At 37.2% G+C, this 72,089-nt stretch overlaps 5 protein-coding genes across 5 annotated transcripts; 2 read left to right on the top strand and 3 right to left on the bottom strand.

Moving 5' to 3' along the window:
• Positions 1-3,490: 3,490 nt before the first annotated feature.
• On the bottom strand, positions 3,491-9,446 carry LOC145158454 (uncharacterized). Its single transcript, XM_079077349.1, has 4 exons — positions 8,626-9,446; positions 4,171-4,638; positions 3,939-4,100; positions 3,491-3,874 (listed from the first exon to the last, which is right to left on the bottom strand). Exons 1-4 carry the CDS (start codon positions 9,364-9,366, stop codon positions 3,491-3,493), a joined length of 1,755 nt encoding a protein of 584 aa, XP_078933475.1. The 5' UTR covers positions 9,367-9,446.
• Positions 9,447-22,344: 12,898 nt separating this feature from the next.
• LOC145160940 (photosystem I reaction center subunit N) lies at positions 22,345-23,058 on the top strand. The gene is made up of 3 exons (XM_079080324.1): positions 22,345-22,608; positions 22,684-22,730; positions 22,818-23,058. The coding sequence occupies exons 1-3, from the start codon at positions 22,413-22,415 to the stop codon at positions 22,944-22,946; spliced, it is 372 nt and encodes a 123-aa protein (XP_078936450.1). The 5' UTR covers positions 22,345-22,412; the 3' UTR covers positions 22,947-23,058.
• On the bottom strand, positions 22,979-24,574 carry LOC145160939 (UDP-Glycosyltransferase superfamily protein). Its single transcript, XM_079080323.1, has one exon. The coding sequence runs from the start codon at positions 24,443-24,445 to the stop codon at positions 22,979-22,981; it is 1,467 nt and encodes a 488-aa protein (XP_078936449.1). The 5' UTR covers positions 24,446-24,574.
• Positions 24,575-25,279: 705 nt separating this feature from the next.
• LOC145160941 (uricase / urate oxidase / nodulin 35) lies at positions 25,280-27,910 on the bottom strand. The gene is made up of 7 exons (XM_079080325.1): positions 27,605-27,910; positions 26,835-26,927; positions 26,295-26,480; positions 26,122-26,213; positions 25,820-25,993; positions 25,606-25,699; positions 25,280-25,493 (listed from the first exon to the last, which is right to left on the bottom strand). The coding sequence occupies exons 1-7, from the start codon at positions 27,815-27,817 to the stop codon at positions 25,410-25,412; spliced, it is 936 nt and encodes a 311-aa protein (XP_078936451.1). The 5' UTR covers positions 27,818-27,910; the 3' UTR covers positions 25,280-25,409.
• A 23,357-nt stretch (positions 27,911-51,267) lies between these two features.
• Positions 51,268-52,542, top strand: LOC145158456 (uncharacterized). The gene is made up of 2 exons (XM_079077350.1): positions 51,268-51,409; positions 51,638-52,542. The coding sequence occupies exons 1-2, from the start codon at positions 51,268-51,270 to the stop codon at positions 52,540-52,542; spliced, it is 1,047 nt and encodes a 348-aa protein (XP_078933476.1).
• Positions 52,543-72,089: the final 19,547 nt, after the last annotated feature.

Genomic DNA, 72,089 nt, shown 5'->3' on the forward strand with positions numbered 1-72,089 from the left:
CAAGGACGAACATTTGCACGCGATTTGTTTCGAGCGATAAATTGAGGATTGTTTGGATTCATTTTTGGGGAACAAATGTGTGAGAGGTTTTGTAGTTGAATGATGTAGTAAGGTAAATATAATTGAATGTGTTGTAATATATATATATATATATATATATATATATATATATATATATATATATATATATATATATATATAGTGTTAATTTTGAAAAAAAAATCATAATATAACCGTTTTAACGGCCAAAAATCTCAATGGTTAAATAATGGCGAGACAAAGGTTCTTGGCGCTTACCGCACTACCAACTCACGGTCGATGTCGTGTTCACATCACCACCACAGCATGTGATATAAGGGTGCACCTACCGGTCTTAATGCATCATATCCCTCCTATCAAAATTTTCACCTTACAACTTTTGAAGCACACTTTTTACTAACTAACCATCAAGAAAGTTTTACTAATATTCTATCTTTAAGTCATTTTTTCAAAATGTTTAAGCACTTTGACTTTTAATCAAACTGTTTTTCATAAAATCCAGTTAGAAGGATTCATAAGCTAACTTAAGTGTATACTAGAGAAATTAATTTACAATATTGTAAATTATAAGTGGTTGATGCGTAAGCTTAACAAAGTACTAATAACTATCCTATATCTATTTACTTTTATTCTGAGTGTTATTGTTCAGGAAAAAATGTATGTTATGTCATTCCAGAATTCTGAGTAAGGGACAGAATATGGAAGCTCCATGGATACCTCCAAAGGTGGTGGGTATCGTTGAAAAGATGAAGAATGTCATTATTCCATGCTTAATACATTTTCTAATCTCGGTAGAGACATTCAGACTTTTATTATGTGGGACCATATCCTCTTAAGATGTCCGATTATACTTTTGAAGCTATGCAAAACCATGAAGAATCCAGAAGAGCAATGTTGGGAAACTGTACATCCACACCTTGTGGTGGTTTTTTTTGGAACCGGCCAAGGGTAAATAGCATAAAAAACACTCCGTTTACACCAAATATCTAATTTGACACCGTGTTTTTTTTTGTCTCAAATTTGACACTCTGTTTTCCAATTTGTTACAATTCTGACCATTTGACCGGTTAACCAGGTTACATGCTGACGTGGCATGATGACCTGTCAGTTTTGATGATGTGGCATGCTGACATGATATGCTAACGTGTCAAAATTGAATTTTTTTTCCACAAAAAACAGTAAATTTTCACTTTTTTTCGATTTTGACACTAAGTTTAATTTTTTCTTTCAATTTTGACACTACGTTTATTTTTTCCAATTTTGTTCAATTTTGACCATTTTCCATTTCAATTAAAAACCATAGTTTTGTATAAATACAAGTTTTTTTTTTTTTTTTACATTCAAACCATAATTTTATGTATAAATATGTATTAGTTATATAAAAACCGTATTTTATTATTAAATACGCAACTTTAAAATGAGTTTGTAGGTTTGGAGGCGTGTAGTCGATTAAAACCCGGATGTCAAGTTTGCAATCCCTGAAATTTTCACATCTTATTAGAAGTTTATGGTTAGTTTGATTCTCATGATATAACTAATGCATATTTCTACATTATACTTTGAATGTAAAAAAAAAAAAAAACACCTTGTATTTAAATAAAAATGTGGTTTTTAAACAAAAAAAAATATATTTATACGGTTTAAAATGTAATAAAAAAGTATATTTATACGGTTTCAAATGGAAAATGGTCAAAATTGAACAAAATTGAAAAAAATGATGTTCGATTTGGAACAAAAAAACATAGTGTCAAATTTGAAAGAAAAAATTAAACTTAGTGTCAAAATCGAAAAAAAAAAGTGAAAACTTAGTGTTTTTTGTGGAAAAAAATTCAATTTTGACACGTCAGAATGCTACATCATCAAAACTGACACGTCATCATGCCACGTCAGCATGTAACCTGGTTAACCGGTCAAGTGGTCAGAATTGTAACAAATTGAAAAACACAGTGTCAAATTTGAGACAAAAAAAAATACGGTGTCAAATTAGAATTTTGGTGTAAACGGAGTGTTTTTTATTCTATTTACCCAACCGACCAATAAGATATGTATTAATAACCACAAGAAAAATAACCAGCCACAATTAGTGGCTTACAAAAGTCCAGCATAAAAAAAGAAAATACAAGGAAGCTAAACGAAATTGACATAGTCAGTAAGACAATGGGCATTGAGACAGTGGTGAGGCTACGTGTAAGGAAGGTGGGTCCTAGTATCCATCTAATTTTTTTAATTTATCTAAAATTTCTATAGAAAATTTTCAGCGACCTACCTTAAAAAATATTTAGGACCTACCTTACTAATAAAAATCTTTGAATTTACATAGAAAAATATATATAGAAAAATTAGTGAACCATGTGGTTTTCTATTCTAGACTCGCAACTGCATTGAGACCATGTTGCCCAGTCCAGCAGATTAATTTTTCCTCTGTTTTTCACCCACAGATATGTCGTTGATTTAATAATACCAATGCCCTTGTCCGGTGGTAGATATCTAAAATAGAAGAAGAAATGATTATTGATTTTAATAAAGAAATAAAACTTGTGGAAAATGGATATCTAATGCCAATATTAAAACTTTTGGACTTCTCCGAAAGTTCCAACATATTGAAAAAAAATAAACAATGATTTATTAATGGCGAAAAAGCATTATATTTGTTACGGTTTTCGCAGTTATAGAAATAAAGTTAATTACTATATGGTTAATTAATGTAACATGTACGTATTATAAATTTAATTGAATTTTAATTTTCTTTATTAAATTAAGATGCAAATGTCTATTACATCGTCACTAGTCACGACGTGCCCAGATAATCCGTGCCATACGCCTACGATATTCCATACATTCGGCCGCTACATCATCTGTTTTTATGTTCAACTCTTTACCACTACTTAGAGCCTCTAACCACATGCAAACAAAAACCCCGCAATCACTTCCATTTACTTGCTGGGGTACACCTTTGGCAAATTGAATATTCAAATTCATGTGGGTGGACTCTCGTCCAGTATTTGTCCAATAATCTATTAACTTTAAGAAGTCATTGAAATTCTCTTTGAAAGCTAGTAGGTTTTCCAATATTATCTCATTAGATACTTCTGAAATTGAACTATCATAAAGTGTTAAAGTCCATGTCCTCAGGTCCATACCTCCCGTCAACCAATGACAATTGTTAATATTGATAGGAAACAACACCTGTGCAATGATGTGGAAATTAAATCTTAGAAATCTACATTAATATAACAAACTTTATGAATAAGAAAATATACTTACCAAATCAACATTAGCCCAATCTACATACGGAGGCTTAGACCCATTTGCAAAAGGGATCAATGACTTCTTGTCAAAAAAGGCCATAAAATGGATGGGCATAATCGTCCATCTTTCCTCGGGGAGCTTTGTATCTAATAGTAAAAGACTCCACATATCGATATGCTATTTAAAGAGGGAAAAAGTTTAATCAGTCATGGATCCATTTTATTATATTTTTCAATTTAAAGCATGTAAGATTATTTACCGAAGTTTCTAGCCAACCACGTTCTTCAATTGGATCATTATGGCAGAAAATATGCTTCCAGAAATCAATGCCCCAAGGATACCCCACATATTCGCCTCTATATGTAAAAGAAAGTGCTTCTTCATCCCTTTTATCATATAAAGCAAATATTTCTTCAGACTGTAATGCATCTATTTTGAAATGTGGAGGACGGAGTGGTTCTCGTGAAGTCGAAGGGATACTCATATATGAAGATTTGAAATAGGCTCTTGGGCGTTTTTTATGCTTATTGTGATCCATATTTTTTGGTATCTTATACATTGGCCCCTTATCGACAATAGATCTATCCTAAATGACAAAACATAATATTATTGATTGCTCAGACAACGGAAAAAAATAGTAAACAAAATACCTTCTTTTTTTCTACATCCTCAAATATGTCAACTTTGTCATCCTTATTGTTCCCACATTCATCATTTGACCCATCATGTATGCCAACAACCTTTTTATCTACACCCTTAAACATGGCGACCTTTATATATGCCTCCTTCTCATCTTCCTTATTCTGCACGACCTGCATGCCAACATATTAGCATTATAAAAAAACTTATTCGCATATAATGAAGAGTTATCACTACACATACTGTATGAGTAGACTTTGCTTCCTCATCTGCATGCTTCTTCTCATCCCCCTCCATCTTATCAATAAATTCATCACCATCAACAAACTTATCCATCACACATGGCACAATAGCTCTCATAAGAGTAAGTTGTTGTCTAATTTGTGTGAAACCGTTGGACATTTCTTTCTTAATCTGCACCATATCGTTCGCAATCATGTTCTGACAAGTCTGTAGTCCTTGGATTGTAGCCTCGATCTTTGTTAACCTCTCCTCATATGTACCCATAATGGTGGCGGCAAACGGTATTGGTCTAATCTGCTTGTGCATTGATGAGGATGAGGGGACACCAATACGAGCCATCTTCTTTGGTGTCCTTTTGGCCTGTTTATCTTGAACACCATTAGAAAAAGGGGAGCTTTCTATCCACCATATAGTAGAGTGCTCGACATTGTTTGGTGTAAGTCGGGGCCGTAAATGTTTATAAACTTCCTAAAAATTAAGATAACAATTGTTTAGAAGAATAATAATTATGACATTTGGTTAATTAAATATATCGAAAATACCTCATATCCATGTATAAATGACATACAAGACTCCCAACTGATGTCTATCACCCTTTTCCACTGTAGGATCCTTGGGATGACCTTCTTATTTAATTTGGTGAACTCAAGAGCTATTTTGTGAAACATCTCCCATATCCATATCTATCAAGTTATATAATAACAAAGAAAATTTGAAGTTAGTTTATCCGGAAAACAAACAACATTCCATAGGAAATTAGGAACTATACATGAATGTATCCTTTTCTTTCTTACAAATGGATTTTAATAGGGGTGTATGCATGTATGTATGCTTGTATGCTTTATTGTTCTCTTGAAGTCGTTAAAATTGTGTTTTAAGATTTCAAAATATTCGAATAAATAAACATATGCATATATAAATATAAATTGTATTAATAATTTTGTTTTGTATTCTTAGTAGGAATTTTGTTTTAGAGTTTATGATATGTATGAGGAATAGTTGTTGGCATGGAGCTAAGGTGCTAAAGTTAACAAACAGTGTTGGGCATGGAGCGAAGGTACTTAAGGTAACAAACAGTGTTATGTATAGGGCTCATGCATATGCATACTATGAGTATATTAATCATTGGTGTAGGTGATGCCGTCGGGCCTCTAATCATAAATCGTAGGGCCTCCAATCATAAAGGGCCTTAGTTTGGATATTTGATTACTAAAATTTAGAAGAAATAAATATTAATTAAAGAATAGTTGCATGTTAATCTAATTCATGTTTTATTTACAATAAATATTAGGTTCTATAAATATTTAATATCAATTAAAATTTAGAAATCAACATAAAGACATTACACGTCCACTACACTAAAGGTCCAAAGATAACTCAAATTTTAAAATTGAATTTGGGCTTTAGGATCAAATTAAGTATACAACAAGGAAAAAGAATATTAGCATTACATATTTTCGTTTCAGTGCATCACGTTCATGATTTCAATTTTGCGGCAGCGACAAGAGTCAAGACATAATCGTACAGAATATCACTACAACATTTCATGTTCAACTGTTCAAAATTAAATGTCAACTGACAATTGCAATTAAAGTAATTCTAACAATAAACCAATTCAAAATAGCCCAATTGGTAGAGGCTTTGCCTCTTAGTATAGGGGATCATTGGTGCTAACAAGAATTGGAATATTAACACTAACACCTAACCAGTCAAGTTGTCGTTCAAAAAAAACATATATAACTAAACAAATAATACAAGCAAATAAATGTAATATTTAAATTTGATATATATATATATATATATATATATATATATATATATATGTGTGTGTGTGTGTGTGTGTTTGCGCGCGCGCTTTTTTATATTCTAGTTAACAGAAACATCTATCCAAATTCCCTAATTACGTTAAATTTATTACTAATATATGTCATTATTAACACTGATTTTTTTATTAAAAAGAAGATGTATCTACCTAGAAATTTTGAATTGTGTTGTTCTAAACGTAAGGGAAAACAAAAAGAAGAATAATTTATGCATAGTTAAAAATGAGATATCAATTGATTTATTGTGAAACAAGTTCTAGAATGTTATCGTAATGAAGAATCGGTTCAAGTGGAACAAAATGCATTCAAAGATAATACTATAAATTTTGATAATTTTCAATCTAAGGAGAAGAAACATAGCGAAGAAGGAACACTGAATGTGGATGAAGTTAATGAAGTCGTGGAAGATATTCCTAGAAAAAGAGAAGTTGAATTGTGAATGTCGAGACTATGTCTTGTATAGAATATAGATGAAAACATAGTCAACTTAAATGATATCGATTGTCACTAGGATATAGTGAGCCTCTACAATTCTAGATATCCAGACACCCTTATACTAAATAGTTTACTAAATGGTCCTATAAAATATAATAAGCAAGATCGGACAAAGCATGGGCAACTTGGGCTGCGTCGTCAGCCGTCATCAAATATATAGGGCCATAAAATTAAGTTCGTACTTTTTTAATTATTATATATGTGCATCGGTGTTTTCTAATAAACAAAGCGACGTTGCATAACGAAAGGCAGAAACATGATAGCAGCGAGAAACTCAAGCGAGAAAACTGGAAAACAAAGCATATAGATGTTGTGCTACCTTGCTATAAGTCCCATTTACATATTTTAAAGCTCTTTATAAACTTATGGCGAGGCTTTTTAACCATTCTATCTCCATTTCTACTTGCTAATTATCTTTATGCCTAAATGAAAGGTGAAATCACTTGTTTAACTCTTTCCTTTTTAAAGGTTATTCAAGGAGGTAAAATCACTTGTTTAATTCTTTCCTTTTTCAAGGTAAAGAAGATAAAATTATGCTAAAAAGATCAAATTTTTATGCATGTTGAAAGTAGACGAATGTGCCACATCATTCGAAAATGGGATCAAGATGAGTTATCAACAATAATACAGTTGTCATAAATGTTTTTTATTTTCCTTATCTAAATTTGGTTTTTAAGTTGGCCATATGAAAGCTATAGTGGCGGAATATGCTCGATCATGGATAAGATTAGCTCAAGAAGCTGCTGAAGGAGGTTAACTCATCTTGAGAAAATTATTATGAATAGCAACTACTTTGCTCTTGCTACCAATATGGGCAACATATATACTTTGTTTTTTTATCTATTATAGCAATGCACTTACAAAGATAGCATTTTAGGTGATTTAATTTCAGTATTTTTTTTTTTTAGGTTTTTGTTTCTACTAAAATGGAGTTTGTTTAAATATAAACTTTATTGCACTTTTATTTATGATTTCTTTTTACATATATGTTTGGCCTATGGTGCCTTACTAACATAGGGCATCATTTTAGTATCTCGCCCTAGGCTTGGAAAACTAATTGACGAGGATTAATAAGATATGTCATCATGTAAGGAATTTACGAGATGTTTGTTATTAACTTTGTGTTTTGAATTTAATGGTAGATAATTTACTTAATAACATTCTACTAGAAACTTTTTTATAGGGTCTCAAGTTGGTTTTCACATAAGACCTCTGAAAGATATAGAGCCTGTTTGATATTGATAAAAGCCAAACCAAGATTTTTTTTTATAAGGTCTTATATAATTTGATTTTTGCATAACCATAAGTTCTCTCATTACCGAATGTCTACTCAAACAAGGTTAGGTGTCAAGTTTGATCAAATGAATTTATATTGTCAAATAGAAATCATGTGTTCATATAATTAAACTTAGTATGTCAAAAGAATTGGCGATAATATTAGCAACAATTTAACCAACCTAAGATAACATATCATTCCGTTCATGTAAAGTTAATTATCAAAGGTATGTGTCTCCTTTTATAGTATGAATCTAGGTAGACTCACTAGAAGCAACCTTATCAAAAGTGGAATCCAGAATGTATCGATGTTTTGTCCCTTTTGTAATGAGCATGAAGAAACTGAATTTCACTTTCTTTTCAGCTTGCAAAATTGCTCTGGAGGTGCGTGCGGAGTTGCACAAGTGTTGTAATGCCTTTCCCACATTAAGTCCCAATCTGGACAGCTTGTTCAAAGGGCAGAATAAAGCAATCTGCTAAACAACATGCATCATATTCTTTGACATGGTCGTGAGGTATTTTACCTAGGTTTTGGGGAATTGTAGGAACCGGCTTATTATCTTTAAAAACGGTGATTATAAACCACAATGTATTTATTATTAATGATGTTCAACATTTTGCTTTTGAGTGGATTAGATATATAAGGTAAAAAGGTCAATTGGAACCTATACCTTGGCGTGGTACCACTTACCCTGGATAGGTTTTTTAGTTAATATAGCTTCCCATTCCAAAGAAAACATTAATTAACTAAAAAAATTATAAAACCGAAGACATGCATGGCAATTTAGGTGTAGTAAATGTGTCATTACTTGGTATATAATATTGAAGAAGTAAATAAAAGTTATAAGACTTATTTAGTTACCATTTTTCCTTGCTCGATGATCTTCTCTCTACCAACTTGATATAAGGGAGATGAGATGGGAGAAGAAAAAGTGGAAGCGGCTGAATTGAAAGAAGCTATAGAATGATCGGAGCAGGAATCATCACCACCAGAAATCCCAGCAAGCAAATCAACAAAAGCTCCAACAATGAACTCATGATTGTTCTTCCCATTCATTCTCAAATACCACCCCATCAACTCCTCCAAACAATCCCAATCTTTCAAATCAAGGCTCTCCATCATCTCCTCCATCGACTTCTTAAAATCCCCATACGGATCCTCCGATTCCATCACCATTGCCACACTCTCTTTATACGGAAAAACACCACCATCAATATCTACAAGCGTACGTTGCCTACCACTTCCTTGAGTTTCAAGTATCGCACTTGTTGTATCAGGTTTAAAAAACAACCTTTCAGACTTGACCCCACGTACGATTATCTCCACGGAGGAGGACTCGTTGTTGTCAAAGTATGTTTCGGATTCAGTCGACATGCTGGCAGTGGCGGATTCTGATGAGTTACTGAAGTAGTAACCAGGCATTGTCAGCTCGACTTCTGCCTCAGGCAACAACTCCTTAGGATCTATAAACACCAAATCATGATCATCTGTGGTGGTGGCTCGGAAAGAGAGTGTTTTTGGGTGCTTGCAGGAAGGCCATAGCCGTATTTCTTTATGCTTGTTGAGTAATGGAGAAGGCGTGAGATTCATGTTCTTCCTCATTTAATCAAGTGGAGTGTTTGAGATACTTATGTGGATACTCCTTAGACATATGCATCTCCCTCCATAGTTCGGTTTGGTATTTATAGGGATCACACATGCAGGGGGAGAGAGGTGAAATGGAAAGGGGATGAGAGGGATTCTCTTATATATATGTAACTAGATGAATGTCATGTCATCGGGTTGTGCACGTAATCAAAAGACTGATAAATATTTGTCGTTAAAAATGTTTATTTCATTGTTATTATTTAACGAAATAATTTTTATACTGATTGTAATTTTTTGAATTATAAGATAAATAAATATATATTAGAACCACGTTATTCCAATGGTCGACTAAAGTTAAATATAAATGAAAAAATTGCAAAAATAGTCCCTGTGGTATGCATTTTTTTTGGGTTTTAGTCCAAACCCCGACTTTTTTGGTTTCGTGGTCCTTTTGGACTGGTTTGTTTGTGAAAATAGTCCCTGTAGTTAACTCCCGTTAAAAACAATCCGTTAACCCCCTCATGTGCCTTCCACGTGAGGGTATTTCCGTATTTTTACATATAGGGACCATTTTTGCATAAGAAAGTCAACGCTTTATCCCTCATTTACATTCCCAAACACTCGTCAACTCCCCACCTCCCTCTTCTTCCTTCTGCCCCATTAAACCTGCAAAAAAAAAACCTCATTCCTAATTCAAAAACCTAATCGAAGCAACAGAGACAAGGATATACGTTAAAGTCGAAATTCATAGTTGTTTTTGAAATCGCTAAGCCATGGGTCCGATAAATGAATGTTCCCCTGTGATGAATAAAATTAACATCACAAATGTTGAAACAAAGCAGACCGTCACTATTACTCCTCCCTAATCTGCAAATCACTATCTGCTTAGCTTTCTACGATGTTTCTTTAGCCAACCATTTACGAATGCTTTTTACCTATGTACCCAATCACCCAGATGCGCGTTCCACCCATCTCCCTTTTCTTTGTATCTTCTCTTCAAAACTGATTTTGCAGGTCATGAGATGATGGTGACAATGGCGATGGGCTGTGATGACGAAGATGTGTGGGTGGTGAGATCTGAGAAGATGATAACATAAACAAACGAGAATAGGGGAAGAAGATTGTGACATGTTGAATATCCCATTTGAGTAACATGTTGAATTCGGTGATGGGGGAGGTTGTGTACAGAAGTACTCCTGATCGGTGTAAATGCAAAGGAAAAACCTCATTAATCGGCATAAGGTACAATAAGCTTTTCTCGATTTTCCTAATACAAATCTTTCAAATTACTTGTTGTTATTGGAACTGATCTTAAGAACCCCAAATAAAGATATATTTAGATGTTCGATTTCAAATTTTGTGGTCTAAATTTCAAATCTTGAATCAGGGATAGGAGACATTGGATCGAGAAAACACCTGATTATTCATGTTCTTCGATGAACTGAATGCATTATTCACAGAAAGATTAAATAAAAGACCACAAAAGCCTTTCGATCAGCAAGGATTCTTTGATTTTTTCCTGAATATGTATTGCATTCTCACTGTAATATGTATTACAGAAGAAGATTTGGAGATTGAATTGAAACACAAAATAGCTTTTCAAGCTTATATTTGATGTGATGATGAAGACCCGCAGTGCCTACAAATTTTCAAGTTTCTAAATTCCCACCAAGTGTTCGATGAAATGAATGAGGATAAATTGGGTTCTTGGTATGGAATTGGCCTAAGTTAACAATGAATTCACATATGGGTGTGAATTCAATATACTATAAATAAGGATTATCAATGGAGCAACTAACGCAATTGCGATCATGGATACCTGGTAGTGGGAGTGTAAGAGGTGGAAATGGATTTGAATAATGAAGCAAAGCATTGCCTTCTAAAGCCACGAAATGAACGATTAAACACATAAGTCTTTAGTTGCATCAAATTAGACAACAATGATAATTTTGCATCATTTACGAAAAGCATAACAAAGAAATTACAAACCGATGATATTTAGGAACTACAGGTGGAATCAGTAATGTGATAACAGTGATCTATACCCAATCTCCTCCATTATCGAATTCAGCATGTTAGGTATACATTTTTGTTTTCTTTGCAAAAATGGTCCCCAAATGCGAAAAGACGGATTTGCCCTCACGTGGGGGGCACATGAGGGGGTTAACAGAAGCAATCTAACGGATGTTAAGTCAGGGGACCTTTTCCACATACAAACATGCTCAAAAAGACCACGAAACCAAAAAAAATCGGGGTTTGGACTAAACCCAGAAAAAATGCATACCACAGGGACCATTTTTGCAGTTTTGTCAATATAAATTTTGAATTATTATTAATGATTAATTAATTTTAAATGACTTATTTGGTCATTTATTAACTTTGACCACGATGATTATTTTAAATATCAATAAATATTTTTAAGGTAACGTAATGTAAATTATAATTTTATGTTATTTTTAACCGTTATGGTTTTTAATAAACTTATAACCTAATTCTTTGGAAATTTTCATAATATTATTATAAAATTATATATTTGGATATCTATTTCGATTTAGATCTTACATTTAACATCATATTTGAATTCTTTAGATATATTTTGTAGCATTATAATGTTTATATTATATAACATATTTGAACTATGTATATTAGGTTAAAAGTTGAATAACAAGCATTAAATATAATTAATAAAGAAATTAACCAGTCTTATCAATGAAATTAACATCATATTCATATTAACTAATTAAATACTATCAATTAATAAACATGTTGAGATGTGGTATGTAAACTTATTATTAAAACAATAGACACAAATAAGAATACCAATAATCAAACTACTTTCGGACCCACTTTGTCTTGAAAAACCATTCCTGCTATTTTGTCCTAATAAACAAACGAAACAAATTTGTTTTAATAAAATTGTGTTAAACACATACCTTAGTTTCATTTCTTTCTTTGTTTTTGCTTATCCATTATATGTTTGTACAATCTTAAAACAAAAGTTTTTAATGGAAACGAACCTAGAAAGCATGGAGGCGTTGAGGGAGGGCACAGGGCCCAATTTTTTTTATTATATATTTTTATTTAAAACTAACAACATATAATAATATTTAATTCCTCAGAAAACTGCCCCTCCTAGAAAGAATCTGTCCCGTTTACAAATTTCTGCTTTATAAATTCTGTTTCTGAAGGGTGTACAAATTCCAGTGGTTTAAAGGAACGGCAATTTCTTTTTTATTATTCTTTCTGTCGAGATCTAAAAGAAAAAAGACACCGGATATTTATTTTTTTCTTTCCCCTGTTTCTGTAATAAAGTGTAGAACAGAATGGCAGTTTTTAAATTATTCTGCTGCTGTTTCTGACCATGGTCCACCTGTGTGCGGCTTTATAAATATTCATCTTTTTCTGTTTTTGAAGGAAACGCTTCTATTACTCCTATGTTTCTGTTTTTTCACGAAAAACATGTTTTTTGAGAAGGAAAACAAGAAAATAACTTAAAAGAAGAAAACCTGCAAAAGGAAAAAATAATAATAAAAGGCTTTCTCACATGTGTTTCTAAGCAAAAAAGGAAAAAGGAAGTAAAAAAAAAAAAAAAAAACAAAACAAAACAAAACTTTCAAATTTCTTTATGTTCAATATTAACACTTTGACCTTGAAATATCAAAAACCACTACATAAAAGCGGTTGACTAAACAAACCGAGAAGAATACCTGTTAATTTGTATTAAATTTAAGTAGCGTATATGAACCATATTTGATATTTGAACATATAACGAGATATTCACTCATCTGTTTCGTTATTTCATAGTAATTTATTCAATATATTCAATACTTTCATAATTAAACAAAAAAATTATGTATCAGGTCAACTTTCTTCAACTTTTGTTTTCCCATCACTTTAATTGGTAATACATTTACAACAGTTGAGAATTCAATGTAAACACTATTAATGTCAGCATTGACTTCTAGCATAGCTTCTTTTGAACAAATATGAAAATGAAATGAAAATATTTCAATATTATGTTAATGAAAATATTATAATAAATATTATAATTTAATTTTGCACTTTACAATAACCTAACACTGTTCCAACACCAAAGTAAAATTTGGATGGTGATCAACGAGCTTTTCATTTTCTCTGTAATTCATAACAATAACAATAGACCAAAGTGTCAATACAGTTTTGCAGCAACAATACACATTTTTGGGATCAAACTCTACGTTTCTTGTATAACACTAACACTAAAGTTGTGTTTGGCATGCCACAGCTAACCGATGAGTTAGCTTATTTTTCAAGATTTTTTAAATTGTCATGTTTGGCAAACCAAAAAGTAGCTGATAAACTAGCTTTTTTTAGGAGCTTTTTAAAAAAATTCCGAATATATCCTTAATTAATTAATTATAAAAAACATATTTTTCTAAATGTCATTTATGTCATTTTATATCTTCCAACTAGCTTATCAGTTAGTTTTTACAAAACGTTATTTTTTGTGAGGTAGCTTATAAGCTAATAGCTAGCTTTTCAGCTAACAGTTCAACTATTAGCTAGCTTTTCAGCTAACAGCTAGCTATTCAGCTTATCTGTCAAACATAGCCTAACAGGCTAACACTAACCAAATCCCATAGAAATGAGCTAATAGGGAGATGAGAAGTAGGCAACTCCTGCCAAAGCTACCGAAGGTAAGGAGACAGCTTCCAACGATTACCTCCAACATAAAGAAATACGATAAAAAATAAATAAATAATGTCATGTTCAACCGTCTACACCTTAGAATATCTTTAAAATCATCTAAAATTTGAAGACGTTAGCCCAAGATAGAGAATAAATAGTAGTATGAGGCTAGAGGGAAAAAGAAAGGTGCAATAAAGCTTTACAAACAGAGAGATAGTATATTAGGCAAAATCACTCAACAAAAACTAGCAAGCTAACAGTATCAATGATAAGTAAAACAGTGCAACAGAGTGATACATGCACAAAAAATTAGGCTATGTCTACACTTGCTCCTATTTGAGGTCATGTCCTCGGTATCGGCTAACACCTTCAAGTCTAACTTCACGATATCTTTTCATTTCCTTCTTGGTCGTTCTCTCATCCTCATGCCATCAACATTGATAGACTCTAACATTCTAACTGGGGTTATTGGTAATCTTCTACATTCATGTCCAAACCACCGCAATCTTTGATCTCACAGTTTCTCTATGGACTATGATCAACATCACTCCCAACAACTTCCTAGTTGTCGTGTTCGATGTCCTATCCAACAGTGTAATACCATGTATCCATCGCAACATCCTCATTTCCACGACCTCTGTCTTCCTCTAGTGTTCCTTCTTAATCGGCCAACACTCGGATCCATAGAATAAAGCAAGCCTTACATCCACCCTATAGAATTTACCCTTTATCTTTAGTGGGACTTTCTTATCACACAAAACTCTTGTGGATCCCTTCATTTTTACCAACCCACATTTATGTGGTGGGTAATATCATCGTCGATACCCCTTTCATTATGAATCATAGATTATAAGTACTTGAAACTCTCCCTAGATGTAATACATGTTCACCTATGTTCAGTGGTGAATCTAGAACAAAAAACTACATGGTTCCTAATGTAAATGAAATTGAAAAATATGAAAGAGTAAAAAGTTATGGTGGAGGTGGTGGTGGTGGTGTCGGGTCGGGTCGGGTTGTATGCCTTTAAATATTTAAACATCGCTTCAATAATTCTAATAAATTTCGTACAAGTGAACCATATGAGGTCTTATATCTTGAAACATATTCATATTTTGTCGTTATTGGTATTTTTTAAAACATTTTTTTCAATATACGACACTAAACTATCAATCAAAAATTGATCACTCATTTTTTTACGTATACAAGAAATCTAAGATTTTAAACCTGTGGATTGATTATGGTCGATGGAGGGGATGAACGACAATAAAGGACGACTGTGCAATGACCAGACGGTGATTGGCGAATGGAAGTTGGCAGGCGCAAAAGTTTAAGGCTTGAGGCCGCAGGGAATGGGAGTCATTGAATCGTTGAATGTCGTTTACAATTCTTTTTTTCTTTTTTTAATTTTAGATGGATTGAGCTATATTTACACATTGGGCTTGTTCTAAATGGTTATTAGGTATAAAAAAAAATATAGGTTCATTGATATTCCTTTCTTAAAAAAATTATTAGGTAGTTCATTTAAAAATATTAAGGTACTTCCTATATATATATATATATATATATATATATATATATATATATATATATATATATATATATATATATAGGGTTAGGTTATTTTGTTTTTACTAACTATTGTGTGCCAGAATGCACAGATCTGGACCAACGGATGAAATAATCAATGGACATGATTTAAGAGTGTATGATATTACAATGGGATAGCATGTACCATATAATCACCAAAATTTTAGCAAAAGGGTATTTTGGACAATTAACTACAATTATATAAGGAAATTTTCGGATTTTTAGGGATAATTAATTCTCATAATTTTAAAATTTTGAATTTTTTTAATTAATTTAATTTTAATTCTAACGTAATTTGTAAACATAACCGATTTTATTCTGTCAGAATATTTTTTTTGTTAGAATGATGCTCTTTCAGAATTTTATTCTATTAGAATATTATTGAAAAATAACAAAATTCTTAAATCCGAGGTTGAAAAATAACAACATTCTAATATATTCTTATACATCCGAACTTAAATAAAAATTCATACATATTCTTACAGACTAAAAGTCTTATACATTTTAATATAATTATACATATTCTAAAAGAATATCAACACAAAAGAATAAAATTCTTAAAAAATAACAACATTATTAAAATTAGAGTATGATCAAACTTTATTCATTATTTAACATTATTAAAATAACAACATTATTAGGTCTTCAACTCATGCTTCCAGCCATTCCTATCACAAATACAACAAAAACTAATAATGGTTAAAAACATGTTACAAATACAACTATCACTTTATATATTTTGGTAGAATACATAGAATGTGAGAGAATACATAGAATATATTCTGACAGATCTAAGTTGTGAGAAGAATGAAATTTGAAACCCTAGATTTACCTGCACTCGTTGGCCAAAATCTCAGCATTCTATTGTATATTATTCTACCAGAATAATACATTCTTTGTTGAATATTCTAACAGAATAATTCTTTGTTGAAGCTGTAATCAAGATACTGAAAAAAAAACAATTATGTGTCATATCATAGAGTTTAATCCTTAATAAAAAAATTCACAAATAACACTGAAAACCATGCAAAATAAAATATTCTTAAAGAATCATTAAACTAAAAGCACAATTACAATGCAAAATTCTAACAGAATGTGTATATGATATAGAATGTATATATATTCTTGAAACCAACAAACACCTTCTGGCTCCTAAATTGTACGAACAAACACTTTCAGTTGTATGTTATAGAATATTAAGATTATTGAATACTAGAGTGCAATAATATACATATACAATGAAAACAACCAAATCTAAAGAAAATAGATGTAGAGCGATTGTTTTTGTTACCTTTGACTATGGAGACACTTCACTCCTGTTACATTTACACAATATATAAAGTATTCAAGTTTTAAAAATCCAAGAAATGAGCTAAAAGCCAAATTTCATATAAATTACCATACTAGTATGCCATGAAGATTGCCCTCTGTTCCACAATTTGTAATGTAACCCCAATATTCGTTCTTTTCCAACTCCCATAAACGAGCAAACCAGTCTAATACACCAACTCAAACTGCCTGGAATGGACACCATAATTGTTCATACGAATAAATTATGTTTGATGATTGTTACCTTTAGAAAAGAAGTCATCAATCGGAGATGATCCTTTGAGATAAGGCGTACACGTGAATTCCGAGGGCTTGAATCGTCGTAATTAGGGCATTTGGAGATGAATCTGGTCGTTGCAAGAAGAGCATTGAGTTGGAACCGTGAAATCCGAGGAGAGCCGGAGAGGAACGACTCCGGTGCAGGGCATCGTTTGCAAATCCATGTAATTTTGGTAGAATATTGATTAGGATTATGTGAGATCAAGTATCGATCGTCAGGAGGGAAGAAAAGGGGTGTGTGCGTTTCTCTTCTCCATCTCGTGTGTGCGCATCAAAAAAAAAAGCGATCGACTCCTTCTATCTGTGGTGTGCGTCGACTGGAAGAAGAAAGAAGAAATTGAGGTCTTGATCGGTTGTGTTGTGGGGTGTCGGTCATTCATCTTGGTAATTCCTTGAATATAAGACATGATGCAAGAGAGAGACTAGGTCAAAAATATTGATTTTATTTCCTTAATTGCAGGATTTCAATTAAATGATTCCTTAATTAAAAAGTACAAAATGTCCAGAATACCCTTAAATGATTTATTTAATTGTTTATTATTTCTTGAATTCTCATTGGTGCATTTAGGCACACAATACTTGCTAAAAACATTTGAACCTAGCTCTCTCTCTCTCTCTCTTATATATATATATATATATATATATATATATATATATATATATATATATATATATATATATACACCTCTATTATAATTTTTTTTTAAAAGGTAGGTCCTAGGACCTACCTTCCCTTAACCTAGATACGCCCCTGCCTATGTTCACTTCTATTCCTTCATTATTTCTTTCACCTTATGCCTTTTTTCTTCCAACAACGTCTTCCGCGAAGTTAGCCTAGCATTCAACTCAAAACAAGACTCTGCCACCAAAACAATATCATTGAAAAAAAAAGATACACCATGGTACCCACCCAGAATCACACGAGAAATGTCATCCATAATCGAAGTGAATACGTAAGGGCTAAGGATGATCCCTGATAGAGCCCAATTTCCACTGGAAAGCCTCTGTGTCACCAACTATAGTCCGCACAAACAGGTCGTAGAGCAGCAATACATGTTGTGGATATCCCTAACATATCTCTCAAGGATTCTTCGAGCTTCCATGGCCCTCCAGATTGACTCTCCTGGTATACTATAATATGCATTTTCAAGGTCAACAAACATCATGTGAAGATCCTTATTTCTTTCACTGAATTTCTCCATAAGACGTCTTAAGAGGTGGATAGCCTCAGTTGTGGACCTCCCGGGTATAAAGCCAAATTAGTTTTGTGATATTGTTGTTACCCCTCTCAGCCTAGCCTCTAGGACTATTTCTCATAGTTTCATGGTATGAGTCAGTAGATTAATACCTCTATAGTTACCGCAACTTTGGGTATCTACTTTGTTCTTGTAAATTGGGATGATAATATTAGATCTTAACTCTTCGGGCATTTCATCCGACTCTGAGATAATGTTGAAGAGGTTCGCCAGCCACTGCACTTTTTTTCTAATATTATCGTAAGTAGAAAATGTTTGACTGGATTGTATGCATGTTAGAGGTGTTCCCTTTAATCTAAACTTTTGCCTTCTAGAAATATTTTTGTCTTTTAGATTGTGAGGATGTTGGTTGTTTCAGAAATAGATCATTGTATATTTACATATGCATATATACAACATATTCAATATATATATATATATATATATATATATATATATATATATATATATATATATATATATATATAGGGTGAGGTTCAATAGAGAACCATAATTAACCAATGAACCAATCTTTTTTTCAACTTTTAGAACTTATTTTTTATCAAAAAAAAAACTAAAAATACAGAAATTCATAACTTTTTATCCTTTTTCCAATGATATCAAATTTGATAAAAAAAATTATTTTTTTTCGTCAAATTCACAATGTGAATTTTTGAAGATTCACAATGTGAATCTAAATTCACACGGTGAATCCGAAAAATATATTTAACAATCACAATGTTAAGTTATGAATTTAGATATTTTTAGTTTTTTTTTTTCGATAAAGAATAAGCTCTAGAACTTAAAAAAAAAATTGGTTCCTTGGAGAACCAATAATTGTGGTTCTCTATTGAACTTTTATATATATATATATATATATATATATATATATATATATATATATATATATATATATATATATATATAAACCATATAGATATACACACATGCATATGCATATATATGTACATATGCAATTGCATCTACATATAATTAATGGAAATTTTAACTATTATTACTTTTGACATGACAAATGCAAATGTTGATAATATATATATATATATATATATATATATATATATATATATATATATATATATATATATATATGCAAATATGCATGTATATATGTGTATACATATATGTATTTGTGCATATGTAATTGTATGTACAAAAATACAAATATATGGATATTTATGTGTCATGTGAATGCCTATTCATATGTCATCTATGCATATATTTATATTTATCTATATAATACGTGCATATAAGCATACACAAATGCATGCATATGGAAATATATACTTTTTATGTACTTGGAAAATATAAACAAATTTCCATTATATATAAAATATATTTAAAAGATCCATATTTGCAAAAAATAATCGATATGCATAAATATTTGAATATTCATATGTATGATACTATGTGCATAATAGAATTAATACGCATATGCATAAATCATTGTTTTGTGTTGTTTCAGTTATCATAAAATCTGTAAATTATAAATCTAACATAATTATTTTAAATTAAAGCATTAATTAACATTAATAATTAACAATAACCAATATAAGAACTATGTCACATGTTAAGAGAGGAAAACCCATTTATTTATTGGGTCAAAATAAAAATAAAAATCATAAATGACAATAAAGCCCACTCGGTGGCCCAATTCTTTTTAATATGGGAACTTCATGTATCTTCGCATTAGCTCTATTGTATGTTCAAAAGTTAAAAAAAATATCACTAAAGCTGAACAAAAGCCCGTCAATATGACTTCGAATATAGGTAATAACATTATTAAATCTTTACTTGCCAATTAATAGCTCTAAAATTATGTGTTTTTTTTTTTTTTTTTGTTTCAGGAAAGGGCAAAAGTGATCGAATTGTGAAGGTTAAAATAAGAAGAGAATAACAAACATTCCACAAGAAGTTAATATCAAATGACAGCCCTAAAGGTTAATTCTATATATATTTTATCTTCATTATAATTTCATAAACTAATATATTATTACTTCAATTGTATAATGTTGGTGATTTTATATCACTAATATTATTTAAGTGTAATAAGGTTAATTTGTTGATCAATGTCACTTTGACAATTATTGAACAAATTAGTATGGTACGGAGTGCACATTTGTTTAGTTTTGTCATTGTTTAAAGTATACTGCTATTTATGGGCAAAACCCCTGAACGAACAGGGATCCAGGGGCAGCGCCCCTGGGAGCGGGGTCCAAGGGGCAGAGTGGCTGGGAAATTTTTTATATATGTTATGTTATTATATTAAAAATGCATTAGAAATCCGGATTTTCGATAATTGCACCCGATTCTGTGATCCATATTTTAGACCCGGATTTAAGTTGGTTTATGACCGTTTTTTGGACAGGCACTTTTAGGACATAAAACTGTCATTTGGCAGTTTTAAGACAGAAAGTTTTTCTTGTTATATGATCATTTCGAAATCAGTTTTGGTACTTTTCTTCTTCATAACATCTTGAACATTCTCTCTTCTGTTTTCTCTCATTTTCTGAGTCTTATCCGATTAAAAATTTGAAGTACCACCCAAATATTTTAATTTGAAAGTGTGTTATACACGATTCTCAGAATTTCCAAGTGTTTTTACCCCTATTTTCTAACATGTAATTTAGTATATTGTATAACGAATGGATATGAACATATGAGCTCTTGACATCAAATGTGGAATAAATCTTATTTACTAGAACTATCCCTTCGAAATAGTTATCAATTCTTGATTAGGTTACGTGTGATGTGGATGATGGGTTTGGATGAAACAAGTAACGATTCAAGTAAGAAAGGGTCGAAAGTAACATCATGAAGTTTTTTCAATTTGATTAAAAATCTTAATATGAAAAAAAACTCATTTAAAAATCTACAGTTGGTTGAAACCCGATGGGCCCACCAAATCAGAGAAAAAACTAATACCAAGACTTTGTTAATCAACAAAGGACGTGTTCGGCACGGAGCTTTTAGAAGCGTTTGGGAGCTTCTAGCTTTTAGCTTTTGACAAAACGCTCTAGTTTAAACAAAAAGCTTCGTTTGGCAGTACGAGCGTTTAACTTTTAGTTTAAACAAAACGCTTCAAATCTAAAAGCTACTTCATGTAGTGTTTAACAAAATGCTACTGAGCTTTTGAAATCAATTTCCATAATTACCCTTAAAAATATATGTATATATTTATTTATTTTTAAGCAATTGTCTTTTTATGTAATTTTATATATTTCAAAAGCTACCAGCTAACCGCTTTCAGCTAACAGCTACTTTTGCCAAACACGCCCAAACTCTATGAAAAAAGATAACGTCGGAAAAGTTCCTCCATTTGCTTCCTTTTTCAATTTTCACGATTTTTGTTTTTGCTTAAAAAACTTTCAAAAAGTTTCTGTTGTGATGCTCTTAAATGACCAAAAGTCTTCCTAAGGACTGGAATAACAGCATTAAAAAGTGAGCTAAAATTATTGGTGACCCAAATTGGTATATTGTAATTTCATAGATACATAGATGAAGGTTTAAGTAAAACAAGAAATACATTATATTAATTTTTTTCAAAAGAAAAATGATATTATGGTTGCCTTAAGAACTTATCCAATAAATTTTATTAAATTTTGATAACCCTGAATTAATGGTTTTACCTGCTTGGGATTAGCATCAAAGATTCACGATAGTATAGTGAACTTGGAGGTTAGTCTTAAAACTCATGTTAAATTTGTGTACATAAATATCAAAGTAGTAATTGGGACCTCTCACAAAAAATTTCAGATATTCAAGATTAGAATTCATGAAGTCACAAGTTCACAAGCAGCCAAATTTCCTAGTCACCATCATCATATCCATAATAAATATAACTAGTGGCCAAGAAAAGAGAGAGAGAAGCTACTGATTATAATATATTCACAGAGTGAGGAACTTTTGAAATGAGAGGAGGATAAGGTAAAGAAATAACTTGTAATGGCAATAAGAGCTTACATTACTACATTGGCTTCATCAATTCAAGCTGCTGAAAACAGTCGAGAAAAAGTCAAAGGTTCAAGATTCAGAAGGACAACAAGGGTTACAGACAGTAATGGACTAGGAGAAGGAAGAAGAGCAATCCTGCTTGCAACTTTAGCTGCTGTTAATGACTCAAAGACTGAACTTCTTCAAAGTATGTCTCCTTATAAAACACGTATGTTTAAATAAGTTACCAAAATTAACAATAATTATGATGCCTTTTACTCAGAGTACTTGAAGAAATCAGAGGAAAACAAAACCAAGAATGATAAGGAGGTAAAAAAAAATGATGTTGGTTTTTCGACTCGTTTAAGAAATCTCAGGTGGCTATTTGTGATGTTTTTTTTATTGTTTCTATTGCAGAGACTAGACAGCTATTACAAGCGCAATTACAAGGACTACTTTGCTTTTGAAGAAGGCACATTGAGACAGAAGAAAGAACTTACTGAAACAGAAAAGGGTATTCTTGATTGGCTTGATGCTAACAAATAAAATGTATCCTCTTCCAATTAATGTAAAAGATGTTAGGCTAGTTTTTCAAGAATTCCTTGTATTTGATCAAAAACTATATTTGCAACAATCTCAGGGGAGAATTTGTTGATCATATCTTGTCTGGCTTTCTCACCTTTACTCTTGGCTTCTTCTGGATTGCTCATTACATGCCTCATTAAAAACTGTAGGTTATCAACAGAAGGCTCTGCCCATAAATGGCCTTTAAATGGCCCATTAGTAACTTCACTCATTCTATCAATAGAGAGTGGGTAGCTGTTGACTTTGGTCAAATACTCTGTTGGTCCTGACCAGTTTGTGGCAATCACTGGTAGAGACATAGCCATGGCTTCAACAATTGGCCTTCCCCACCCTTCACCTCTAGATGCCAAGATAAAAGCATTGGCTGCTTTATAAAGTCTTGGAAACTCAACTTGGGCTATGTGAGAATCAATCACATAAACTGGAGCCCAACCGTTTATGGGTTTTTCCAACTTGGAATCGTGTATGAATTCTAGAATCTTGTTCCCGAAATTTTTATCAGAATGGTAAGGGTTTGTTAACAGGTATAAGTTAACCCCATCAGAAGAATCGAATTCTTTAAGGTAAGATTGTAGTAAAACATCCCAACCTTTTCTGTACTCCCATTTGAACACACTCAAGAACACAAATGGATTTCTAGAATTCAATCGTTCTGAACTTGAACCGAGTACCAAATTCCCTAAAGCTGAAAGATCCAATGGGGTGTATTTGATTGGATCAAAGAATTCCGTATCTATGGCCTGTACAATTTTCACGACTTTTGATGGATCAACGCCACTATTTACAAACGAAGACACGTGAAATTCAGTAGGAACCCACACCATATCCATGGAATTGCATCGCTTTACATGCTCGGGGTTCACCCTATCTGTTTCAAACATTGTTCGGCCAATAGTAAACCTGCTGTTTGGTGGTGGACAAGGTGTTGTTTGAAACAATGGCGGACTCCAAGCACCAGGCTCACTGTGACAAATTGCAATCGACTCCTCTGGTCTACATTGAGTTTGGTAGAGCTCAGAAGCTAACCTTTGCATCTCTACAGGCAAACCCTCCCAAAATTGAAAATTATCGCTATCCCCGTGTGGAGCGATACTCAATCTGAAGTTACTGGTTTTGCTATACTGATTGAGCGCTAATATATAAGACCAAGCTTCAGAACAATAGCCGCCACCAGAAAAGAATGGAGCCATCCATAGCAAACAGTGATTAGAAAGCAGATTAGGGCTTGTTGACGTAGATTTACTAGGGTTTAAAATTGTGCGATTGAACCCAAGAATTCTCAAAATATGCGAAAGAAGCGGCGAGACAGTTGGATTTAGGTATTGAGTTTTTACATAATTTGTTTCGGGGATGATGAATGAGACTGAAATTGCAATGACGATGACTAAAATTGAGAAGAAACAGGAGGATTTCATTATTGAAATCCGGGGATTGCAATTTTGTGAATTATTGGAATTCATGACTAGTGATGAAACTCAGATTCTGGACACAAATCAGACTGCATCTGCATATAAATGTTTGTATCCGTGTCTGTGCAGAAAGAGAGAGAGTGTCATTGTGTTGCAATTTGGAAGATGCAGTTGCGTGAATTCTCTTTTAGAACCTGTGTGTGAATGAAACGAACGACAGAGATATAAAACAGACTATTTGACTATAAAAAATATCTAAAAAGGTATATTTAATTTTCAAATCAATAATATCGCATTCCACTTCATTTTTCGTATCCAAAACTCAAAAGAATAACTCATTGGTAAAATTTGTTATAAATGGCGTTAACTTGAAGTTGTATGGCCTATGTCTCTAGAGTTGGATGACAAATTTGAAACTGTCAACTCATTTAATAAACAATTTGTACATTACCTAAAATATACACATACATACGCAGATATAGTTGATTTGTTTGTTATTTTTATAAGAATATGAAGATTATTAATCCTAATATCTTCACACATTGTGATATTCGGCTTATTTCTTTTGCAAACACCTTCATCTTTACTGACTTGTGTATCTTAACAAAAATTACAATCCAAATAATCCTACATGATACAATAAAAATTTTCCTAAAAACTTACTTAATGCTTGAATCACATCGCAATTTTGAAGATTTTTATTAAAATGTTAGAAACCTTCCAAAGAAACTGCCAAAGTCTATAATGCGTGTACTTTATGTCATGGTTACAATTAACAAAGCTTTTTTTTTAAAACTATACATATGAAAATATGGAAGTATCGCCCTTTATTCAAAGGACACACTAAAAAAGATTGACAGAAAAATGGTGACAGAATTGCATGCATTATTAGAAATTGATTATTATTAATAATAAGTACACATAATTTACACATCATACTTTTTTAACAGCATCCCATCTTTCAAGATAAGTTAATAGAAAAATGAAAAAGACCAAGTAAGTCACCATCAAACTTCTACATTTTAGACCGAATGCGGCTCAAGCTTGCTTCAATTGATCCATGTGGCTCATCTGTTGGTAGGTACACATCATCTTCAAACTGTCAAAACAAAAACACATCAACAAAAAATCATAATCATATACATAATACTTAATAACCATAAAACATTCAACTTCAACTAAAATCACCAACAAATGAACACCAAATATACCTTTACAATTACTGGATTGACTTTGCTTGATAAATTAACAGGCAGAAAATGGATGTTTGGCATTTTCAACTGAATCGATGATACATCTGGAAATCTGATATTTAAATAATAAACCTATCAGCATTCAGCCATGTAATTAATTATTAATATATATATATATATATATATATATATATATATATATATATATATATATATGTATTTAGAGAGAGACCTGGCAAGAACAGCTTTTGCCATGTCATAAAGAGTGGCTTGAACAGATGGGCTGTACACCCCCTCTTTTGGAGGACCAAAGAAAGTGTCCACCAAAACCTTCTTCACATCAAGGTATTTTTCAGTGAACCCAAGTGGGACTTTGCCAATACTTTGTAGAGATTCAAAATGGTATCTGGAATCAAAAAATAACAACACCCCTTGCTAAGAAAATGAAAATCTAACAAACTAGAAGAATGGAATGAACCATTCCTTCTCCGATTCCATCATGATCATACCAAACACTAGTGTCTAGTACATTACCTCCATGTTGCAGAGACTTCAGTAGCGAGCATCCTCTCTCGTGTTTCGGGCAGTATTGTGTTGTGGTCGCGTATGAACCCCTCAAAACCTGACTGTAATTTAGACATTAATTTTACATAAATTACCAGAAATAAGTCTGGATGATTTGAGGGAGGAAGTAGGAAGTAGGTTACTTTTGTTGTCTTCAGCAATGCCAACCCCTCAACACCAGAAGTCAACTGCAAAGTCCCATTTTTGGTGAGAATAACTTGGGTTGTATGTCTCTCGGATCCAAGTTTAAAACCATGGTCATGGGGTTGACCAGATATGCTGATACGCTCCCATGGCTTTTCCACTATCTGGATGATTGCAGTTGTAACCTACATACCAAAAATATGGATTTTCACATGAACCAAGAGTTATTATGGGTAGCTAATTAGAAACAAATGATAAGTAATGTAAAACAAGTTTTAATTAATAAACTATCAAATGACCATTCCCTTAGATATACATATCTACACAGCCCCAATTTCTAATAATGCTCTTGTCCAAAAGAAAGGCAAGTTCGACACGCAACACTATGATGAAAATGTTTTGACTATTAATCAAATCTAAATGGCCCTCAACAATGATAAAAATAAAGAAATTATGTGGACCAAAACCAAAACTATCAACATTTTTGTAATAATCACTAACAATTGAGTATGAGAGGCCTTACTACCATATAAATTTACCTGTGGATAAAATGATGTGAAGTGTTTGGCAAGTAGAATTGCAAATTCCTCCACGGAAACCTTTTCTGAACACTCCTTTGCCTTCACATATACCTGCAATTCCATCAGCCAATAGGAGCTTCAAATTACATGCAACGGTGTGAATGTAGAAAGCAGAGTAAGGATAGTGGGAAATAATATGATTTTGCAAGATAAACATTTAGAAAAGGAGATGCAAGAATATTAGGATCCATTTGTGTTCAGTTTGAGAGGTTTTGGGGATCAGAATGATAGTTACAATAATTTTGCCCATTCTTGCTCCACCCTACTATCAAAATTATACCCATAGTGATTCCAAGACAACAACCCAAATCACACCTTAATCTAATTCTGTTTATCAAGATCGCATATGGATCGGATGCTCCCCTGGCAAAATCCATGACCTCACAGATTGGGTATTGGAATCCATTTAGCCTTAATTTGAGAATTTTAACGCTGTTTTGACGTTTCTGGATGTTTTGGGCAGAGTGTAAGAGGTCAGGTCACTTGCAGCTAAAGAAGGTTTGGATGAACCCTGAAGTGGCCCAAGGTTTCTATGCCCTATACCAGCTTCATCTCTATAGAGTTCAATTGTCCTCGATCTTAAAAACCCAAAAAAAAAATCTTTACCGCTAAAAGCTAGATCGAGAGCTCGAATCATAGCTTAACAAGGGTAAATTAAATAGATCAAATCATCCATTAGTTACTACTATAACATCTAAAAGGAAACAGTAGGCAAGTAGACAACTTACAGTGTTTTTCATGGTATCAGTTGCGACGATATCGGAATTATCCGCGCGAACGTAGGCGGGAATACAATCAGAGAGGAGACCGATGCTGACGTTCCATTCGACGAAGAAGTGGCGGCCATCTTTTCCGGATCTCCAGACTCTACCAACTCTAACGCGCTCCTTTCCATGTCTCTGCTCGAACTTCATTCCATCAATTTCGTCTTTCGGAGCCATATCGGTTCCCGGGATCAGTCCCAAAGCAAGTTATCCAATTATTTCTCAATCAAAGAAACTCGTAGACGATTCTTCAACGCTTAAAATAGGAATACTATGTCAGTGGCCCGTGGTTTGTTTGTAGGCTAGCCCACAGAAAATAGCCACTTTCGTATTTTATTGAAATACATCCTCCTAAATATATCAAAATCGGCATAAAAGTGTAAAACACCTTTAAAGTTTATATTTTGTCAAGGGGCAGCTGATATTTCTACGGTTGTTTTTATGCATCCACGTATTTTTAAAGGTAATTGTCTATTATACCCTTCATTTAGTAGGGATTAGAAAATCAAATCTATGGAATAGTTGTATCCCTAAAATTACAGTAATATCTCTCTTTTTCTCACCATAAAACCAAAAACCCACATCAGCTCTCCGTCATACGTCACAAATCACCGGTTTCCCTCTCTTCTCCGATGGTTCTTCCCGACTCAAACCTGACCACCTTTTGTCTCTGTACGATATTGTCTCCCTAAACCTTCTCCTGATGCAGTCTGCAACGTGTTTTGAACAAGAAATCACGAGGGTTTGAATACCCTAGATCAAGAGCTCATAGTTCAGGCCCTTGATTGTACCGCTAAACCCTTCTTCACTAATCAACAACATGTTCTGATTAAACACGGTGTTGCTTCTTTGGCGGTGCAATCTTCAGCCAAGTAAAAGGTAAGTGATTCACTGTGTATGTTTCATTTGTCACCTGGGTTAGAGCCTAAACTCCCGTGTTATTAACAAAACCTGTGAAACCCACTTCAAGAAACACACGAACCTCACATTCCGGCGAGAAAGTCAAAGAAGCCAAAAAAAATCCAGAAAGAAAATCAGTTTGTGCTATGTAATGGTACATTTTTGCTTAATTTTGCCCACCTGCAACTGGTTTTGATATGTGCTCTGTAATGGTCTTTTTTGCATTTAGAAATTGCTTTGCAAGCCTTCTTCGGCGAACGTGGTTTTTCTCCGGCAAATATCTGGTTCGTGTTTAGAGTTTTTCCGGTTACTGTGTAGGATCCATTTTATTTTTATAAAGCAGGGGCATAATTGTCAATTTAAATAAAAAATATGTGGAAATATCAAAAAATGTTCGTGGATATATCAGCTCCCTTTTGTTAAACTCATAGGTGCGGGCAACGCCCATACTGGCGTTTTTAGAGAAAAAGAAGGAAACGGCATGAAATGAATGTTGTGGTGGTAACGGGAAGCAACGATTAGGTCTATAACGCGCAAAAACGGTGAAGGGGGCGGTGTTTGTGCCGTCATAACGCGCAAAAACGCCCCTGTGGGTGTTGCCCACGCCTAACAGCTGTATAGATTTTACACGAAAATGGACCTTGTATAGTATTTGATGACGTGCCCAAGCCAGCACGGAAGAGTCGCGCCCGGCCATGAAACCTGGCGCCCTGGCCGAGCCAAGAGAAGCGGACTCAGCATCCGCCAGCGCCCCTAAGAGCAGGGTGTCCCGACGAAAGGCTCGCGCCCTCCAGGGACGCTCCCAGCATCAAGACAAAGGATACGGTCAAGCGACAAGGCGAAGGATCAGAGCATTACCGCCGGAGCCAATGGCAGTACTGTGACAGAAAGAGGCGCACAACCCTCCAATCAGCGCCTCTGACCTTGTCCCCTAAAAGTGATCCTGTCTGGTACTATAAAAGGACGCGTTCAGGAGTGCTAAAGGTAAGCACTCTTCACCAAGCTATTTCCTATCAGAAATACCCTAAACCCTATCTAACTTGACCGTCGGAGCGTTCTTCCTGGAGCCTCCTCCTGGGAAGCGGCTGACGGCGATTTTCTCTTGTGACCTTGCAGATACCTTTTAGCGCCACACCAAAGCACCGGAGCAAGGTCGTATCATTTGGCGCCATCCGTTTTGTGTGACGAAGAACGAAACCAAAACCACCGTTCAATAGAATCCATGGCGTCTGACGGCGGCGATGGAGTCAAACAAGCTCAGAACAGCCCCATACGCTCCATGACACCGTTGGACGACATGCCACCGCCTATAACGACCACCAAAGAAGCCACCGGGGAGGGAAGCTCTGTGCTAACCACGGTGCCACCAACAAGCCGACAGTTAGCCCAACCGTTTCCCTCACTGTCGGAAGCGAACACTGAAACCACAGCTTAACCACCACCTCAACAACCGTGGCCGACCTTGGGGGCGATACCGCCGGTTACACCTCTTCCAATGTCGTTGACATTTCAGCCAACGGCGACACAATTCTCACTAAACCAAACGTCGCCATTCTTTACCCAGGTGGTACAAAACCAACTTCGCTTTTTTACAGCAGCGATGGCAATCAACCAAACACCGAACACCCAACTGACATTCCATGTGCTGCCACGAAGCCAGATACCAACAAGCGCACAGCCGACGCTCCCACCGCTCGCACAAGCCATGACAGCACCACCATCGGTTTCCTACTCTACGACAGGCACTTGGGGCGAACCTCTGGTAACCACCAACATGAGCCAGCAGCAAACCTATACCAACACAACTTCCAACCCAAACTCCGATCATGCATCCAGGATACTCGTTACAACTGCCGTTCCAGCAACAAGCCTTCTATGGTACCAACCCGGGGTATCAGTCATTCTACGGTCATCTGGGAGCGTTGTCGTACAACACGCCCCACCAGTACGATGTGCAAGGCCCGCTAGCCATACCTAATCAGGATTGTCTGTCGCGGAGTGTTACATCTCCGTTTGCCAAGGAGCTGCTAGATTACGAAATTCCAAATACAGCAAAACTCCCCAACTTGAAAACCTACAACGGTACAACCGACCCGGATAGCCATATTGATACGTATGAATGAACGATGACGTCGTTAAAGTTAGACGAGCGTTTCTGGTGCACATACTTCCCGACCACCCTAGATGGAAATGTGGGCACGTGGTTCAAAACATTGCGACCGGGTAGCATCTACAACTTCGGCCAACTCAAATATCTCTTCCTTACAAACTTCATGCAGTTGCGTAAGTACAAAGGTGTGACATCCCCATTTTCACGGTCAGAAAAGACCGATTTTGTTTATGCTTTATAAAAATCAGAGTACCTCTTTTAATAAAAATGTTGCGGAATTTGTTCCCAGAAAAACATGATAAATGTGTTATCAAAGCCTTTCCGAAGAAATGTATTTTATTCATTTAAAAATATTGGGATGTCATTGTCAATACAGAAACATAAGCATAAACAGAACTTACATTCATTATCACTAGTGATTTATATCTCCTTAACCTCTCAGTGTAATGTAACTTCATATCGACACCTGTGATACAAATAAACTGAGTGGGTCAGGTTGGGAAACCTGGTGAGTACATAGGGATTTCAATCCCACAATGTTATATCATATATATAATTTAGAACTCTCAAAATATACATTTTCACCACATATATATATATATATATATATATATATATATATATAAGCAACTCTTACCCTACCTTGTTAATCCTTTCAACAAGACTATCCATACTCTCGGACCTTAAATTTTTACCTCTTACTTAACCCTTAATCTCGGATCTAATTTATGCTCTCGGATCAATAATTGTGCCCGTTTCATACTCTCGGATTAGGGACAAGTGTCTATGTGTAAATCCATTCTCCCGGATTAACGACGAATAACTATGTCCTATCCATACTCCCGGACTGAGGACGACTGACTATGTCTTAATCCATACTCTCGGACTAATGACAGTTAGCTATGTCCAATCCATACTCTCGGACTAGGGACAATGACTATGTCTAATCCATGCTCCCGGATCAATGACATATACTAAAGTTCTATTCTCTGAGTATAACTCACTCGTACTCGTAAGAAAATACTACCCAATATTCCCCATAATTAATTTACGTTTACTCTTTATCCTAAATCATCATATATAATCAGGTATGTTTGATGAGTTGAAAAACTTTTAGATCGATTAGATCTTCAACAGGTTAAACAATAAAATATCAAACAAACACAGTAAACACAATATAGAATCAAATAATGCTTAATGATTCAAATGTAGTCACGCCTCAGCAGAGCTCGATGAAGAACTTCCACTGTAGAGGCGAGCTAGGGTTTGTAGTACAATACTTTGAATAATAATTAAAGCGCTAACAATAAAGGATGCATGCATACACCTTAAATACTAAACCCTAATAAACAAAACACGGCTGGACAAGCCCAAACCGGAAAACAAAACTGGGCTAAGGACCGAGCCCAAGACGCAACATAATTCAACCCAACAATCTCCCCCTTTGCGTCAAATGAGGCGAGAGACTATTTCGGTTGTGTAACCTTCACCTTCTTCACAACCTTGAACAGCCGAGGAATGATAGCAAGAAGTGTCTGCCGAAACTGAATGTACCAGCGTAGCATATCAGTAAACAACTTCTTGTTAGCTGCAGTATTTTGATTACACTTGTGAATGATCTCCAAAATATGCTCCAAGCAAGCGGTTGAGAACAGGTGCTTGTCAATAAGAGCGAACAGGCACTTTTGACCTTCGTTCCTAATGAACATCACATTATGAAATTTTGGATCAATTTTGCCCTTGACCATCGCGTTCACATTGTCAGTTCTTCCAATTGGTTTGATCGTGGGTCGCTTGTGAATGGCAGATACGATTTATTGATCCATCTTTGTTACTTCATGGATGTAGCAAACAAGCATTCGCTTGACGTGGTTAATGATCGGCTGATACTCCTGAGGATTGGACAGCAGAATATTGTTGAGGAGAATCCAGTCGTGTGGGTTCAGGTTCGGTAGATCAGCCAGGGAAAAATTATGGACCGAGCTATCTGAGCCTCGGGTCACTTTGAACTTGACATTAACAAATTTACCAGCTGAATAAGGCTTCGGTACCTTGACCGTCGTAATCTTCTGTGTGCTCCAGGTCAAGTACTGAGGCTGAGCGAACTCAAGATAAAATTCCAACAGATCCCGATCTACCTTCGGGTCCGGAGAGGGAATGACAGCAGTTGAGTTGAAGCAATGAAAGATAAATGCCTTTCAGGTGATTGGCATATCAAATTGAGCGTCCTTCGAGTTCTCAAGACCGAACGACATAACGGGTTCGAGCCAGTTAGTACTCGGTTCATCTATAACTTCCCTCTGGAGCGATTCAATGGTCCATTCCGGAAACATGGACTTCTTTCTCTCCAAGAGCTCTTTGTCTTTCATCTCCTTCTCGATATGTTCTTTTTCTTTGAGAAGTTTCTCCTCAAGCTCTTTATCAGTGGACTTAGTTTTCTGATAGGGTTTGGAAGGATTCCCACCCGTGAAGTCATCAAAATCATCATCATCAACTACATCATCTTCTCCAATCTTCTTCTTCTTCTTCTCCGTCTTACTGCCCGAAGCTACATTATCCTTCGGTTCAGCCGTTGATTTTGGATCTGGAAGGGGTTGGGAATGAGCTGCTTTACCTTGTGTGACCTTTTCTCGCCCTTGTTTCGGAAGGGCAGTAGTCTCCGGAACACCCTCAATCCTACTAAGGATATCCAAAGCAGGTCTGAGCTTTTCGGCTAAATGGCGTCGAATGGAGATTGTCAGGATGGAGTCGTGAGCGTCAAGAAGATGCAACAGAATGGAATGAACATCGCCCACGGAGCTTCGAATGACTTCCCTTTCAGACTTTAAATCATCAAGCTCTGTCGTGGCAGTACGGAGCTTTAAACGTTGAAGCTTGAGCTGGGAGGTTCGCTTGTCCAGCTCATCCATGATTCGATTTTCGACTGCAAGCTCTGCCTCCAACTGAGTTAAACGCTCATCAACTTTCGTATGAAGGTCTTCATTATCAGCTTCAATGGCTCTTCGGGCGACTTCGAGATTAGTCTTTTCAGCTTCTAGGGAACGCGTGAGATTGCCAACCGAAGCATTCACAGTCTGGGCGTTCTTCTGAGCAACAGCTTGCAAAGAATCCAAAAACAGTTGAGCCTCAGAAATTAGTTTTTCGACTTTTGCAGTCGCCTCCTTACAATCCTTTGTTGAAGCTTCAACAGCAAGCGAAGCCCTCTGACATTGAGAGGTAGAGGCATCAATAGCCTTTGCTGCGTCAGAGAGAGAGGAAGCATGTTCTTGTACCACCGAAGAGAACAAAGCTTTGAGAGCAGCTTCTGAGTAAGCACCAGTGGAGGAGGAAGATAGTAGCTGATCGATCTTATCAGTCACCTCTTTTAGATGGCGCTTTGTAATGGGAGCATCTTCATCATCGTCACTTTGGACACGATAAGGACTGAAGTAAGTGGAATCAAACTCCAAGTCCTCACCGCCAAGAATGGTATTGGTTTCTGTCGAGGGAGTAGGTAATGGAGGTTTAGTGGTAACAGGGGTTTCGGGTGCTGAAGAGCGAGCCCCCGTATCAGATACGTTGGTCCGAACTCCAGTAGTGGTGGTGGTAGTAGCTTCAGTAAAAATAGGTGTAGAAATGGGAATTGTAGAGAAAGGTTGAGATGAGATAATGGGAAAAGTGGGAGGTAAGGAGATAGGAATGGAAACAGGTGGAGGAGAAGGTGTTTTGGAGCGAACAATTACCTCTGCCGTAGGCAAACGAGGTGGTGTATCACCACGAACCGAACCTTCATCCTATGAGCTTTCGCTCTCAGATTCACTAGGAAGAGTTGATTGATGACCAGGAGGCACGTACTCTGAGTCAGAGTCACTCGATGATTGAAGAATTAGCCGGCGAGCAGGTTTCTTGGTTTTCTTTTGCTTGGGCTGGGATGCCGCCGCCTTCTCTGACTTTCGCTTCTTAGGAGTCTGAACCTTGGAGACTTGACCCCCTTTATCACCCTTTTTCGCTTCTGGCTTCTTGCCCCTTTTAGCAGGTTTGTCTGCTTCCTCAATAGATTTCACCATTTCTATAGTGAGTTCCCCTGGACCAGAAGGGGGAAGCTTTTTGTACTCCTGAATCAGCTTGCTTGAAGGAGGCACAGAAGCATACATCGTCTCAGGAACGGAGCCAACGAAAATAAACTTCGACGGATGAGTGACAATGATGTTGGTGGTGTGAAACGTAGCGATGGAAGAAAGCATTGAGTCCGCCATGATAGGAACATGGAAACGATCCATTACCCATTGAGTTATAATAGTCCAGAAGCAGGCACAGGAGATTTCTGTGTGGCGAGAAGAAGATGATAAACTCTAAACAAGCTGAAGCCACAAGACCAGTCCATAATCCAGATTACGACCATGGTATAACCCATAAAGCAGAGTCATAAAAGACTTGCTAGCACCGTCAGATCCAACACTACGTTCAGAGAGCCCTTTGAAGAGAAGAGTGAAGAGGCCATTCCATTGAGGAGGAAGGCAGGACTTTTTGAACTTAGTCACAGTGGTTAGGGTCTCAGTGTACCCCATGTTGTAGAACATTGAGAAAAGCTGACCTGTTACGATCGAATCAGGATTCACCATGGATTCTTCATAAGAAAGCCCTAGCAGAGAGCAAAAACGAGTCTTGGAGATTGAAGCTTTCTGGTTAAGGATGTCGAAGAAAATTTTGTCTGCCCCTTTGTCGTACGTTGCAGAGGAATAAATCTGAGAGAGACAGGACATCAGAACGACTTCGACTATTGTTAGGGCTTTGACCAGTGGGGAATATTTCAGGCATTCCACCACTTGATACATGTACGTATCGTAAAGAAACAGTGTGAGATCGATCAGCAAGTTCTAATTGGGCTTGATTGCAAGAAGAGTGGAACGTGCAGTAGTTTCTTGAACAGAGGAAGATTCTGCCATTGATGAAGCTTGTCGAGGAAGAAGATGAACAGTGAAAATTGAATCGCCTTCTTTTGCTTAAGATATTTGAAGAGTGGTAAAGAATAATCCCACAAAAAGCAAACCCTTATATACGATTTTGTACAGAGAGAAAAATCGCAAGCAATGATTCCTTAAATCTTGGAAACGATGCCTAAAAAGGCGTGATTTGACAACTTGCAACCCTGATAAAATAGTGATGACGTATGATGAGTAACACTTCAAATTCTGGCGCCTTTCAATCTTATCCACAATTCAAATTGTCAAGCGTTTAAACTTCCTGCTGAGTCACCGGTGAAACCGCCAATTTAATTTTTAATTTCAAAATAACCAAAGGCGTTTACTGTGACACATCTCATTGTTTTGAAAATAACTCGAATACATCGTGAAGAACCGAAGCTATATAGAGATAAATAGCATATGAATGACCAAACAAGAATTTTGAAAATACAAGATTTTCATGCAAGAGAGTGTGAAAGATAAAGAAATAAATCAAACTATTTGTGGGAATGAGTGATGTCATTTGCGACACAAAACAGTGGATCCCGGGCATGAATCTCTTCCTTCAAAGTCAAGAGAGACTTCAAAGTGCTTGTTTGGATTCTCGTTGAATTACGATCAAGTACTTGTTAAGAAGCATTGAAAGGCATCTTTTATATATAAGGCTATTAAGGGTGGCTTTCGCTTCAATTCTTGATTTCAATACTTGATATAAGACTGAAATAGAACGAAGTACTTGTGAGACCGATGTGGCCTGTAAAACAAGTAGGTTGGGAACATATTCAGTGACTTGGTGAAAAATATTAAGTAGAAATCTCAAAAAAAAATAAAATTTGGATCCTTTGGGAAGAAAAGTCTTGGTGAAAAACATTTTCATAAGGATCTCTCAAAAATAAAAGGAGATTTCTGTAAACATGCACAAAAAGTATTTTCGTTAATTCCAAGGGTGAAAACTAGAACATTTAATTGTTCACCGTCAATGCATTAAAGGTTTTGAATTTTGGGTTTCACTCGGCACGTAATGACACGAAACCAAGATCATCAACACAGAAGTTGTGTAACCGTAAACCTCAGTGGTAAAGCTGAGAGTCTCAAGGGTTACAGATATGAGATGAAGTGTGATGGAGAATATATAGGAGGAGGATAAAGAAGCGAATGTACCTCTGCTACAAAAGATGGACTAAGCAGAAAAACTCTTAACTCAATTTGAGTAGAGTAAGGTAGCTCATGATCAGAATGAATGTAACAGCCTGATTGGGAAGACAAGATTGGTATATATCAAGTCATTAAGGCTTCACTCAAAATCGTTTGAGGCTTGGGTCAACATGCAGCAGCATGCTTCTAGGGACATCCAGCTAGTACATAGAAAAAGAATTATACCTGCCCCAGTTCCATCATTGGGAATGATTTGTATACACAAAGTAAATAGAAAAGAAAAACAAAAATATTTTTGGATTTTATATGATTTTCTAAAAAAGAATTGAAACAGAAAAAGAAAAATATTTTTGAATTTTGTAAGTTTTTCTAAAAAAAAATAAAAACAGAAATAGAAAAATATAATTAAATTTTATGAAAACTAAAGAAAAACATAAAATAATTTGCGAGAAAAGAATATACGTACTATACAACCGAAATCACCAGTGAGAGATAGGAGGCGAACAGAGCCCGGTGAAACCGAACCAGAAATAGACCGAGCGTTCGGTGCATTTCGGTTCACAGTAGAACCGAACCCGAAATGGACCGAGCGTTCGCTCTATTTCGCTTCCAACGTTTATTGAGACAAAATAGATTTCGGTACAGATTCAGCTTCCATCGTTCCCAAGCCTTGAAGAATTTTATTAAAACTTGCTTCAGGCAAGGCTTTAGTGAAGATGTCAGCCAACTAATCAGTGGTCCTTACGAAATGAATTTCTACGTTACCATCTTCCACATGATCTTTGATGAAGTGATACCGCAGTGCTATATGTTTCGTCTTTGAGTGTTGCACTGGGTTATGACAAATCCTAATTGCACTCTCTGAGTCACAATATAGTGGGATTTTCTTCATGTTCAGGCCGTAGTCACGAAGTTGACTTTGTATCCAGATAACCTGAGATGTGAATGATGCTGCGGCTATATATTCTGCTTCGGCCGTGGAAATAGATACACAGGTTTGCTTCTTTGATTGCCAGCTAACAAGTTTTCCGTCTAGAAATTGGCATCCTCCAGTGGTACTCTTTCGGTCCAGTCCACATCCCCCAAGATCAGCATCGGAGAATGCTTGGACAAAGAATCCTGATTTGGATGGGTACCACAGACCGAGAGAAGTGGTTCACTTCAGGTATCGAAAGATGTTCTTCACAACAGTTAGGTGAGGTTCGCGTGGATTTGCTTGAAACCTGGCACAATAACACACAGAGAACATTATGTCTGGTCGACTCGTAGTTAGATACATAAGGGACCCTATCATCTGACGATAAAGAGTCATGTCAGCAGTCGGTTTGTCCAGAGAAGGAGTTAATTTTGTGCCAAACGTCATAGGAACCTTTACTTTCGAATCACCCATCATTCCAAACTTTGCGAGCAAGGTCTTCGTGTAAGCCTCTTGATTAATGAAAATGCCTTCGGGTCCCTGTCTTATATTCAAGCCAAGGAAAAAGTTAATAGGACCCATTGAACTCATTTCAAATTTAGTCTCCATCAACTTCCTAAATTCAGCTGTTAAGCTAGGATTTGTGGAACCGAAGATGGTATCATCAACATAAATCTGAACAATCATAAGGTGGTTACCCTCTTTCTTACGAAAGAAGGTTGGGTCAACCGAACCTTGCTTAAATTTAGACATTTTCAGGAATCTAGTCAGAGTTTCATACCATGCTCTCGGTGCTTGCTTGAGACCATAAACGGCTTTATCCAAAATGTAGCAGTGATTCGAATACTTTTCGTTCACGAAACCTGGTGGTTGCTCAACATATACTGTCCCTTCCAGTTCTCCGTTTAGGAAGGCACACTTTACGTCTATTTGGAATACTTCAAAGTTCTTGTGTGCAGCGTAGGCGAGAAAAATACGAACTGATTCCAGTCTTACTACTGAAGCGAATGTCTCTTCATAGTATATGCCTTCTTCTTGAAAATAACCTTTCACAACCAGTCTCGCCTTGTTGCGTATTACATTCCCTTCCTTATCCATCTTGTTTCGGAAAACCCACTTTAACCCAACCACAGAAGCATCCTTTGGAGTTGGAATCAATCTCCACACTTTATTTCTTTCAAACTCATTGAGTTCGTCCTGCATAGCCTGTACCCAATCGGAATGATCGAGTGCAGTCTTGACCGTCTTGGGTTCGACTTTGGAGACAAATGAATTAAACATGCAAAATTCAACTTTAGAGAAAAGTGCAGTTTGTTTCGCTTTCAGTTGTGATCGTGTAAGAATTTTTTCAGCCGAATCACCAATAATTTGTGCTTGTGGATGATCTTTGGTCCATTTGATGAGTGGAGGGTAATTAGGATCATATGTGGGGTCCAATTCAGCATTTACTTCTTCTTCAAGTTCATACTGAGTATCATCATCATTTAAGTTCGCATTCTCCCCCTCGAATGATGATACTTCTTCAGTTTCAGGTTCAGAATTCTCCCCCCTGGAATTGACTTTCGGTTGGAATGAATGATGAAGAGCTCTCCCCATGGAATTGTGAATCTTGATTCTGTTGAGAAGACGAACCCTCCTCCTGAGTATGAGAACAGTCTTTTGGAGGTTCTCTTGTTTTTGGTTGTTCGAGTGGTACTGGTTGTTCTTCTGCCATTTTCTGCGCCGCATCATCGATTATCTTCTTCAGGTCATCTACCTTATTGTCTGCAGCTCCAGATTCAGAATGAATTGCTTTTTTTGGTTCATCAAACAGCAGAAGGTACTGTTCAAACAGGTTTGATATAGGTACCGTCACTTTGCCAGAAATTGGAAAATTTTCCTCCACAGAACCTTCGGTTGGCTTCAGTTTCTTGACGTAGTTATCATCAAAGGTTACATAATAGGTCTCCTCTATTTTCTTTGAATGCTTGTTGAGGACCCTATATGCTTTGGAAGTTAAGGAATAACCCAGAAAGATTCCTTCGTCTGCTTTCATATCAAACTTGTTTCTGTGCTCCTTTGAATTGAAGATGAAGCATCTTGAACCGAACACGTGAAAGAACTTTACATTAGGCTTTCGGTTGTTCAAGATCTCGTAAGGAGTGATAGAGAAATGTTTGCTGAGATAGGATCTATTCTGTGTAAAACATGCAGCATCAATGGCATTAGCCCAGAAATACAGAGGTAGTGAAGCGAAGCTCAGCATGGTTCGGGCTGCTTCACACAAAGATGGGTTTCGCCGTTCGACAATACCATTCTGTTGTGGAGTGTACGGAGCCGAGAAATTGTGAGTTGTTCCTTTCTCTGCAAGAAATTCTTCAAAGACTTTGTTCTTGAACTCTAACCCGTTGTCACTTCTTATGTTACGAACTACCCTTCGCAGCTGAACTTCAACCTGTTTGATAAAGAGTTTAAGTTTAGGAGTGGCCTCTAATTTCTGCTTCAGAAAGAACACCCAAGTGAACCGAGAGAAGTCATCTACTATGACAAGTATATACTTGTTACCGCCAATACTTTCGATTGAAGAAGGACCACATAAATCAATGTGAAGTAATTCAAGTGGTTCAATAATTTTTGTGTTGACTCGAGAAGGATGACTCTGTCGACTTTGCTTTCCCATTTCGCATGCAGCACACAAGTGTTCTTTATCGAACTTCAGAACAGGAAGACCGTGAACATGATCCCCAAGTACCAGTTTGTTAATGTCTCTAAAATTCAGATGGGAGAGTCTTCGGTGCCAAAGCCAGCTTTCGTTTGATTGAGCCTTTGTTAGTAAGCAGATTGCTGGTTTCCCTCGTATAGGGTTGAGATTCAGAGGGTACATTTCTCCTTTTCGCTTCGATTTCAGCAGAATATTTTTCGACTTCTTTTCAATAATCTCTGAGCCCTCATCATCGAATGAAACTTTCACCCCGGTACCAACCACCAATTGAGAAACACTGATGAGATTGTGTTGCAAACCTTCAACATACGTCACTTTTCGTATCGAAAACTCGTCATTTGTAATCATTCCATAACCTTTGATCGTGCCAAAAGAGTTGTTACCGTACTTGATGCTTCCACTATTTGCAAGGGACCGAAACTCCCTCAGTTCTTCCCTTTGTCCCGTCATGTGACGCGAGCAGCCACTGTCTATGTACCATTCATCGTCAAACTGCTCGTCACGTATAACCTGCAAAAATTAAGCAGATTTAGGAACCCAAAGTTTCTTGGGTCCTCGTGAGCCTTTTACATAACATGGAATTGCAAGAGAAACATCAACTAAAAAGGTTCTTTTTGTTAAAGTTGTTTCATCTTTTCTTTTTAAGGTAAACACTCTGATTTTATCTGATTTAAGCACTTTGGGTGGTGTTTTTGAGTTTGAGAATTTAACGTTAGGAGACTTTCGTTTCTCAGCGTCAGGCCTAATTGACGTCTTCTCGGCGTCTTCTGAATAGAGCTTCCCTTTTCCCTTTCTATCATTCTGTGATTCACAGTGGGAATGAGAGAGATGAGATTTGGGATTAGAATTATGGCTTCGGTTAATGTTCTTACATGGTTGAGAGCCGAACGTGCTTTCCCTTTTGTTCCTCTCACAGGTTGATTTAGAACTGAAACCGCTCTTTTGGTTTTTCTTATCCTGAAGACCGAAACTGCTTGTTCGGTTGATATGCCTTTGTAGACCGAAACTCTGTTTTCGGTTGATTTGGTTATGAGGACCGAAACTCTGTTTTCGATTGTTTTCGCCATGTTGAGTGCGAACGCTGGAGTTTGCTTTTCCTTCCTCCTTTGACTTCGAAGGCTTTTCATAGCGAATGTAATTGGGGTTTTGAGATCGCCAGAACTGTTTCCTTTCAGAGAGATTCTTCTTGTACCTCAAATTCCGTTGATGTTTTTGGTTTAACACCCTTTTCAGATTATTGTGGATGTTGACCTTTTTCTCTGGTTTTTTAGTATGAGGCTCACTCTTCGGTGAAGATGATTCAGTTGACACCTTCATTGGTTCGCCTGAAGGAGTTTTGGTACCGCTTGTACTGGGCACATCAAAGCGTGTTGGATCATTGAGCGGTTCTGGTACATACCTTCCTTTTACTCTCCATGATGTTTTCTGAGACAGACCTATTGTTTCATCTGCGTTATCAATTGGTGCTAACCAGAAAAACTCATCACATCCATCAACATTATCTTCTGCCACTAATGCTGTCAGTTCGGCTGTCTGCTGTTGAGTAACTCCATGAACTTTGTAAACCTGATTTGGAGTTGTTTGAACCTTTTGATATACAACAGCTTTCTCTTTAAGAACTTTGGCCTTATCTTTGGATGGACGAGCGAATTCAACAGAGTTTTCAGAGATAAGATTTTTATTACTTCCGGGTTCGCTCTTGACAAATTCGGAACAATCAACCTCATCCTCTACAGAAATATCGCTCATATCATCATCCTCATTGAATTCAGAAAAGTTTTCAAAATCAATTTTGTTTTCTGAATTTAACTTGGCATTCAAAGAGTCAAATTTTTGTACAGTTTCGGTTTTGATTTTCAATTTGTCATTTTCATCTAACAAATTTTTGAGCATGTCCTTATGGTCTTTTGACTGTATGAAGGACTCTATTTTGTCAAGACCAATTTTGTAGGCGGGAGAAACATCATCAGAAGAAACAACGCTTTCACAGTTATATGCATCAGCATCGATTTCGTCCTCCTTTAACTCAAGAAAGGGCAAAATCATACGATGTATCTTCTTTCCTATTTCACAATCAAGATGCAATTGAGTAATATTGGTATATAACCGCTTAGCAATTAAACAAAAACATTTCGTTGTTTCAAAAGCTTTAAATTATCTCTTTGCAAATAAATTGTTTCATCCCTAGACCTAATTAAATCCTTCTCCTTCTGCTCAATCCACATACGCCTCTCCTCACTCTTCGATGATACCCTGTTGATTTGATCAGTTATGTTAGAATTTGTGACGCGAGTTTGAGACAAACTACTACTAATACTAGAGAATTTAGATTTTAATCCATTTAGTTCTTTTTCATAGTTAGTGATTGGAATTTGCATGGAAACAAGAATGGATTGTACCTTCTTGATCAACTCGTCACATTCATTGATCTGCTCACTGACAGGTTTCGCTGCAAAACACCTGTCTTCACGCTCCTTTGCTTCATTCAATCCCTCAACAGCGGTACAGCTTTCCACTTGTGACACTCATGAAGTCACTATTAGACACTTTCCAGCAACGTTCTCCTCTTTCACCAACAGAGCTTTGCCATGAGTAGGCTTCCTTACTTCTTCATCCTCTGAATCGGTTGACCAAACTTCAACACCGCCGAACTCATCGTCAATATTGTTTCCCTGCACAATAAGAGCATTCATAGTACTGTTAGATCCAGCTTTCTTCTTCCTAATTTCCTCCAAACGTCGTGTGAGGTTCGCTTCCTCATCCTCATCTTCGTTCTTGTCAGACATCTTTCTCAGCATGCAGTCTTTGGCTAAGTGATTTTTACCTCCACAGTAGTGACAGTTAAAACCCGAATCACCTCCAAGTTTCGTTTCCTTCTTTGGTTCTTCGGTCTGAGAAATACTTTTCGGTTCCTCCTTTGCTTTCTCGGCATTGTAACTGCCTTGCCAGTTTTGGTTCTTGTTTGTAGATAACCTTCTCTTGATGAACTTCTTAGGATTTGACACCATCAAGGCATAATCTTCACTTGATAGATCATATTCAGAGAGATCTAAATCTTCTTCTTCCTCAGCAGCATTCTTCCCTTTGGAGATTAGGGCCAAAGATCCCATGCCAGAAACAACATTCGTTTCTTTAGTCAAGGCACTTTCATGCGACTTTAATATCCCCACCAGTTTTGCAAGAGAATAACTTTTGAATTGTTCATGTGCCTTCACTGTAGATACCACATCCATCCATTCTGATCTGAGGCCATTCATGAATGTTACCTTCTGTTCAATGACCTTCCTTTCAATCCCATGCTTTATCATCTTACTTAAGAGATGATTGAAGCGATCGAAGGCTTGAACGAGCTTCTCTTCAGGCTTTTGCTTGAAGTCACCAAATTCTGAGAGCAACAATGTTTGGATTGAATGCTCAAGATCTTCATCCGTAGAATACAACTCCTTCAGTCTGTTCCAAATTTCTTTTGCTGTTGTGCATGAGCTTACCAACCGAAACGTGTCCGATTGTAAAGCAAACCTAATCATCCTTAAGGCTTTGATGTTGCATTGAAACTTTTCCTTCTCATCTTGGGGTATATCTTTCACGTCGCTGATGAGTTGATTGTACTCCTTTTGAGTTTTAACGATTCTAGAAGAGCTTGAGTGAGCGAATGGACCTACAGTGATCGCCTCCCAGATCAAGTATCCATTGTCTTCAGAGCCAATCACGTAGTCTTCAAAGTGATGCGCCCATACCTCATAATCCAGAGTGTATAATATAGGAATCCTAGTCGTCGATCCTATGCTGTTGGAGATATTGATTGGGTTTGACTGAGAATCTTCCATGGAAATGTCGACGTTTGTTTAAACCTGCTTAAGATCAGACTTGTAAATAACGTTAGGGCAAGACTGAATATTCAAAGAACAACGTCAATAGCAGATGACGGCTCTAGTGATATCAATCTAAGCGGAAAACCCTAAGATCTTCTTCAACAGAAGAGATGTGTATTAATTACACGGTCTCCTGCTCTGATACCAATTAATGAGTTGAAAAACTCTTAGATCGATTAGATCTTCAACAGGTTAAACAATAAAATATCAAACAAACATAGTAAACACAATATAGAATCAAATAATGCTTAATGATTCAAATGTAGTCACGCCTCAGCAGAGCTCGATGAAGAACTTTCACTGTAGAGGCGAGCTAGGGTTTGTAGTACAATACTTTGAATAATAATTAAAGCGCTAACAATAAAGGATGCATGCATGCACCTTAAATACTAAACCCTAATAAACAAAACACGGCTGGACAGGCCCAAACCGGAAAACAAAACTGGGCTAAGGACCGAGCCCAAGACGCAACACAATTCAACCCAACAATGTTCTTTAACACGTACTTCAGGCAACATCAAATAACTCGCACATAAACATATATTTAATACTTCAATCAATACTTGAATTAAAATCATGTTCATGAAAGGGACTATGCACTCACTTGAAAAGGTGGTGACTCGGTACTCGGACAACACTTCGTTATCTCAAAACAATTTTCCCTTGACAAAACAGCGGGTTTTATAGAAAACCGGGCTTCGCTTGGAGCAGCGTTTCCGAACCGAAAGACCCTTTTTCTCGTGACTCCGGGAGCCTCGGGGCTTCCTTCGGGAGCTAGGGGGTTTACCTAGGGTTTAGGGGGGTTAGAATAGTCTAGAGAGAGAAAAAAACTAGAGAGAGTGGATTTGGTGCATTTTCCTCGGAACATCTCGCACCATTTTATAGGGCCAGCTTTGGACTTACGCTGGGCGTTCAGCAGATTACGCGGGGCGTAACTTCGGATAGGGTTGCCAGCTTCGTACCAGCTGGCTCGCACATCGGATGGGATAAGGACTGAAGTACGCCGGGCGTACCCGGACTCGGACGCGGGGCATAGTGAGGGTGACGTGTCTTCATCCGAAGGCTATCTGCGATCAGCAATCGACGGCTGGAAATGCGCCACGTCAGCACTTCTATCATCAGCTTCGCAAATTCAAGTGCAATTTTTAAAAATTCGTAACTCTCACGTACGAGCTCCGTTTTTTACGTTCTTTATATCCACGCGTAGGCGGGAATGTACTCTACAACTTTCGTTTAGACTCCTTTAGCTAATTTTGACTTTATTTTAAATTTATATTTTTAACAGGCCGGGACAGGATTGGCCCGTTAAAAATTCATAACTTCTTCATCCGACGTCCGTTTTCGTCTGTCTTTTCATCGATGCGCTACTATTAACGAGATCTTCGATTCTCGTTTAGGTTGTGTCGGTTAAAAACTGCTCGATCTAATATTCAAACTTCAGGTTGTACACTGCTAAGTCGAAACTTCGAAAAATCATAACTTTCTCATACGAAGTCAGATGTGGGCGTTCTTTTTATGGACGCTCTCGGTTTAACGTATTATACGACTTTCGTTTAGGTCTCTAAGGCTAAAATTCGCTCTATCGTAAATTCACTATTTACGCTTCCCGGTGTCGTGCCGGTTCCGTCGCGAAACTTCGACGGGTCATAACTTCTTCGTTATAACTCGGATTTCGACGTTCTTTATATGTACGGAACCCTTGAGACTTATTCTACAAATTGGTTAAGATTATTTATTCTAAATAATCTTTTGTCGAAAAGTCGTTTTCGACCCCTATTATCTCTTAATTGACTAGCCCGGATCTACGGTCGTTACAATTATCTCCCCCTTAGGATGATTACGTCCCATAATCATCAATGAAACAGGGTTGTATAATGACTCGATACGTTATCTCTTCATCCTAAATAATAATTTTATCTTCTGTGTTGCTTCAAACGAGTATCTAACTCTTGGATTCCATAACTGCAGGCGGTGCTCGATCTTGCACCTACTCGTTGGACTCCAAATTACAACCTTCAAGTCACAATCTCGATCCTTACTGGAGACGACTTCTTCTTTTTAACAATCTTAGGATTACTACCATGAACCGATGTGTCATATTGTAATGACCTATCATCGTATGTTGCAACGCTTAGACTCAGGTCTTTTAGAGTCAAATTTCCAGAACAGACTATACCTTTGTTCATGTTCTAATGTGATATAATCATATCTTAAAAGGTAGCATTCCTAGCTACAAGCAACTATCACGACACCTCTATTGATCGCTTTGATTGTCTTTCACTTCAATCTTCTAGCTTAAGTCAGATGCTACATCGGACTTGGTTCTCCGAACCATGTAACATACTCATCGTAGCCGGACTCAATTTGATATGACCACTAGGGTCGAAATAACAATCATCTTCTAAGTCATTGCTGAAACGATATTAACGACATGCTTGAATAAAACGGAATCAATTACTAGCTCCTTGGTAACCTTGTGACTTTTCCTGATCCAAGTGCGAGTCCTGTGCTTCCGGTAGTATAGGCCTCTACTACCATTCACACCTACTCATACTCGTCCCAAGTACTGTCTCGCAGTTTTTTTCCAAGTCACCATACAAGAAAATCACACAATAGCTTAACACATCAAATAGCAAAATGAAGGTTTTATATTATTCCTTGAAACGATTACATAGGTGTTCAAGTTCACCCTAGACTAGCCCAGATCTACGGGAGTTACAAAAGGTGACTCCCACTCCATCATTGGGTGTAAGCAAAAGGAGGGGGAGACGGTAAGAGAGTATTTCACGCGGTTCACGAATGCCACATTAGATGTGCCAGGTCATTGTGAAGGCCTTATAGCAGGAGCTTTCACATGGGGACTCCTGCCAGGTCCTTTATCACAGAAACTCATGGGCAAAAAGCCACAGACAAGAGCCGAATTGAAGGAAAGGGTGGAGAGGTATCTAAGACAAGAGGAAGGCGAGGCGGCAAAACAAGCGTATCTGAGCGCCATGACAGTCAAGCGCTATAATCTAACCCACGCAGAAACGTCGGGAGGAAGCAGATACTCCGGACGAGGAAAGAGACCGATGGGGCGCTTCAGGCCATTCGTTAGAGACGACAGACGAAGCCGACAACCAGAGGTATACGCGATCGCAGACAAGCATCAGGAAAAGGCACCAAAATGACGGTACTGCGAGTACCATAAGAGCAAAACACACGATACCGTTAATTGCTCAGTCCTTAAGAAAGAGATGGAGGAGAAAAAACTTAAGGGGGACCTTGTGGAGATAGCACGTAGCATGCGTGCCAAATTCGACGCAGAAAACGCCAAAGGAGCCCCGAAAGAGGGCACTCGGCCCAAAGAAATATTCATGATACGCGGCAAGAGGGGTTGACACGAAGGGACTACCCGCCCAGAGAACCCTGCGGACGCGACACAAGCGCTCACATTCTCGGCACAGGATCCCAGGCCAGAAGGCTGGGCAGGTGATAACCCACTCATAATCCAAGCCTCCATTAAGGACGTGGTTATACACAGAGTGTACATCGACACAGGGAGCTCAGCGGACATCATCTACGAACACTGCTTTCGTCTACTCCCAGACAGGTGGAAGGATGGCTTAAGACCTTCAGCGGGAAGGTTGGTCGGATTCACGGGACACAGTCTATGGCCATTAGGAACCATCCACCTCCCCCTCACGCTGACTAGCTGTAACGCTCGTAGATCCGGGCTAGTCAATTTAGAGATAATAGGGGTCGAAAACGACTTTTCGACAAAAGATTATTTAGAATAAATAATCTTAAACAACTTTTAGAATATGTCTTAATGTTTCCATACATATAAATAACGCCGAAATCCGAGTTATAACGAAATAGTTATGACCCGTCGAAGTTTCACGACGGAACCGGCACGGCACCGGGAAGCGTAAATAGTGAATTTACGATAGATTACTTTTTGGCCTTAGTAATCTAAACGAAAGTCGTAGAATATGTTAAACCGAGAACATCCATAAAAAGAACGCCCAAATCTGACTTCGTATGAGAAAGTTATGATTTTTCTAAGATTCGGCTTAGCAGTGCACGACCCGAAACTCGAATTTTACTTCGAGCGGTTTTTGGCCTACGCGACCTAAATGAGAGTTGAAGATCTCATTGATAGGAACTCAACGGTAAAAAGACAGACGAAAACGGAGTCCGTATGAAGGAGTTACAGATTTTTCGCGGTCATTTAACAGTCTAATCTCCTCCTACTTTTAAATTTAAGATCGGTCGAGAATTAGCCGAAAGAGTCTAAATGAAAGTTGTAGATATTGTTTTTACCTACGCGTGGAAAAAAGGAACGTCGAAAACGGAGCTTGTATGCGAAAGTTACGGGGTTTAGAAGTCGGCAGGGTGCTGGTGCAAAAGGGGTGACGTGGCACAATACAGGCCACACACGTTTGGCCACCAGAAAGCTGTCATGTGGCATGGACTCGGCGAGTCAGTACTTCTACTCGGCGAGTCCATCAGGAATTCAGCCTATAAATAAGAGTGTCGGGTTCCCTCATTTCCTCACCCCTCAACCCTCTTCTTTCTCTCTTTATACTCTCTATCTCTCTCTAAGCTCCCTAACCCCCCCCCCCCCCTAAAATCTAGGTAAAACCCCTAGCACCCGAAGGAAGCCCTGAGAAAAGAGCCTTTCGACTCAGAAACGCTGCTCCAAGCGAAGCCCAGTTGTTAAGAAAACCCGCTGTAAGTAAGCTACGCCTATGTTATTTTTAATATAGCTTCTAATTAATTATAGTAACATTATTAGGACCTTAAAATAATTATTTGGGCTATTATTATGAGTTATATAAGAGTGTTGCTTAACGCTTATATAATAGTAATAATGGCTAGACTATTAATTAGTCTCGGAAAATATTAGACTAAACCCAAGTGGTAATGATACTAGGTTTTGTCGAAGGAAATTGTTTTAAAAGTAACGAAGTGCTGTCCAAGTGCAGAGTCACCACCTAATCAAGTGAGTGCATAGTTACTTTCATCTTACACATAGATATGAAGTATTTAATATAAATTACATGCTATGTGTGCATATTGTATGTATACTTGCCGTCTATGCTGGGTGAAAGATTTTTATACATGTTTTAAATGATTTAAAATGTATATGTATTTTATATCTACAAAATGTGTTGGGTAAAACATGGGTAGATGAAATAGTTGATGTGTGACAAAAACAAAATGATGAGAGGTGATATAGACCGTGAGATAAGGGTGAGAGGTAAACCATGAGAGAAGCCTTTTACCCATGTGTTGGCCCCGTCATTCAGCAGGGTATGGATGACAACCACAGACTATTCTAGACAGTCCAGTGGACACTAGCAGGCTCGCAACCTGTAGGTGTTTTGAACCGTGTGCTCACCAGTTGTACTCTAAAAACCCCTTGACATGTGTTGTGAGAGGAGTCTCGGAAACGAAACTGTCGATAGACGAGATTAACCCTGGCGACTATGCAACGTAGTGCCTAAACCCCTTGACATGTGTTGTGAGAGGAGTCTCGGAATCGATACTGTCGACAAAAGAGAATAACCCTGGCAACTATGAGACTTAGTGCCTATTGAGTAAACCATGGCAACGATGGACTTCGTGCCGATTCCTTAGGATGATCCTTAGGAATAAATGAACGAGAAATAGATGATTCTTAGGGTAAATCCTTAAGAGTAAATAAGATAACGGGAATGGGTAATTGGGTTGATTAATTGTTTGATGATTAAACATAATAATTATATTACTGTGGGTTGAAAACCCTATGTACTCACCAGGTTTTCCAACCTGACCCACTCAAGCTTATTTGTATCACAGGTGTCGATATGAAGCTACTTTACACTGAGAGATTTAAAAGAGATGTAGATCACTAGTGTAAATGAATGTAAGTTATGTTTATGCTTATGTTTCTGTATTGACGATAACATCCCAAATGTTTTAAAATGAATAAAAATACTTTTCTTCGGAAATGCTTTGATAACATATTTATCATGTTTTTCTGGGAACAAATTCCGCAACTCTTTTATTTAAATTATTACTCTGATTTTTATAAAGCATAAACAAAAAAAAAAATCGGTCTTTTCTGGCCGTGAAAATGGGGATGTCACACTAGCCTCGATAAGCAGCGGAGGAAACGGTTTTGGTTGATTTTGTAGTCATCCGACATTCAGCAGAACATAACATCATTTTGGGCAGGACAACTCTGCTTAAATTGGGAGCGATCCCGTCAACAATGCATGGGATAGTGAAGTTCAACACTAGCGATGGACCGGCTACAATCCTGGCCACACCGCCAAGACAACTGCAATGTTTTGCAATCATGCAGCCAGCTGAAATGACAAGAGAAACCAAAAAAGCACGGAGTGGACCGGCAAACGAGAAGGAAGTGATCAACCAAGAATACCCCGATCAGACGATTAGCATCGGCCACAACCTCCCAGGGGACACCAGACGGGCGCTTGTGGACCTCCTCAGACGGTACAAACACGTGTTTGCATGGGCGCCCACAGACATGGTTGGCATAGACCGGAAAATCATAGAACACAAGCTCATGATTAAACCAGGCACAAAGGAAGTTAAGCAGAAAAAGAGGGTTCAAGGAGGAGACCGCAATAGGGCGATCAACGCATAGGTAGCCAAACTGATAAAGGCAGGGATATTGAGAGAAGCAATATTCCCAACCTGGATAGCCAATCCTGTCATGGTACAGAAACATGATGGGTCATGGCGCATGTGCATCGATTTCTTTGATCTCAACAAAGCATGCCCTAAGGACTGCTACCCCCTACCAGAAATCGACCAGAAGGTAGAATCATTACAAGGTATCAAATTAAAGTGTTTCCTGGATGTGTATAAAGGGTATCATCAGATCCTGATGAACAAAGATGACGAGGAAAGAACGGCCTTCTACACAGATCACGGCACATTCTGCTATACCAAAATGCCTTTCGGACTAAAAAATGCGGGGGCAACATACTAACGCTTGGTCGACTCCATGTTTTCAAAGCAGATCGGAAGGAACATGAAAGTATACGTCGATGATATGGTCATTAAGAGTGAGGATGAAGAAAGAATGCTACAGGACGTCAAAGAGAATTTCAGGACGTTGGAAGAGGCAAATATGAAGCTGAACCCGAACAAGTGCACCTTTGGAGTTGAAGAAGGTCGGTTCCTATGATACTATTTCACTAGGCAAGGCGTCCATCCCAGCCCAGCAAAAGTGGATGAGTTCATGGAAACTCCACCTCCAAGCACTTTAAGGGACGCGCAGGGCCTTAATGGGAAAATCACAGCACTCAGCAGGTTCATATCAAAGTCGGCCGACAGGGCCATGCCACTATTCAACACGCTATAGGGTTGTATTGAGAAAAGTAATTTCCAATGGACGGCAGCAGCAGAGGAAGTGCTCCAAGGCATCAAAGAAGCCTTACACAAATTACCCACGCTAGCCAGCCCCATCCCGGGAGAAATATTACAAGTATACCTTTCAACCTCAGCCAAAGCCATATCATCCGCACTAGTCGTGGAAAGAGAAGGGGAGCAGAAGCCAGTGTACTTCGTTAGCCGAGAGCTACAGGGCCCCGAACTTAACTATCCCACCCTGGAGAAACTGGTGCTGGCACTAATTTTTGCTGCAAGACGTTTAAGGCGGTATTTCCAGGCGCACCAAATAGAGGTCCTAACTAATCACCCGATCAAGCAAATCTTACTCAAGCCTGAAACGTCAGGAAGACTAGCGAAGTGGGCAATAGAGTTGGGTGAGCATGACATCAGTTACCAGCCAAGGACAAGCATCAAGGGACAGGCGTTAGCGGATTTCCTGCTCGAAATCCCGGGAGAAGAAGACGCAGCCAAAGAAGGAATTATGGTAGTAAAAGAGATCTCGGAGGAAAGTCGAAAGTGGACACTGTACACAGATGGAGCGTCCAGCAGGGAAGGCTCAGGGGCTGGTCTAATCCTAACCAGCCCAGAGGGAGAAGAAGTTATGTATGCCCTCCGTTTCGACTTCCACACCTCAAATAACGAGGCGGAATATGAGGCGCTGCTCGCCGGCCTACGCCTGGCCAAGCAAATAGGGGCAGAAGCCGTAGCAGCGCTAACAGACTCGAGATTGGCTGCCAACCAAGTGAATGGGAGTTTCGAAACGAGAGACAAGAGAATGAAAAGATACGTTAAAACAGTGCGGCAACTTACTAAATCTTTCAAGGAATTCACAATCAAACAGATCCCAAGGAGTGAGAACAGGAGGGCAGACGCCCTAAGCAAACTCACGTCGACATGTTTTGACCACTTATAAAATAAGGTTCTAGTAGAAGTACTCAAGGAAAGGGGTATAGAGGAACAACAGATAAACACACTTACGACAGCGGGACCCACGTGGATGACTCCGCTGATAGATTACCTGCAGCAAGGCATCCTCCCCGATAGCCACGACGAAGCCAGGAAGATACGCATAAAGGCACCTTCATATGCACTAATCAACGGGGAGCTGTATCGGAAGGGGTTCACAACCCCATGGTTAAAATGCGTAGATAAAGCCAAAGGGAAAGAGGTACTGCAAGAAGCACACGTAGGCCAAGCAGGCGCATATGAGGGGGCACGAGCTTTAACAGGGAAGGTACTCCGGATGGGAATATACTGGCCAACGGCGCACCAAAACGCAACAGAGCTAACAATAGCATGCAAGGAATGCCATGTATTTTCCCCGGTCCAAGCAAATCCACCCGCACCTTTATCCAACATATCCAGCCCATGGCCGTTCTATCAATGGGGAATAGACATTGTGGGACCATTTCCAGAGGCATCAGGGAAACTGAAGTACATGGTCGTGGCGGTGGATTATTTTACAAAATGGATTGAAGCAGAACCGTTGGCATGCATAACAGGAAGGCACATAATTAAGTTTGTCTGGAAGAACATCATGACCAGGTTTGGCACGCCTAAAATACTGATAAGTGACAATGGACTCCAATTTGCTGAAAACTCGTTCAAAGAATGGTGTGCCAGTAAAGGGATCAACCAACGATTCACGTCAGTGGCACATCCACAAGCAAACGGACAGACAGAAGTATCCAACAGAACCATCGTAAACGGGATCAAGAAACGGCTAGGGAAGGCCAAGGGAAACTGGACTGAGGAAATACCAACAGTGCTATGGTCATATAGCCCCGCGGACAGGCACGCATGAGACACCATTTAGTTTGACATATGGAACGGAGGCAATGCTCCCGGGAGAGGTGATGATAGGCATGCTAAGGACAAGCTGTACTAACGAAGAGGCCAATTCCCAGGACTTGAGGCTAAATCTGGATACCCTTGAGGAAAGGCGAGAGAAGGCAAGTATACGCCAGGCAGCGTACAAGCGTGCGACGGAGAGATACTACAATCAGAGAGTCAGGGAAAAAGCGTTCAGAGTGGGAGAATATGTGCTAAGAAAGAACGAAGCAAGTCGGGCTCAGCCTCAGGGGAAGCTGGGACCCGCATGGGAAGGCCCATACAGAGTGGTCGAAGCGAACCAGAATGGGGCATACGCCTTGGAAACAATGGAAGGAAGACAAATACCAAGAACATGGAATGTGTCACACCCCCAAACCAAGGATGGCGGAAACGTCCGGGGGTGGAGGATTTCATGTATAGTATCACAACAACGAGTATAATAGTGCTCAAAGTAATACAACCATCATAAATATAATTGAAAAGGTTACACCATAGTATATGTTTACATGTTTCAAAATCAATTACATTATGATGACAAAATGAACTGTTTGACGATTTAACGTCCTATCCTCGAAATGCTGTTGATTTCCTGTTTCACTGATTTCCTGAGAATACAAGTAGTTTTGAAAAAGTGTCAACAATTAAGTTGGTGAGTTCATAAGAGTTTTGTTTGAGGAAAAAGCCGTTTTCCTTGTAAAAACAATAGAGTATGATTCCAGAAAATCCAATATTTTCTTTATTAAGTGTGAAGTGAATGCTCTTATGTTATGCGATAATGAATCCTAGAAGGACCCGTAGATTCCCTCTATAATCACCCAGTGTATATAAGTTATATAATATTTAAGTTGAATAAAGCGTTGAATATAATGGGTCTGCCCTAGGTCCACAACCAAACAAGGAACAGGAAGTAAGGTGGGACCACTAATTCTAAGTCGATTGTGACTAGATTCTTATATAACTCTAGCATATACACTTAGCAATTATAGCTAAAGTCTAACAATTCTAGATGAAATGTAGTATTAATAGAAATATGTTTCCAAAGAAAATCCAATATTTTTCCTTATAAAAGTCATGTAGTCCTAAATCCAATTACCGAGAATATGTGTGTGTTTTATACTTATAACGGGTTTGTAGTTTTAAAATAGATAAAACCCCTTTTCAAGGTAGAGTTTTCCCTGTAAACTTGAAAGATTGTTAACTCCCTATGTGAGTCGCTATAACCATACTATGACGAGAAATAACTTGCACAAAGTTTTTCAGACGTTAAGATCCTATGACTCTTGTCACCCGCAGACCTGCCGGTCCGGCTGTAGCTAGCAGCGAGGTGTGGGGTGTCAATCCCAATATAGATCTATACAAAATTATCACGCTCTCCCTACAAGAGACTCTGGTTATAACTTACAGTAATTGGAATCCCGTACTCGAACGTACTAGGAGAGAATTGCCTCACAACTTAAGTTAACCAGTTTACACATAGTTTGATTATAAAACCTCTTCTGTGGTGGAAGTAAAATCACCTTTTATGAATAAATTAGTGATATGAAATCCTTAAACTATTACTATTATAGTTTATCATGTAGTATATGAAAAACCCATTTGTCTTGAGAGTAAAACCTTTTTCATGTAGTAAAAATCCATAAACTATGCTTGTTGTAGTTTATTATATGTGTTCGAAATGAATGAAGAAACCTTATCATGAATGACTAAATTTCAGTTTATGATGATACACTAACAAGAAAAGACATTCAATATTTAGAACTTATTGTTATGCACTTTGCTCAACATACTACAAAGTGTTATGAAAGTTGTAAGCTGTGAACTAGTTTTTGACCTTTCTACACTGTTTTAGAAAATTCACAGAAAAATCATACGAAGTCGAAAATTAAATCCGTAAATTCTGAGAGTTCAAAAAATGTGTCTAGTTTATTCATAATTTTTATTATGATTTTTAGAAGTCTTTAACTTGTGTTAAAGTGTTCATATTCACAGACTGGTCCGAATTCGTTTCTGAAATGATAGGCAGTTTTGTAAAAATCACCATAAATCGTAGAAAAATCGTATATAGATGTGCAAGTAGTCATTTTAAAGGTGTGAACCTGAACTATTTGCATATTAAACAGTTTTGAAAGATATTAATTTTAAGATAGTCAAAACAGTCCGTGAATAACACTCAACTTTTCTGATGAAAGCTGTTCTTTGAGTTTAGTTAAGTTTTTGGTATTTTAACTTGTATTCCCCCCCCCCCCCCCTAAAACTTGAAGAAAACATGAAAATGCAGGGGTATGAACTCACCTCGAGTGATTTCAGTAGACGGATGATGGAGAAAAGAAGTGTTCAACTCAAGAACACTTAGATGATGCTTGAAGATTCGAAGATTAACAACAAATATGACGATATTTGTGTAAGGAACTCATGATTTGAGTGAAGAAGTGTAAGGAAATCAAGTGTGGGAAGAGATTTACTTACCAAGGTGTGTGGAAAGCTCAAGATCAGCCTTGAATCTCGAATTCTTGGTGAGAGGAAGTGAGAGAGAATGTGCTTTGCTCTTTGGTGAAAAGTGAGTGAAATGGGAGGAGAGAGGAGATTTTCAGCTTTTGATGAACCTTTACAGCTGGAGGAGGGGTGTCAAAGGACCAATAGTTGACTAGGTAGGGGGAATAGTGACTGAGGGTTGTACTATGAAGGTATGGGGGAGGTTGCTTGTGTCATACTGTAGATAAAGTCAACACTCTACCCCAAAATCTAACTTAATAGATTTTATTCTTGGACAATGATTTCCCCCAAAAATATGATTAAAAATGAATATTTAGGGTCTCTTATATTAAATTACGAGTTTTGGTGAAAATCACGCGTTAAAATCACGAAAAACGGGCTTAAAACGAAGATTGGGTCAAAAACCGGGAAGAAAATGCTAATTTTCGATGTCTGGCCGAAGGTTGGGTCTTGAGAGGGTTAGAACCGAAGGTAGGGTTCGGTTGGTGCATTGGAACCGAGAGTAAGAGGTTCGGTCTGAGCCTCGCAGGCGAACTCACCAGAAGGGACCGAAGGCTAGGGTTCGGTTCAGCAGATCGGATCAGCAGCTTCGGTTCGGTCCTCCTAGTTCCGTTCTTAAGGGTGTTCGGTCCAGGAGGCTTCTTAGGGGTTTTGGTTCCTTAAGGGAGGTTCGGTTCCTAAGAGGGTTCGGCTCCTTAAGAGGGTTTGGCTCCTTAAGAGGGTTTGGCTCCTTAAAGTTGTTTTTCGCGTAAACTTCCGTTTTCGAGCGGTTTTCGACTAAATTAAGGGTCGGGATGCCCCGAGTGATTATAAAAAGTTGAGAGAGATTTTGAGAGAGATTTGGGAGAGATTTTACACACTTGGAGAGATTTCTCATACAGAGAGAGATTTGGGAGAGATTTCACACACTTGGAGAGATTTCTCATACTTGGAGAGATTTGGGAGAGATTTCACACACTTGGAGAGATTTCTCATACAGAGAGAGATTTGGGAGATATTTCACACACTTGGAGAGATTTCTCATACTTGGAGAGATTTGGGAGAGATTTCACACACTTGGAGAGATTTCTCATACAGAGAGAGATTTGGGAGAGATTTCACACACTTGGAAAGATTTCTCATACTTGGAGAGATTTGGGAGAGATTTCACACTCTTGGAGAGATTTCTCATACAGAGAGAGATTTGGGAGAGATTTCACACACTTGGAGAGATTTCTCATACTTGGAGAGATTTGGGAGAGATTTCACACACTTGGAGAGATTTCTCATACAGAGAGAGATTTGGGAGAGATTTCACACACTGGGAGAGATTTCTCGTACTTAGGGAGATTTGGGAGAGATAGAGTGAAAGAGGTTGAGAGTGACTTCGTTTGCGACCTTTTTAAGTGTTTGCCTTCGTAACGCAAGGTTCTTACACTCTGTTAAGCCTTGTTATGAATGTTATACGCTCTCGAGGGGTATGGAATAATGTTTTATCGGGTTGATTCATCACTTACCCTGATTAGGGTTTAGAATTTCCGAACACGTGTGTAACGCCCGTGTTTCTAGGCTAGGCATTAATATTGACATAATGGTCTAGGTTAACCTTTGTGACTCATTTTGAAGAAATGAAAAAGGAATTATGTGAATTCTATGTGTTTTATGTGTTTTATGCTTAATTACTAGGAGTTAATTAATTAAGAATAAAAATAAGCGTCAAAATTAAATTTTAGATAAAGCCGATATCTATTAAGAAAGTTGTAGTGGTCGTGACAAGGATTACGGATATATAAAAAATGTCGAAATCCGAGTTATAACGAAGAAGTTATAACTTGTCGAAGTTTCACGACAAAACCGGCTCGGTGCTGAATGTCGTAAAAAGTGAGTTTTCGATAAACTACTTTTTAGCCTTAGTAATCTAAACGAAACTTGTAGTGTTCGTTAAACCGAGAAGTTCGATAAAAAGAACGCACGAATCTGACTTCGTATGAGGAAGTTATGATTTTGCGAAGTTTCAGCTTAGCAGTAGACAGCTAAAAACTCGAATTTTAGATCCAATGATTTTTAGCCGACACAACCTAAACGAGAATCGAAGGTCTCGTCATTAGTAGCACAACGGTAAAAAGTCTGACGAAAACGGACGTAGGATGAAGAAGTTATGAATTTTTAACGGATTTCCTGTCCCGGTCTGTTAAAAATAATAATATAAAAATTAAATCAAAATTAGCCAACAAAATCTAAACGGAAGTTGTAGAGCGTAATTTTACCTACGCGTGCATATAAAGAACGTCAAAAACGGAGCTCGTATGCGAATGTTATGGATTTTAGAAGTTTTTGCACAAAAACCGAGAAAATTCGCATAGTCACGATTTGCCACGTCACCCTCGCTTAGAACGTGCCACGTGTCCGAGATTGGTGAGTCAGGCGAGCCACGTGTCCGAGCTGCTGAGTCATCCGAGCACCTGGCCTTATCCGAAGCGGTCCAATCAGGAGAGGACAGCGAGGCCTTCGCACGTGCAGCCACCTGCGCACCCTCGCCTGCGGACCCCACCACCAGAACCGACTTCGGACCGAGGCTTCGGACCAATCACAAGAAGCCAGCAGCCACTTCGCACGTGCAGCCTCGTGCGAGCCATCCCCTGTGAGTCCTCGGATCAGCACACCTGGAGGCTTCTCAGCCGTCGGATCAGGAGCTTCGGCCCCTATAAATAGGAGGGTGCGAGACCTCCCAGGTATACTTTGAAAATTTGTCATTTTTAGCCCTTTTTTCAATATTTCTTTCATTTCAACTTCCCTCGAAGCCCCGGTATCAATTATAACCCCCGAATACGCCACGAAGTGCCCGAGAAGCCCGGAGAATTTATCTTTTCGGTTTTGAAGCCCGACCCTTCGTAGAGCCCGGTTTCTCAATAAAACTCCCGGTTTTATTAGAAACGATCGTTTTAGGAAACGAATTGCTGCCCGATTTTCATTAAATCAAGTGAGTGTGTAGTTACTTTCACCTTACACATAGATATGAAGTATTTTACATAAAATACGTGATGTGTGAATATTTATTGTTTGTTTATTTGAGTTGGATGTTGAAGGTGTGATTTATACATGTTTTTAAATAATTTAAACTGTATATGTATTTTTATCTACAAAAATGTTGGGTAAAACATTGGTAGATGAAATAATGGGTGTGTGATGAAATGTGAGTTGGATAAAGGAGATGATCAGTAATATTGATCATGAGTTGAGGGTGAGTGGTGAAATTTGAGAGAATCACTTACCCAAAATGTTGGCCCCCGTCATTCAGCAGAGTAGGGATGACAACCATGGACTATTCTAGATGGTCTGTGGAACACTAGCAGACCCGCAACCTATAGGTGTAATGAACTATATGTTCATTTGGAGTACTCTAAAAACCCATTGACATGTATGACAGGGGTGAATATTGTCAATAATAATGTCAATAAATAAGAGCTATGAATTTAGCCCCTGTTGTATAAACCCTGATGATGGTGTGACCTTGTGTCTATTCCTTAGGATGAATCGTTAGGAAGGAGTGATAGTTGATTCTTAGGGTAAACCCTTAAGAAATAAATAAGATAATGGGGTTGGGGTAATTTGGTTGATTGATTGATGTTTAAGTACAATAAATTTATTTATTGTGGGTTGAAAATCCTATATGCTCACCAGGCTTCCAAGCCTGACCCACTCAGTTTTTTATGATTACAGGTAGTGGACCCCGAGCATAGTCGGATGATGATGAGTGATTTATGGATTATAGGCGAGTAGTTATAAATAACTGTTGTAAGGCTTATAATGTCTTGTTTATGCTTTTGATCTGTATCGGAACATGACATCCCGAGGTTTTAATATAAAAAGGAAATTATATATTTCTTAAAGAACGGTTTTGATAAACTTTTATCATATGTTGTTTTGGGGACCAATTCCGCAACATCTTTTAAAAAGATTCTCTGATTTTATTTTTAAAAAAAACATAAATTAAATCGGTATTTTCTGGCCGAGAAATTAGGGGATGTCACAGTTGGTATCAGAGCATTAGTTTAAGCGAACTAGGAAATTTGTAGGATTTCTAGACTTAAACTTAGAATGCTAAGCGATGATTGTGAGTTGAGTGTGTCTATTATATTTTAGGTAGTACACCTAAATTGACACGAGCACTAGTTTATTTTAGGAAAGATGCCTAAAATGCTTTTATGTGCTAAATGCTATATGTTTGCCATATATGCCATTATTTGTTTGGATCTATGTTCTGTTGCCGACCGGATCTGGAAACCTTATGTGTGTTGGATTCTAAACGTATGGCTATGATATTAGAACTAACATATAAACGTTTCGGAGTAATAACGAAGGCTTAACGTCTAACGAAAATGAAGATCTAAATTCACCTACGATTGGTGTATAGATCGAAATGACGAGTACTCAAAGTGGATTCGGAAGCGATAATCCACAGCCTGAGCCAATCACGATGGCTGGGGTGTAGGCAATGGTGCGTACGATGTTGGATGAACAGATGGAAGAAACAAAACGTTTACTTCAACAAAGTAAGGGTGAACTTACTATGCCAGTACGTCAGGCATATGTTCTTGAGGCAACTATTAGGGTTGCCAAGTCTGTTGAAGATATTATCAATGACAGGACCGCCAACAAGATTGAAGTTGGCAAGAAGAGGAAATTTGAGGGGTCTTCAAGGCCCAACAAGAGCAACATATCCTCAAAGTCTGGCAAAAGAGGAGGTAAAGGAAATTGGTGCGGGAAGTGCAAAAATAAACACTCTGGGGATTGTGACAGGAAGGTGAAGTGCTTTAGGTGTGGAGAAATAGGGCATTACGCCAATAAGTGTACGATTCCCAAGGAGGTGTGTTATGTATGTAAAGAAGAAGGCCATATTTCTAAGAACTGTCCGAAGAACAATGAAGTAACAAGGCCAAGTGCACCATCAACGCCAAAAGAATTTCAGGATATCCTTGACGAAGCGATTAATAACGCTAGGAAGTAGAAGTAAAGACTTGATACCCGAAGATCAAGTTACGAAGTAGTAATGTGAATAGTAACAAGTGGTTTAACCTATTAGAGGCATAGTATAGGGTAAACTTGAACCTTTGTGTAATCGTTTCAAGGAAATAATATAAACCCTAGTTTTGTCATCTGATGAATGGAATGGTTGGTGTAATTTTTGAAGTTGTCCCAATCGTCTGGAATTTCCATCACCAACCAAGTTGAAGCAGAATTGATGATTGAAGATACGTATGGAAGAAGTCCTAGTAGAGTCTAGGAAAATTTTATGATTAATTGGACACATTCGTATGTGTTAAATTGTTTTTTGATTTTAGGACTTGGGGACTGCGAGACCGTACTTGGGACGAGTATGAGTAGGTGTGAATAGTAGTAGAGATCTATACTACTGGAAGCACAGGACTCACACTTGGATCAGGGAAAGTCACAAGGTTACCAAGAAACTAGTAATTGATTCCGTCTTATTCTAGTATGTCATTACCATCGTTTTGGTAATGACTAAGAAGATGATTGTTATTCCGACCTTAGAGGTCATATCGAATCGAGTCCGACTAAGATGAGTTTATTATGTGGTTCAGAGAACCAAGTTCGATGTAGTATTTGACTTAAGCCAGAAGATTGAAGTGAGAAATGATCAAAGCGATCAATAGAAGTATCACACTCATTATTAAAGAAGTTGGTAGTTAGAAATGATACATGTTGAAATGTGATTGTATCACATTAGAACATGAAGGAAGGTATAGTTTGTTCCGAAATTTGTCCCTAGGAGATCTGAGTCTAAGTAGTGCAGTATACAATGAGAGATCATTAGAACATGACCCATCGGTCTGTTACAATAAACGAAGGAAAATACTTATTCTAAGAAGAAGAAGGAGTCCTCAATAAGGATTTATTTTGTAACTCGAAGGTTACGATCGAAAGTCCTATGGAGACCTGAAGCTTTTTAGGATTAGCTGGATATTATCGCTGATTTATCCAAGGCTTTTCTTCGATCGCGACTCCATTGACAGCTTTGACCCACAAAGGAGTTGTCTATACTCGGAATGAGAAGCATATGAAGCTTTGAAAAGTTAAAGAAGACGTTGTGTGAAGCACCGATTCTTTCGTTACCTGAAGGAGTTGATGAGTTCACAGTTTATAATGATGCCTCTGGAGTTGGGTTAGGTTGTGTTCTGACCCAAAGGGATAAAATGATAGCGAATGCATCGAGGCAATTGAAGGAGCATGAAAGGAACTACCCCACTCATGGTCTGGAGTTGGCAGCAGTAGTGTTCGCCTTAAAGATATGAAGAAGGAATTGAACATGAGGCAACGGCGCTAGCTAGAGTTACTCAAGGACTACGACTGTGAGATACTTTACCACCCTGGTAAAGCAAATGTTGTTGCTAATGCTCTCAGTCGGAAGGTAAATCTTGAAAAGAAAAGGCCAAGAGCGTTGAGAATTGAAGTTGTCTCGACAATTGTGGAAAGTATAAAGAAAGCTCAAGAGGAAGCTTTAGAGAGAAATGACCGAAAGGAGGAACGTTTGGGCAAAACGTTGGTGTTTGATACAAACGGTCAAGGACTGAAGGTATTCAAAGATAGGATTGTTGGGATTTGAGCATTCTAACACTCCTATGGTGTACATGCAACCCTAAATACCTTGGATCTATGTTTTCTCTATTATACATGCAAATATCAATTTCCAAGGTATTTATCCTAACTAGCATATTATGAAGTACAAGTAATATAGAAACTAGTAGAAATACATACCTCTTTGTTGGTGCTTGATTCCATGGAGCTCAAGAGCCTAGTGCCCCAAATGTGACACCTCAAATGGTTCACACAACATCAAATGCACTTGGAATAACTTAGAGAGAAATGAACACTTCATGAAATCGCCTAGCCCTCTTCATGCATACATGGTGGCCGATTTTGCAAGAATAAGATGCTTATATAGTTTGTCACAATTAGGGTAAACCCTAATTGTCATGGCTTTCCATTTCCTTGGATCCATGGGTTCAAATACACCATGGAGCATCCTATGGGTTTTGGCCCAACTTGATAATCCATGGAGCATTAGCCCACTATATAAGTATGGATGATTTACACAATCAACCCATATATTTAATTAGTCTTCTTTTGATCACTTAATTAATTCTAAATTAATTCTTGATCAACACTAATTAAATAATCTTATTAATATATTAGAACTTATAATATATTAATAAACCTTAAGTGCTATTTCTCTCATTTTAGTCTATCCAAATGCACGATGCCATGCAACCCAAATGGACCATGTCGGGTCGGGTCAAGTATACACCAATTATAGTTATGGACTTAGACACTAATCCAACAGTCTCCCACTTGGATAAGTCTAATAACTATTATTGCAAGTATGCCTTCACAACCCGACCAGCAATCGTAGCTCTTAAAAGCTGCTGCCGAACTCTGAACAAATCAATAACGCGTCCATTATATAAGTGATCATATATTCCTCCATTCTAGATATCATATGGACTGAGACATGGATTATAATCATTCTCTCTGTCCATTTGTTGTTTCCCGATTTCCGATTTATGACGACTGACTAATTGAACAAATCAAATCAGTCCAGGCCCGGCCGAGCACTTACGTTTTGTCATCACTAAATCATCGAGGGGCCCACAGATATCGCTTTTATCCCGAAGGTAAAAGGAATGGATAAACTTCGACTCATATGATTGTACTGACTACTTGTTGAATCATACACAAAGGCACGTTTTATAACATCGAGTTACCAATGCGTTTGCGTGCAATCAATGTATAACCAACTCATAGTCAACAACTCATATCTCTAGGTTTGAAGAATATAAGATATTATCGTCTAATGATTCACTCGTGATAAAATCCATGAAGTGATTCAAATGAGCGTGGGTTGAATCCAATACTCAGAACTTATGAGCACTTATGAATGTTGTAGCAACCATTGCTATGTCTAATGCACATTAGACAAATCATACAAGACAAACTAATGACAGTCTTGATTCATATCTACTTCCAACATATGACCGACTGTGGATGGTTTGAATAACTTAGTCATTCGGAAGAATGACCTAGTTATTTTGGAAGTCAAAACATGCAAAGTGAAACACAAAAATAATACTAATCCTGTATGGCCCCAACACTTTGAGTGTAAATAAAAACCCTTTTATCTAACCACCATATTGATTACTCATTATTCATGTTTCGATTAATCAACTTAATACTTGAATTGAAACAACAGTGATGCCATGCTCTAAGCATGCACACTATGTTCGTCCAAACAATAGCTATGCCATACTCCAAGTATCCACACTATGCTTACATGTGGTCCTCTCTTTGTGAAACAGATCAATTGACAATATTTCAATGATGCTCATTTCACAATCCGAAATCCTTTACAATAAATGTAAGAACACCAAATTCTTGTCATTTACCGTAATCTTGTTAGATTCTAAACTTATATGCAATGATCCTCTTGTAATGAATATGCACACAAGTCACAAAGACTTGGCAACAGACATTACAAAGCATTCCAATGGAGATCAATTCCATGGAAACGAAGTCTCAAATTCAAAGTACATTCCTTTGAACATCATTCTTGCATTAAGTTCTCTAATCTTACACAGATTCAAAGAATAACTTCCACCTATGGAAACAATTCCACATTCCCATTTTGACCATCACTTTTGAACAAGAGTTGCCTCTTTTCAAAATATGTCAATATGGTCCTTACTCTATACTTCCAATTGTCCATGAGTAACCAATCTTTGGCAAACCTCAAATTGTTCTCGACAATTGCTTAATCATTTTAGTCATATTCAGTTCTAATCCCTTTTCCCTTCTTAATGCCCTAAGCATTAGGAAAATTTAGAAAGGATAACTATTATAGCTCATGTAATCGATCCTATACCCGAAGCATATTGGACATGATTCATGCTATAATTTTTTTTTATTTGCCATATTCTCACAATTCGAACTATGAAGAGGTATGCCGTAATCATAATCAAAATTTTGAGAACGCAACATATACAAAATTTCTTTATGTTGAACCATTCCAGCATAACATTCATATATATCCTTGACTAAAGTTGATTAAAATCTCAATCTAAGCTGGTAGAATTGGAATGAAGTATAAAATCCTCTCCCTTAATTATAGGGAAACAACTTTTCAAAGCGAATTGAAACTTTTGTTTTCTATAATTAACATTGTTAACTTGCAACATAATCATCATGCTCCCACTAGCATAATGATTATTATCTTGCTAGCATAACACTTATGCTCCCACTAGCTTTGACATGTACTCAGAAATCAGCTGGACTTCTAGAAAAACAATACTTTATTGACTTTCTTACCAAAGTTCAGATTTATTATACGAGATGCTTTGATAAGACTTTATCAAAATCATACACCTTTCCTTATATAGCTCATCTGTGTGTCTAAACAATTATGAAGAGGGATGCCGTAATCATAATGTTTAGACCTTTTGTCATTCTCACAATTGCTATCTACTTAAAATCTACTTAGTGAAAGAGTTTCCTCACCATCATTTTCATGAATCGAAGAGAAACCTTATGACACTTAGATTTTTATGGTGTAAGTGTTCCTATCCATGTGAATTTGTCATAACCATAGTCACAAGACAAGGTTAGTGGCAAATCCAAACACATATGGACTGAACTTGTTCAATCTTAATTTTTTGCCACCCGGCAGCACAAGGGCCTACCATTGCTTCCAGGTTGTTATGCAAACAATTGAGAACTCATAGAACTCACAAGCATAGTCAACTTTTAACTGGAATAGACACAGAAATAAGAATATGTCAACACAATAGGTTACAAACCTCAAGTCGTGGGCTAGTGATTAACAAATATCTTGATTAGTTCTTGAACCTATCTTAAGATCTTTTAGACTCCCACTGTCCTCTTGACATATAAGACTCTCTTGCCAAATATTCAAGAGATAGTACAGATTCTTTTACAAACACTTCACACAATTGGCCTTAGTTGGTCTTTGTTTTATCCAAAACATCACAACTTACCAATTTCAAATGTACAAGAGTAAGAAAACATTATACTCTACATTTGACAAGTGTTTTAAACCTTTCTTAATATTATGTCACTCAAGGCTCAATCTTGGAGTATGAGTCTAAGATTTTATTTTGGAACGAAGTATGATTTATCCTTTGATTTAACCATTTCCACAATTCACGATTCCTCTCCTTAGCCACCAAATGCACTAAGGTGTCCTTAGAGGATCAATTATGATATGGTTCCATAATCACTAAGATAATCATAAAACAAGATACACAAGTACTCTCCCATCTCTTCAGATTGGAGAAACTTTTATCTTCTGCCTTATTTGATTCTTCTTATTCAACCTTTGTGGTGGACCTGACTAATACACAACCTAATGTACCCGATCCTTTAGTCCTTCGCTTGACTCACATGCGAATGTGAACAAGGAATTAGTCTTAATTTACCAAAGATGAAAAATCTCATTCATCACACAATACAACTTGCATGATTCCAAGTTTCTATCCAACTGAAACTTGGGTGATGATAATCTTTCCTTATTTGATAAATTATGACACTACCACAAACGAAAGAATCAAATTCATTTTCCAATATTGCTTATCAATGGAAACATATAAACAACAATTTTTCACAAATGCCTTTGTAAGGATACTTAAAATAAATAAAATCAAAAATTTTCTTTTATTTTAAAAACTTGCTGAAAAACTTATCCTTACAATGCAAATTCATATGAAAACTTTGTTGTTATCTATTCCTAAACAATATCTCATAACTCTTATGTAGTGGCTCAAAATTCTGGTCATCGAACCATGCGATCAGAATCAGCACACCTTTTCTTTAAGTTTCCTTTGATTCTTTAAAAACATCAAAATGTAATTACATTACATCATGTATTAAGAATCTCCAAAAGAGACTTAATAGAGTTAGATAACGGACTTTACCTGAAGTAGAGTCAAACTTTTGACTTTACCATCCTTAAGAGGTTTCAGGTAAATTCGGCAGCTTCGCAACCAATGCCCCTTTCCTTTGGCAATAGGCACATATGGACTCTTTGGGAATGGTACATGGGACTATCTCAGACTTAGCCTTTCTCTTTACCATTTGGTCAACCGAGTTGACTATGGCCGATCCCTTTCCATTGGGAAGAGAAAGTTTTTCTGGATTTCCAGTGTTACCATTGTCAATGTCCATGAAGTTTTTGGAAGTCGATCTTCTAATCAAATTTGCTTTACCAGTGTTCCAAATCATTGCTGATTTAGCAGCACCAAGCAAATAGATAAGATCATTAAAGGGTCATGTCGCGATCTGTCATCAGGGAGTGACTGAAGAACCAAGTCAACAGCCAGCTACCTCGAGACTTCGACACCCGACTCTCCCGGCTTGTCAATATGTGACTTAATCTCCAAGACCTAAGCACATATAGACTTTGTTTTCCAATAGGGATTGAGTGACTTAGAACTTATCAAGTCTTGAAACTTGTGGGATAGGGAGATTTATTGGAGGAGGTGGAGGAAGTGAAGTATGATTTCCAGTCCCACTAATGCTCAATAAAGGGATTGATCTTTCACCTTGATTGTCATTTGGGATATCATCTTCATTAGGATAGCTTGTTCCTAAAGATTTGGGAAGACCAGAGTTGTCTGAAGGAGACATCTATAAGGGAGAAATACAAGTTAGTTGATTTAAAGTCCTTAATATAACACCCAATATGAAATATTAACCCTAGGATCCAACAACCTATATATAATTGGAAGAGGGATGCCGTAATCCAAATTATAAAATAGTTGAAGGTAGGTAAATGATGATTTACCAATTTCCACCATAAAAAACGAAATATAATTAAGTTTTAATTAGATTTGAAACTCCTAGATTTTTTGAGATACATTGAACTTTCAATGGCATGTTTGAATCTCGATTGTGCCCTCTCAAGTTTGTGACTGGGATGCCGAGGATCACAAACAAGGTGTGAATAACCATGCAAATTGACTTGGTACCCTTAATTTTATCACCTAATCAATGTGCCGGTTAACCACACACGCTCCACCGATCTATAATAAAGTCAAGTTACCCTTTGCCACTCTTACTAGTCCTTATTAGTGTGCCGGTTAACCACACACGCTCCACTAACGACTTGGTAAGGTACAAAGTGTAATTTCATGGGTTAGCACCTATTTCACATTTTCCTAAGTAACTAAGATTGGGAATTTATAAGTGTTTAGTTACTTAGTATTTATCATTATACTTTTAATGAAGGGAGAATTATAGTCCTTTCCTACCCGTTCGGCTAACGACCCTCCACCAGTCAAGGAAGCGGTGGGTGAGAGTGGACACCCATTAAACTGTCATTTTATAGGCAGTAACCTTATACCCCCCTTATAGACCGGCTTCGTGAATGATGCCTACTAATGGTAAGATTGACTTTATCTTATACATATCTATATAATTAAAATTATAATAATAGTATAAGGGTGTATTTTAAACATTTAAAATACTTGGTGGTTTAATCTATTAATTAAACTATACGCTTAATTTAATTAAACTTAAACCATGTCTTTATGGAATTATTAACTCTTTTAATTAAACACTTTAATTAATTTAATGAAGTCCATAAAGTTTGAATTTTAGCTTTTAAAATTCTAAGGGTTCAATTTGGAATTAAAGTATACATGAAGAGTAACTTTACAAATTCCAAAACTTGAGGGCAAGTTTTGAAACTATTCAAGACTTTTCATTTCATAACTTATGAGTTTAATGGCTCATTAAAATGAAGACTCTTCATTTTTATGTAACCTCTTATTCTTTAATAACACTTTTAAAGAAGTGACTCTTAAACATCCATAACTTGAGGACAAGTTATGGAGTCATAAAACAATTTAATGAAAGAGACTCTTCATTTTTTGTGTAACCTATGACACTTTTATGAGTTTTAAGATTCATAAATATGACTTTTCATGTGACTTGAAGACAAGTTACAAAAACATATTTTATGAACTCCTTTTAGATTAATTTGGATAAAAAACAACTAAAACACAATTTTTTTTCATTAATCTAAACTAACTCATAAATCAAGGAAACATAAAAAACTTTTGGTAATCCATAATTTGAGGACAAGTTATGGACTCCTTACAATTTCATTGAGATCAAGAATTATAATAACAAACAATTTGCACATAATTCCTATGATCTACCAAAACTCATAAGCATGAACATTCACAATCAACAATTTTCAAGAATTACATAAACATATATAAACTTGAGACTTTGATTATAGCATTGAAATTGGTTTAACATAATCATTACCACATTAAAAACAGGTTTTATAAGACCAAAACAGTCAAAGGTAATGATTCTAGACCAATTCCAGCACCAAAACTCAAAGATATGCTGTTTGGGGGTCCAACTCGTCGAGTGCACGAACCAACTCGGCGAGTTGGATGCATTTTGTCTTGGACTCGGCGAGTCCACTGTCCCAGCAGCAAAAAAACTTCGATTTTAAGCAGTTTGCATCAAGTATAAGTGAAAACAAGCCTAGGCTCTGATACCACTGTTGGGATTTGAGCATTCTAACACTCCTATGGTGTACATGCAACCCTAAATACCTTGGATCTATGTTTTCTCTATTATACATGCAAATATCAATTTCCAAGGTATTTATCCTAACTAGCATATTATGAAGTACAAGTAATATAGAAACTAGTAGAAATACATACCTCTTTGTTGGTGCTTGATTCCATGGAGCTCAAGAGCCTAGTGCCCCAAATGTGACACCTCAAATGGTTCACACAACATCAAATGCACTTGGAATAACTTAGAGAGAAATGAACACTTCATGAAATCGCCTAGCCCTCTTCATGCATACATGGTGGCCGATTTTGCAAGAATAAGATGCTTATATAGTTTGTCACAATTAGGGTAAACCCTAATTGTCATGGCTTTCCATTTCCTTGGATCCATGGGTTCAAATACACCATGGAGCATCCTATGGGTTTTGGCCCAACTTGATAATCCATGGAGCATTAGCCCACTATATAAGTATGGATGATTTACACAATCAACCCATATATTTAATTAGTCTTCTTTTGATCACTTAATTAATTCTAAATTAATTCTTGATCAACACTAATTAAATAATCTTATTAATATATTAGAACTTATAATATATTAATAAACCTTAAGTGTTATTTCTCTCATTTTAGTCTATCCAAATGCATGATGCCATGCAACCCAAATGGACCAGGTCGGGTCGGGTCAAGTATATACCAATTATAGTTATGGACTTAGACACTAATCCAACAAGGATTTGGGTACCTAAGGCGGGAAGAGTAAGAGATCTTCTGATGGAAGAAGCTCACAAAACCATGTACTCGATTCAGCCCGGCAGTACGAAAATGTATAGGGATCTAAAACCCTATTACTAGTGGCCGACGATGAAGCTCGATGTTGCTAAGTATGTGGCCGAGTGTGTAACTTGTGATAGGGTTAAGGCACAACATCAGAAACCGTATGGGAGTTTAGAACCTTTACCTATACCCATGGGTAAATGAGAAGATATCACTATGGATTTTATGACTAAACTGCCCAGAACAAGGAATGGTCACGACATGATTTAGGTGGTCATTGATCGCTTCACTAAGAGTGCGCATTTCATAGCAGCCAACGAGAAATGGTCTATGGATAAAGTTGTGAATTCTTATGTGAAAGAAATTGTGAGGCTTCACGGTGTTCCGTTAACGATTGTATCCGATCGTAACAGCCGTTTTACCTCAAGGTGTTGGAGGAGTCTGTAAGAGGAATTGGGTACCAAGTTGTGTTTGAATACGGCTTACCATCCGCAAACCGATGGTCAGAGCGAATAAACGATTCAAACATTGGAGGATATGCTGAGAACATGTACCCTGGAATTCCAAGGTAACTGGGATGAACATTTACCTTTAGTAGAATTTTTCTAGGGTAATAGTTTCCACTCAAGCCTCAAGATGACACCTTATCACGCTTTGTATAGGGAAAAGTGTTGAATGTCGTCATGGTGACTGGAAGTTGGGGGAAATCAGCTTATGGGACTTGAAATAGTCCATCAGACTGCTGGAAAGTTGAAAGTGATTAGGGAAATGATGTTAGCTGCTCAAAAGAGCTATGCTGACAAGAAAAGACAACCGATATCATTCAAAGTTGGAGATTCGGTTTTACTTAAAGTCTCGTCGTGGAAGAGACTTATAAGGTTTGGTAGAAGGGGAAGGTTGAGTCCAAGGTTTATTGGACCATTTAAAGTTCTTCGGAGGATCGAGAATCAAGCTTACAAGCTAGAATTACCGGAAGAACTGGAGGGTATTCATAACACATTTCATGTGTGTTATTTGAGGAAGTTCACGGGAGGTGTGCCCGACATAATTCCCATTTCTGAATTATGGTTGGATGAGAGCAAGAGGTTAATTGGAGAACCTGAGGCAATCGTTTACCGTAAGACTAAGAAGTTGTAACGTAAGATAGTCGATTTAGTGCTTGTGCGATGGAAACATATAAATGGGCCAAATCCCACCTGGGAAACGGAGAGAGACATGGTGAGTCGCTACCCGTAGTTGTTTGTCGTTGTGTGATTCCGGGGACGAAATCATCCTAAGGGGGAGAGAGTTGTAACGCCCGTGTTTCTAGGCTAGGCATTAATATTGACATAATGGTCTAGGTTAACCTTTGTGACTCATTTTGAAGAAATGAAAAAGGAATTATGTGAATTCTATGTGTTTTATGTGTTTTATGCTTAATTACTAGGAGTTAATTAATTAAGAATAAAAATAAGCGTCAAAATTAAATTTTAGATAAAGCCGATATCTATTAAGAAAGTTGTAGTGGTCGTGACAAGGATTACGGATATATAAAAAATGCCGAAATCCGAGTTATAACGAAGAAGTTATGACCTGTCGAAGTTTCACGACAAAACCGGCTCGGTGCTGAATGTCGTAAAAAGTGAGTTTTCGATAAAATACTTTTTAGCCTTAGTAATCTAAACGAAACTTGTAGTGTTCGTTAAACCGAGAAGTTCGATAAAAAGAACGCACGAATCTGACTTCGTATGAGGAAGTTATGATTTTTCGAAGT

Source organism: Lactuca virosa, chromosome 2 (genome assembly GCF_052849685.1).
Source record: "Lactuca virosa cultivar CGN04683 chromosome 2, Lactuca_virosa_CGN04683_v6, whole genome shotgun sequence".
In the NCBI taxonomy this organism is placed as follows: Eukaryota; Viridiplantae; Streptophyta; class Magnoliopsida; order Asterales; family Asteraceae; genus Lactuca; species Lactuca virosa.

Coding starts and splice junctions, on each gene's coding strand:
- LOC145158454 (XM_079077349.1), bottom strand. CDS start 9,366: ATGAGGAAGAACATGAATCTCACGCCTTCTCCATTACTCAACAAGCAT. Junction 4,101..4,170: donor AAGCAAAGTCTACTCATACA/GTATGTGTAGTG, acceptor GTTGGCATGCAG/GTCGTGCAGAATAAGGAAGA. Junction 3,875..3,938: donor AGGATGTAGAAAAAAAGAAG/GTATTTTGTTTA, acceptor TTTGTCATTTAG/GATAGATCTATTGTCGATAA.
- LOC145160940 (XM_079080324.1), top strand. CDS start 22,413: ATGGCAATAAGAGCTTACATTACTACATTGGCTTCATCAATTCAAGCT. Junction 22,609..22,683: donor AAAGACTGAACTTCTTCAAA/GTATGTCTCCTT, acceptor CCTTTTACTCAG/AGTACTTGAAGAAATCAGAG. Junction 22,731..22,817: donor AAACCAAGAATGATAAGGAG/GTAAAAAAAAAT, acceptor TTTCTATTGCAG/AGACTAGACAGCTATTACAA.
- LOC145160939 (XM_079080323.1), bottom strand. CDS start 24,445: ATGAATTCCAATAATTCACAAAATTGCAATCCCCGGATTTCAATAATG.
- LOC145160941 (XM_079080325.1), bottom strand. CDS start 27,817: ATGGCTCCGAAAGACGAAATTGATGGAATGAAGTTCGAGCAGAGACAT. Junction 26,214..26,294: donor CATTGCTGAAGACAACAAAA/GTAACCTACTTC, acceptor TCTAAATTACAG/TCAGGTTTTGAGGGGTTCAT. Junction 25,994..26,121: donor GAAGTCTCTGCAACATGGAG/GTAATGTACTAG, acceptor TTTTGATTCCAG/ATACCATTTTGAATCTCTAC.
- LOC145158456 (XM_079077350.1), top strand. CDS start 51,268: ATGAAAGTATACGTCGATGATATGGTCATTAAGAGTGAGGATGAAGAA. Junction 51,410..51,637: donor CACCTTTGGAGTTGAAGAAG/GTCGGTTCCTAT, acceptor AATGGACGGCAG/CAGCAGAGGAAGTGCTCCAA.